At 41.0% G+C, this 72,089-nt stretch overlaps 2 protein-coding genes across 2 annotated transcripts; both read left to right on the top strand.

Annotated features, from left to right (window-relative positions):
• Positions 1-26,426: 26,426 nt before the first annotated feature.
• LOC132712139 (vomeronasal type-2 receptor 26-like) lies at positions 26,427-47,323 on the top strand. Its single transcript, XM_087883580.1, has 7 exons — positions 26,427-26,741; positions 27,699-27,876; positions 39,050-39,128; positions 39,392-39,683; positions 40,335-40,592; positions 44,885-45,014; positions 46,335-47,323. The coding sequence occupies exons 1-7, from the start codon at positions 26,427-26,429 to the stop codon at positions 47,237-47,239; spliced, it is 2,157 nt and encodes a 718-aa protein (XP_087739706.1). The 3' UTR covers positions 47,240-47,323.
• Positions 47,324-49,386: 2,063 nt separating this feature from the next.
• Positions 49,387-55,591, top strand: LOC148116275 (vomeronasal type-2 receptor 26-like). Its single transcript, XM_087883579.1, has 6 exons — positions 49,387-49,440; positions 50,324-51,184; positions 52,730-52,948; positions 53,117-53,243; positions 54,274-54,750; positions 55,533-55,591. The coding sequence occupies exons 1-6, from the start codon at positions 49,387-49,389 to the stop codon at positions 55,589-55,591; spliced, it is 1,797 nt and encodes a 598-aa protein (XP_087739705.1).
• Positions 55,592-72,089: the final 16,498 nt, after the last annotated feature.

Raw genomic sequence — 72,089 nt, 5'->3', positions numbered from 1 at the left:
GGAAACCCATGTAGCTCAGAACAGAATAAAACATGGTGGTTGAACCTTCATTGCATTCCAGCACAATTTCTCCCTTCACAGAATGAAAGTCCAAATTAGTAAATGGGGGGCAGATTGCCAGCCAGGAGGCACAAAGAGCTGTTTGCACGAGGGGACAGGCCAGGACTAACACCAGCTGCTTCCCCAAGAGTTTTCTTGCCCTGTTTCCTGGCTTAGTAGCCATGAAGGCCAGAACTACAGTCAGAGTTTTTGCCAACACGGATGAAATGGCAGTGGAGAAGACGATGCCGAAAGTGGTTTGTCGGAGGAGACAGGTGAGGTTCCTTGGCCGCCCAATGAAGAGGAAGGAGCAGAGGAAGCAGAGCAGGAGGGAGACCAGGAGAAGGTAGGTGAGGTTGCGGTTGTTGGCCTTGACGATGGGTGTGTTGCAGTGTTTGATGAAGGCTGCCAACACGAGGATTGTGATCAAAGAGAAGAAAAGAGCTAGGGAAACTAAAACGAAGCCGAGTGTATCCTCATAGGAGAGAAAGTTTATGGTCTTGGGAATGCACAGGACGTGGTTCTTGTTTGGGTGTTGGTCTTCTGGGCAGGGGCTGCACTGAGCCGCATCTGGAAGAATAGGCGCCAGCTGATATTAGACAGAGAACCAGGGATTATCCTTGAGGGGAACAGTTTTCCCAAAGAAAGAACTGAAATGCCCCATGCTCCCCATCTCTTTACTTCTGCTGCACACAACACAGAAGGATCCAGAAGAATCAGCAGCTAAAAACTTCTCAGGAGTAATTATATAATGAATTAATTGAATTCTTTTATTTTATTATTACATTTTGAAATTCCCATCTTCCATATCGAGGGACTCTGGGCGGTGCTCAATATTTATTTTATTTATTTATTTATTTGTTTATATTTATATACTGCCCTTCTCCTGAAGGATGTGGGGCGGTGAACAGCCAAGATAAAACACAAGAAATACAAAATTTAAAAACAGTATTAAAATCCAATTAAATTAATTTGGCCCACAATTAATAAAATATTAAAACATATAAACAGTACATAAAAGCTAAAAACTGCTGCTAACAACTTAAAGGATCTATTCAACTTAAAAGTTTTGAATGACTTTCATGTTGATTTGCTCAACTGATTTGCCACCTCATATTGTCTCTCACTCCTCCCCAGGCAGCCACACCAGACCTCCTCATTCCTGCTTGAGGGTCTCCTCATGCAACTTGCCTGTTTGATTAGAAATGGTCCCTTCTGGGCAAGGAATACATCCGTAGCAACAAGAACGCTTCCCCTCTGCAACTTTCCTGGCTTGTCCTGGAAGGCAGCTCTTCACACATCGGGAGAAAGGCTTTGTCTGAAAGGAGAGTGAGATTAGCTTTGAGATGGAGAGTTTAGAAATCTTCAGATTGGCTTTGGGGTCTGCATAAAAGGCTTTGGGGTCTACATAAAAGCAGCCCCTCCTCTTCCTTCCCCTGAATAGAATTTGCGTCACAACAACCTGGTCCTTCCTCTCAGCCTTCCATCACCCTGGAAACAACATCTACTCCCCACCTGGTTGGCCCACACAATGGCGTCAGGGTTGATGCTGAAACCTTCAGCTGAAGGAGCCTCCGGATTGGCCCATCCAACTTTCTGTCGAAGAGTCGTCATATTTGCAAAGACGACCCAGTTGAGGATATCAAATCCTGCATATTTCATCCCAGTTTCTGAAAAGGAGACTTCCTCCCCAGCGGTGTTGTTGAAAAGGACCTTTCTCACGAAAGCGTGCATCTGGCATGGCAAAACAATCAAACAAACAAAGTCCATGAAAGTGAAGAGACTTTATATCAAAGTTACAACTAAGCTGTAGATGGAGGCAAAGTTCTATTTCTGCAGCTGATAGATATTCAGCTTCAAGAACTGAAATTACAAATTATTCCCAAGGAAAACTAGGTGATTGGAAATATAAATGAGTCAAACTCTGGTTCCAAATGACTTCTCTGCAAAAAAAAAAAAAAAAAAAAAAGTTGGTTAACTGAAGTAATGAATGAGATGCACTGATATTGCATGTCACTCCAATTTTTGGCAAGTGGCATTGATGCCCTTCATAGGTACAGAATGGTTTTTATTGCCCCTAACCCAAACCCCTAACCCTTGTCTTGATCACCAATCTTACAATCAAAGTACAGTATGTTTATTTTTCTGTTTGTTTATTTACATTGACTATTTCAGTTCAGATGCTTTCTTAACAAGACCAGTCCAGGCTTGTCTTTGAGGCTTAAGCATGTACTCACCACAAATGTAGCAGAAATTAAAAGTGCCTTTAATACACATTTTATCTTATTGACTAAAGTGGGTATGAATCCTATTAATTGATGAAGGAGAGATTCTGATGAAGGAGAGATTCAACCTAGAACTAAGGAGAAATTTCCTGACAGTTAGGAAATTAATCAATGGAACAACTTGCCTCCAGAAGTTGTGAATGCTCCAACATTGGAAGTTTTTAAGAAGGTATTGGATAACCATTTTTCTTAAGTTGTGTAGGGTTTCCTGCCTAAGCAGGGGGTTGGACTAGAAGACCTCCAAGGTCCCTTCCAACTCTGTTATTCTGGATAAGAGTGTTGGAAGGGACTTTGGAGTCCAACCTCCTGTTCAAGATATAAAGTATATCGATATGTATAAAGATATTTAAGGGTCTAGGTATGTATTAGGATCCAAATTTATAAATTGCTAGGAAAAATTATTGAAAATCTGTCCAAGATGAAGATTGAATGATTAATAGTGGATTGAACTATTGGCATAATTAGGGATAAACAGTATAAGATTCTTTTTTTCCCTCTTCCAGATATGATTGCTAAAATAAAATTTCCAAGATTTGTAGAAGATTTAAATAAAGGAGGAAAGGACAAGATAGTGGAGATCACAGGCAAAAGCGAATGAACCTTAAAAGAGTGTAAAGCTGTCTCCTTGACCAGAAGGGAAGATCTGGAGAGTTACCTGCCAGGGCTTCACAGAGAGGTGAAGATGTGGCTTCTTTCTGCCCTTCTTCAATGTCCGTTGTGATTCCAAAGTATATGCAGCATGTAATGCATGTGCCACAGAATAGGCAGCATTGTAGATGCTGTAGCTGAAACCAGTCATCTTTCCATCAAAGACGGAGGCCGGGAGGGTGTCCAGGTTCTCCTCCCCTGTGCAAATCCTTCGGCCATCAGGTGAGGACAGACCTGCCTTCAAAACCACACAGTCAAATACAATGTCCCACCAGCTGGGCAGAAAGACGTCTCCGTGGGGTTCATGTGGATTTAGAGCCCAAAGGTAATCTTTGAATCCTGGCACTGGGTTTGTGTGGACCGTGAAAGACAAAGCACCATGGAAGGATTTTAATTTCCCCCACTCGTAGTGATAGCCAATAGCTGAAAATTCCCATTGGGTGGTCAGGATCCAAACCTTCCCAGAAGAAGCGTGGTTCTCTTCTTCATAAAAGGAGAGAGATATTAAAAGGCTTTGCAGAGCACTTGAAACCCCGGAGATAATCACAACCTGAGCATCACTGTTCAAAATTGTCCAAAGCACATCTATTTGTCTGCTGTTCAATTCATTGAATATTAAGATTTGGGGCAAGATCTGTTTTACAAAATGTATGCAGATGTCATTCTGGGCGAGGGTGGCCTCAAAAATCCGGATGAAATGGTCACTGCTCTCTGACTTCTGAACAATGATCCCAATCCAGTTCCACTGGAAATATAGAAAGAGCTGGACAATGGCTGCATTCTGTAGGTGATACTGAGGATCGATCTGGTAAAAAGTGGGGAACTGAGTCTTATCCTTCAAAACAGGGTCAGAGAAGCGGTAACCTAGCTGAAGGGAGAGTGGAGATGGAGGAAAAAGAAGTTAAACAAGGAAAATGATACTTGTAATTTTTGTTACGAACCCCAGATCATCTAGACTAGCAGGTTATCCTATTGATCTTGGAGTTCTAGTGGACAATCACTTAAATATCAACCAGCTGTGTGCTGCAGCTTCCAAAAAAGCCAACACAGTTCTAGGCTGCATAAACAGGGGGATAGAATCAAGATCACATGAAGTGTTAATGCCACTTTATTATTCCTTGGTAGGGCCACACATAGAATACTGCATCCAGTTTTGGTCCCCATGATGTAAGAAAGATGTGGAGACTCTGGAAAGAGGGCAGAGAAGAGCAACAAAGATGATTAGGGGACTGGAGGCTAAAAGATATTAAAGAACAGTTGCTGGAACTGGATATGTCTTGTTTTATGAAAAGAAGGACTAGGGGTGAAATGAAAGCTGTGTTCTGATATCTCAGAGGCTGCCAGAAAGAAGTGGGAGTCAAGCTATTCTCCAAAGCACCTGAGAGCAGGACAAGAAGCAATGGGTGGAAACCAATCAAGGACAGAAGCAACTTAGAACTAAGGAGAAATTTCCTGAGAGTTAGAACAATTAATCAGTGGAACAACTTGCCTCCAGAAGTTGTGAATGCTCTAACACTGGAAGTTTTTAAGAGGAGATTAGATAACCATTTGTCTGAAGTGGTGCAGGGTTTCCTGCCTAAGCAGGTGGTTGGACTAGAAGACCTCCAAGGTCCCTTCCAACTCTGTTATTCTATTCTATTCTATTCTATTCTATTCTATTCTATTCTATTCTATTCTATTCTATTCTATTCTATTCTATTCTATTCTATTCTATTCTATTCTATTCTATTCTATTCTATTCTATTCTTCTGGTCACAGAATCAGCTCTGCTAGTTGTTGGCCATAACCACACATTCCCCCTTTCATCATATTGCGTGTCCAAGTACCTGAGAAACCTTGAAATTGCCAAATACGGTTGCCATCTGGTATGAAGTTCTGGAGCTGAGACCTCCAAGGACAGAGAGAAGGTTGTCCTCTGTGTCACACTTATAGTTAGGAAATAATTTTCCCCGGCTGGAGAGCAGAGACAGGCTGACATCTGGAGACATGCTTGAATAATGGTTCTCTTCGTAGATGCGGAAGCCCAGAGTGATGTTGGGGAGAAGATGTGGGTCTCTGTTGACCTCCTGGATGGCAAATGCCAAAGCCAGAAAGTGTTGGTAGTTCTTCGGAACAGGTCTTTGTTGCAAGTGTTAGAGGACAAGAATTAGACAGGAGCAGGAAGGAGGTGTTTATTTTGTTAAGAAAGCATTATCAGGATTCTAGGAGTTAATCATAGAACAGATCAATACAAATTAGTTGATTTATGTTACTGGTGTCAGAAAACAGGGTTACAAAAAACAATCAGTTGATCCTGTTCTTATTATCAACAGTGTATGGCAAATCCTCTTCTCCCTCTCTCCGCAGGACATTTAAGTGAGTTATAATTTACAGCATGAGCTCAATTCAAGTCAGTACTGACTTTTTCCAAAATGAACTTTTCAGTCCAGTTAAGGAAATGTGGCTGATCCTCTTGGTCCCTTGTGCATTTTGTTTTTCTTGCCTAAATGTAGAGCCTTACATTTCTCACTGTTGAATTTCATTTTGTTAGATACAGCCCAATGCTCAAGTCTGTCAAGATCCTTCTGAATCTTAAGCCTATCTTCCGGAGTTTTGGCTATTCCTCCCAGCTTGGTGTCATCTGAAAATTTGATGAGTTCCCCTTTATCACCGCATCCAAGTCATTGATGAAGATGTTGAAGAGTACTGGGCCCAAGACTTCCAAGGCCCCTTCTGTTATTCTATTCTATTCTCTTGATAAAACTGCACATTTTATTATATCCAGTCATGGAAATATTAAAAGCTGACATCTTCTGTCCGATGTTCCCAAGCACTTTCCCTCAATGTGGCACCCTATCATGTTCTCGGAGTCCTTTTGAATTAGGTGACTTTCTAAATCCAATAAATTATATTGAATTAAATTGAATGTCTGATCAGGTTGAATTTTCCTGGCTAGAAATTATGATGGTAATATATCTGGATATATCTCAAGTTAGAAAAAACAATTTTAGTGTCTCTGAAGGTGGAATTCTTTCTGTTGGGGGTTCTCCTAAGAAACTTGCTCCTCTGACCTAGAAGTGCTAGATTTAACAAGAGATTGGTGGGAAGCCAGATTTGGTGGGACAAAAAACAGACCCTCACTACGTGAAATGTAATGTAAGCATGAAGGATCCCAAAGGTGCTTTTTTTTCAGGAGGCAACTGGACTTTCTTCTTTTTCTTTTGAAGACGTTTTGCTTCTCATCCAAGAAGCTTCTTCTGGTCATTTGCATCCTTTTAGAGGGTCATTGAAGCACTTGAAGACTACAGGAACCAGGAACACTGCTCAGGTAACCCTGAGGACACAGATAAACCCTCCAAGTACTTCAACGACCCTCTAAAAGGATGCAGATGACCAGCTGTCTGAAAGGACTATAAACCCTTCCATTCCCCAGTATCCTGTTACAGTTGAGGAAGCTTTTTGGATGAGAAATGAAATGTCTTAAAGAAAAAAAAAAAACAAGAAAGTCCAGTTTACCTCCTGAAAAAAGCACTTTTGGGACAACCTTGACCTGGGTGACTGAGAATCTCTACAGACTTTTAAGCATGAATGATGGTGTTACAAATCATCAGACTAATGAGGTGGTAAGATGAATTCAATGCAGCAATAAGATAGAGGACCCTTCCATTATTTCTCCCCAAGTTCAGCCCAAATTGTCTTCTACACAAAGTGCACCTTACCTACAGGAACATGGAGAAAAAGTTGACTCCCTTGTGTGACAAGCTTTTCTTCAGCACTGAAGAGTCAGAGGGCTTGAGAAGGGATTAGAGGGAGATTGATTGATCAAAGGGAATCAATTTGTCCTAAATAGGAAGGCTCCACATGAACATAGGGTGGGTGGGATTTAAATCTGCCCCATGTTCAAGACTGCCCTTTCCACATTGCCCTGAGAAAAAAGACAATCAAGAAACACTTACAGAGAAAGGCTATCCCAATTACCAGGAGGCTCGTGTGGGAGCTGTAGAACTATAGTAAAGGAGAGAGGCAGGTTTCCACCGATGGTAAGATCTCCAGGTCTGTAATAGTCTTTTTGTTCTGGGAAAGGTCTCCTCCAGAAGCAGTTTGGCCTCAGGTCCATCTGGACAGCTGCAGGCAAGAGCCATAGCAATGCTATGAGTGAAATCATTGGCCACAAAAAGAGACTTTTTCTCCTACAAGAAGTCAAAGGAGGGTCTTGCAGGAACTGTGATGCTCTGGTGACTTCAGAAGGTTCAAGTGGAGTTTTCAATCTTCACGTAAATATTCATCTAAGCTGCAACTGTAAAAGGACCCAGCTATAGTATTCAGAGCTTGTAGATAAACATGTTTTCACCATAATATCTTTAGGCTTAGGGTGAATTAATCTGTGGAAATCTACTGAGATGAAGTAAGAATTACTAGTGTTTGATGAATCCCAGGAGAGGGGAATTGTCCCCATAACTCTGGAGCCTGTGCCATTTTGACAGGGGGAAAACCTGTTCCTGAAACCACAATTGTGCCTCTCAGACTGTCAATTGGGCAACTGTGATTGGACAGTGATGCAGCTTTAGAATTGGATGAGAATTTGGAGGTGGGGGTGTCACTTAGTGTGATCCCCTTAATGTACACATGAGGCAAAGTCTTTTAATTTTCTGAGATCTCTATGGAATTGATAGTTTCTGCTGCCACCACCAAACTCTTTCCAGATTAAGAAACTACTTGGGACTTCCTGGAACAATTCACCATGGTTTTTATCCTAGTGGTATTTCTCTAACTGGCCAATGGAGATGTTTTTCAGCTATGAGGTAACTGGATGGTTTTTAATAATCACCAGCTTTCTTCTTTTCTTTATGACTTAGATGCATTCTACCCAATCTCCCTGTTACTCGAGTGGGTCATTAATATTTTAAACTAGTATTTCAAAACCAATCACTCTGCCTGATGGAGGATTTCCTGAGGATGGGATCCAGAGCTTCTTTCAGGTGCTTCATTCTGCTCTACACCATTTTTTTCAGTCCACATCCTTTATGGTTTGAACTAGGATTGAATCAGGGTTACCTTTCCTTGAGTGACAAGCATAATACTCAACTGTCACCCTACCAGCCAAATCCTGCATTTTGCAGTGTCCCAGAGAGATGATAGATGGCCCATTGTACATCCTCATCCTCCACATCATCCATTTGGTCTTGATGCCATCAAGAAGGGTATCCACCACTATCACCATCTCTACGGGACGGTGAGGTCCAAAACAGATCGTCCAGTGGCGAAGATATTGACGGCTATATTGGAGCTTCAAGATCGCCCGCTGTACTGTCGTGATGCCAGCTCCGCCCCTCAATCCCCCTTTTTTTTATTGGGGATTGAAATATACAATAGATAATTGAGATATCTGATTGTGAATGTATTAACAGTGGCTAGAATTGTGTTTGCTAAAAATTGGAAAAATGAGAAAATACCAATGCAAAATGAAGTTATTAAGAAAATAATGGAATGTGCTGAAATAAGCAAATTGACATTTGAAATTAGAGAACAAGAAGATAAACAATATTATAAGATATGGGACTTATTTTATCAATGGTTAGATAAAAAAATATGGAAATGAAAGAAGATAGAGATTTTTATAATACAAGAATTGTAGTAATATATAAAATATAACATAAAGATGTATTATTATTGGATCGATTTAGTGATGAAATGAATGTTATAATACAAATTAACTAAAATCTTAGAATATTTTGAACAAAATGAGGGAAGAATAGCTTTAGTCAAATAAATGATCAATGAGGACAATAATACATAGATATATATTAGATCGATAATACAAGAATTTAGGTAAACTGTAAGCTATGAATATGGTGAAGATGCACAAAAGACTTTTAACCAACCGACACCCTGTGTGTAATTGAAGATGGTTTTATGTTTTTATGTATGTTTGTTTAAAAATAAAAGATTTGGTCTAAAAGAAAAAAAAAGGAAGGTTATCCAGCTGGACCACCTAGAAAGGTTCAAAATTGGAGACCTGGCTGTGCACTGGTTCAACTCAAGGAAAATGTCAGCCTTTCATTGCTTACTTGCTCAGCTGCCATGAAACGGGGGGACGGGGGAGCTATTGGAATTCTTGGGAGGGGGGAATGAGCTGGAGGAGAAGGAAAGAAAAACTTTGCAGCAGCATTTTCTTTGAAGCTGATAACGTCTCAAGGTCAACGGTCGTAGCATAGCAAGAGGATGACACTGCCAGACGTTTGCACACATATGACCCCTGGAGAAGTTTTGGATTGGATGATTTATGCTGGACAGTTGGGGGGGGATGCTTTCTATATGTGATTTTCATGCCTTTGCTTCAGACCTTGCTTTTCTTTGGTTGCATTCAGTTCTCACTCAGTAAAAGTACCTTTCTCTATGAAAATGGAGTCGGGGTTTTTCTTTCTTGAATGTTGAAAGGAGGCATGCCTGACAGACAGTTTCAATCTGTGGTGGTGGAAGATGAGAGGTCAGCCCAGGGAGATATAATATGTGGGGTGCATTGGGGTCATCCTTCTCTCCCCCTTTCTCTATCCTTAAGCATTCTTGTAAGTTCAGGAAACATCTAAGACTACCACCCAACATTGTCTTCCTTCCTCTCTGCCCAAGATCGAACAAATGTTTAACTATTCCATTAATACACATCAATCAATCCAAGAGCCTTGGTACTACAGGGGTTTAAGGCACCCTGTTATTAAGCTTATTAAGACCAGCTGCCTGCAATTACTGCAGGGTTCGAATCTCGCCAAGGCTCAAGGTTGACTCAGCCTTCCATTCTTTCTAAGGTAGGTGAAATGAGGACCCAGTTTGTGGGGGCAATAAGCTGACTTTGTATAAATATACAAAAGTATGAAGGCTATTGCTTAACGCATTGTAAGCTGCCCTGAGTCTCCGGAGAAGGGCGGCATATAAATCAAATTAAAAAAAAAAAATCCATCCCCATAATAATCTGAAAGCAGAAAAAAAGACAGGAAAAAATCCTTTAATATCCACTTCACTTAGTCTTGTTTATTAATGAAGTTTATTTATTTATTTATTTATTGGTTCGATTTATATGCCTCCCTTCTCCAGAGACTCAGGGCGGCATACAATGCGTTAAGCAATAGCCTTCATACTTTTGTATATACCTGATTAGTAGGGCTTTCGCCTCCCCCCCCACAAAGCGGTGTTCTTTTTTATACAAAGTCAGCTTATTGCCCCCACAATCCCGGTCCTCATTTTACCTACCTTGAAAGGATGGAAGGCTGAGTCAACCTTGAGCCTGGTGAGATTTGAACTTGCAGTAATTGCAGGCAGCTGGTGTTACTTAACAGTGCTTTAGTCTGCTGCGCTACCAAGGCTCTATAAGTAGATAAGTTCATTATCTATTCATAATGAAGAGAATGCTTGATACAATTTAATGTTTTGCATTAAAAATATACAATGAGAAATACTTGAATGAAAAAAAAAATAGAGAGTTCTGCAATGCCCCAAGAGACCATATGTACAAGTATGCTGTCAATATTAGTGTCAGCACTTCAAGCTGCATTTACTCTAGTGCTGACATAAGAAGGAGGAGCGGAGGCATCTGGAAAGGGACGTTTGACTTTTCACCTACTTATTTTCCCTGGAGATAATATACCCTAGGAGATGGGATGGGAGGGGGGAATTCCTTTGAGCTGGAGCAGTAGATTAGGGGTAGAATGACTTGGAAAATGACCAATGAGTGCAGGGGAGTGGGGAACGGAAAGGGAGGATTTTGGGTCTGGAAGTCAGTGTTGGCTTCGATGGAGTCGGGTTTAAAATGTTGTGCTTAATAAATAGGAGTTTTCCTTCAAAGACTTTGTTTGAAATGCAATTTATTTGAGACGACCTCGAAACTTGACAATTAGTATTTATTTATTATTTCTGCATGAATTTTCTTTGCCACTGTATCTGTAACCTGACTTGATGCTTTTTTTCAAAGATTCTTCATTTAAAAAAAAAATAAAGGGACAAAATTTCTGCTGGAAATTAACATTCACATCTTCAAGATCAATCTATATTACAAAGTTGGGGACACAGCCTCACTGGGAACAAGTGGCTTTCATTAAAAATAAAAGAGTGGGTGACTCTTCCAGATTCCTTATTTATTAAATTTTAGGCTGCCCATTTTCCTTACACAAGGTGACTCTGAGCAGCTAACTAATATATTGAGATCATTTACATCAGTTGAAAGAGTGGTGCAGTGGCCTAGAGGTGGAACTCTTGCCTCACAATCAGGAGACTGTGAGTTCAATCCTAGGTAGAAGCAGATATTTCTCTCTCTGGGCACAATGAGGATATATCTGCTAAAAAAACCCATTTGCATTGGCTACAGGGTGCCATCAGCCAAACAATGTAGGCTGGTGACCCCCAGGGGGAGGGCCTTCTCTGTGGGGGCACCTACCCTCTGGAATCAGTTGCCCCCAGAGATAAGGAGAATCCAAGACCTCAGTGCCTTCCGCCATGCCCTTAAAACCCACTTTTTCCAGCAAGCCGGGATGGCTTAAGAAGAAATTTTTAAAAGTTTTAAATTGGTTTGTGATTTTTAATTTTTGGGCCAAATTTATATATATTTTAATGTTTTTTAATATTTGTATTTCATGTTCTTAATTCTGGCTGTACACCGCCCTGAGTCCTCAGGGAGAAGGGCGGTATATAAATTCGAAATAAAATAAAATAAAATAAAAATACAGGAAGGGCATCCGGCCAGTAAACACTCAGCTGCACTCAGTTGCCCAGACTTCACCCAGCAAGGGATTATGGGGTCGTTAAAAGAGGATGATGATTTACATCAGTTGAAGATCAGCTGTTAAATGGCCAACAAAATCAAAATAAAAATTCCCAATCCCTGCATTATTTAGAGATTCTTGTTCCATATTATGTTTTTGTCTAAGACTCAGTTTGGGTTTCAGCAGGAAACAAAATATTTGGGGGACCAGATACAAGCCAAGAGAGGAGTTCTGGAGGACAAAGGTGCTTATTGGGGTGAACGGACATCCATGAAAAGTAAAATAGAGAGTGTTTACTGCTGATAAACAGGTATATTGTGATGGATCACATGACATGATGTTCAGAGTGAGGGCCAAGAGGCATTCAACATGGAAGTGGACATTTATTGCTGATCAACAAATATATTGCGATGGGTCGCAAAACTTGACATTCAGAGTGAGGGCTAAGAGGCAAGGACAGTTGTAGCCTTGTAAGTGTGAGCAACAATGCTAGATGGGACGGCTGTTTCATTTATAATCACCTGGCAGGGAATCACTGAAAAAGGTACTTCTTGTGGCCCGTCAGCAGCCTGTGCAGCTAGTAGCTCATTCAGACAGCGAGGAGGCTGGTGTGATGCTGTACCAGCAGCCTGTGCAGTTGGCACTCGAGTCAGACAATGAAGAGGCTGGAGAAGATGTGGTGCCAGAGGCGGGGATTCAGCCAGGACCTTCAGAACCTCCAGAAGCTCCCATAAGTGAAGAGGATGAAGAGGAGCCTCTTCTCGATGCACGAGTGCGCAGAACTGCCAAAAGGCAGGAGTAGTTCCTCAGGAGGAGGTCTCCTCGAGAGTAAGGCTTGGGGCTAATTGGCCACTCCCTTAGCCTATTTAAGGAAGGATGACGACTGATGCAATTTGCAGGAAACAACTTCATTCATATTCCTTCGTGTCTTGATTCCAGAAATGTTTGATTTGGCTCTTGTTTCTCTCGTCAGTTTTTCTGCAAATTGCTTCTGGGCATTCTGCCAACCACAGTAAGATTACGGTTATCTGAAATATTGTGCCTCAGAACTGAGTTATTATTCTTTGGATTCTTGTTGGCTGTTAATGAAGTTAAATTAACAGCCCTTGTTCAAAAAAGACTGATTTAAACTGTACTTGTGTTTGAACAACTACTAAGAAAGCTCATTAGTAGTCCTTAATTAGTAAACTAAGGTTTGTATGGACTTTGTGTGTGCTGCATTCTTTGGGGTCCGTAGCTGGGGCAGAACAGTACTTGAACATCTTCTGGAGAATTTCCCTCAGATGGAGTAAAGTTTCAGATGAAGAAGAGAAGAATCAAAAAGGAATAAACAAAGAGAAAAGCTGAAGTGCTGACCAGGGGACGAGAAGGAGGGAAGACAAGATGGATTCATGGAAGCTTTTCCACCAATGGCCTCATGAGGAAGAGGCTGAATAAAAAGAGCTAATGACCAAGTGTCAGCCTTAGAGCCATCTTTAACTGGGTATCTTCAGGGCTGCCACAGCAATGGATGGAAAAGCTGTGGGAACGAGAGGAGGGTGGTGGTGGAGACAGTGTGGGGTGTATAGTCATAACAACATATTTTCCCTTGGGAGTCAAGGAGGTTCACCCTACACCTGGGGAGGCGTGACCACAATTAAGATGGTACAAACCAAAAGATACAAACCAAGAGACCAGCCCCAGAGGTCAAGATGGAGAAGATCTCCACAGCTACCATGGACTTCCCTTTGGTGCTCAGATAGGCAGAGAGGAAAGTGATGCAAATAATGTAAAAGACCAGCATGCTAAATGTAATTGAACATGGCTTTGTTAAAGTTATCAGACAATTTCAGAGCCAGAAAGGCTGACGTGAAACAGATGAGAACAAGGAAACCCAGGTAGGAGAAGACAGTGTAAAACATTGAAGATGAACCTTCAAGAGGAGCCTGGTTTAGCTCAACAGACAGAGCTCTGAAATTTAACACCAGCTGTCTGCAATTAAAGTAAGATCGAATCTCGCCAGGCTCAAGGTTGACTCAGCCTTCCATCCTTTCTAAGGTAGGTGAAATGACCCAGTTTGTGGGGGCAATAAGCTGACTTTGTATAAATATACAAAAGTATGAAGGCTATTGCTTAACGCACTGTAAACCGCCCTGAGTCTCCGGAGAAGGGCGGCTTATAAATCAAATTAAAAAAAAAAAAAAACCTTCATTACATTCCATGATGGTCTCTCTTGCCAAGGAGTGGAAACCCAAATTGGGGAAGGGGGGAGAAGTCAGGTGGCAAGAAGAGAAGCCATCTTCCAAGAGAAGGAGACAATCTGTCAACCCTGAAGCTGACCTGACTGTGTTATTTGGAATCCTGACACAATCTACAAAAGAGCCTGTAGTACAGTGGACTAAAGCACACTGTTATTAACATCTGCTGCTTGCAATTACTGCAAGTTCAAATCTCATCAGGCTCAAGGTTGACTCAGCCTTCCATCCTTTCAAAGGTAGGTGAAATGAGGACCCAGTTTGTGGGGGCAATAAGCTGACTTTGTATAAATATACAAAAGGATGAAGGCTATTGCTTAGCACATTGTAAGCCACCCTAAGTCTCCGGAGAAGGGCGGCATATAAATCAAATTAAAAAAAAAGAAAAGAAACATGGGACTTGCTGCTTTAAAGATCACCAAAATAAGGCAAGGCAAACTTCACCACAGAAGTTGTTCTACAATGTTACCCAATGATTTTCTCACTATATTTTTATTTTTTTATTGATTAGCCTATAGGGCATATCAATGTACAGGTTCAATACAACATATTACCAATAAAATTGGAAACAAACAATTTAAAATAGGAAATGAGGACCCAGTTTGTGGGGGCAATAAGCTGACTTTGTATAAATATACAAAAGGATGAAGGCTATCGCTTAACGCATTGTAAGCCGCCCTGAGTCTCCGGAGAAGGGAGGCATATAAATTAAAGCAAAAAAAAAAAAAAATCTGGGGAGAGTGATGTCATACCAGAGTAACCAGAACTACTCCGTGATTAAACTCAAGTAGATCATCCATATTACAAGAATGTAGCCAAACTGTCTGCTTTCCTTTTGGAAACAGCATATATAGACCTAAGGGTTTGAGTGAAGACTTTTCTTCTCCGATCTGACATTCTACATTGGAATGTCTTTTCACTCTTCCTAGAGGTGATCCCTCTCCTTCAGTCAGTGATCCACCACATCCAGCTTGGCTATGTTCAAACTCTCCTGTACTTACCAAAGAGATGGTATTTATTGTGTGGAAGCTGTTTTTTTTTAAATACTTTCTAGCCCCAGGAGATCCATAAAAAATTGGGAATTGTTCTGCATTCCATGCAGTTCCAGTTGTCCAAAACTACACTTATCACAAATCCAAGGCAGTGCCCAGAAATCCATACACAACTGAGAGCTCCCAGGAGCTAGAGAACTCCCAGGGAATTAACAGTAGCTCATATGGGATGCAGTGGCTCAGTGACTAAGATGCTGAGCTTGTCGATTAGAAGATTGGCAGTTCAGCGGTTCGAATCTTAGTGCCGCATAATGGGGTGAGCTCCCATTACTTGTCCCAGCTTCTGCCAACCTAGCAATATGAAAGCATGTAAAAATGCAAGTAGAAAAATAGAGATCACCTTTGGTGGGAAGGTAACAGCATTCTGTGCACCTTTGGCATTTAGTCATGCCAGCCACATGACCACGGAAACATTGCTGGCTCTTCAGCTTAGAAATAGAGATGAGCACCGCCCCTAGAGCTGGAAATGACTAGTACATATGTGTGGGGGAAGCTTTACCTTTACCCAGGGGTAAAATCCTCCTGGTTCGAAATCGGCTTGGGCGAGTAGGTAACGATGGCAGTGGCCAGTTTGGAGAACCGGTAGCAAAAATCCCTGTCCCTGCCCCCCATGCCCAGCTGAGCCGTGCGATCATCAGAGCCTTTTTTTTCTTTTAAATGGCTCTGATGAGCCAAGCTCTGACGATCCCAGCTGAGTTGCCTGCTAATTGGTAGCAAAAATCCTCCTACCCCCATCCCCCCCCCCCCAGCCTCCAGCTTGCTTACCTTAGCTGCTGGTTGCCACACCTGCCTTGCTTCGCTTGCTGTAATACCTGCAATCCATTGCATTAGCAAGCAACTGAATCTCCCTGCCTGCAATCAAGCTCATCGGTGAGCAGCTCTATCTGCCTTCCTGCCTGCCTTGCAGGAGTCTCCAACCTTGGCAACTTTAAGACTTGTGGACTTCAACTCCCAGCAAAGCTGGCTGAGGAATTCTGGGAGTTGAAGTCCACAAGTCTTAAAGTTGCCAAGGTTGGAGACCCCTGTTCTATTGGATAAGTTTTTTTCCTCTTTGGGAGCTTTAAAAAAATAGTTAATTGGGTTTTTTTTAGTTGTTCTTTTTTTAGACCTAGCCATTTAAAGTTTAGGAAGTTTTAAATTTAGCTGCTTTTATATAAAAATAAAAATAAAATAAAATAAAATAATATTTGTGCAGCTTTCTGAGATTTAGTGTGTTTCTGTAGTGTTTCACTCTAACTACACAAACACAAAAAATCTCATAAAGCTGTATGTGGAATTTTGTGTGTGTAAAGTGTGAAAGTTGGTTTTTTGGGCTTTTCGTGGCTGTGTGAGGTTCCTGCTTGTTGCAGGGGCCATTTTGGATCTAGCACAGCTGCTTTTACATTGTGGGTGAGCCAGTTGTGTTGTGTTGTGTTGTGTGTGTGTAAAGTGTGAAAGTTGGTTTTTTGGGGGCTTTTTGTAGCTGTGTGAAGTTCCTGCTTGTTGCAGGGGCCATTTTGAGTCTAGCACAGCTGTTTTTACATTGTGGGTGAGCCACTTGTGTTGTGTGTGTGTAAAGTGTGAAAGTTGGGTTTTTTTGGACTTTTTGTGACTGTGTGAGGTTCCTGCTTGTTGCAGGGGCCATTTTGGGTCTAGCACAGCTGCTTTTACATTGTGGGTGAGCCAGTTGTGTTGTGTTGTGTTTTGTAGTTAAAAAAGGACAAAGAAGTGACATTGACTTGGCCACGCCCACCCAGTCACCTTACCACCAAGCCCCGCCCATTAATTAAGCCCTGGTACAGAACCGGTACAGAACCGGTAGCAAAAATTTTTAGATTTCACCCCTGCCTTTACCTTATGATTATCTCATAGGACTGTTAAATGTCAGAGATATTTATGGGCCTGGTATTTCCATAATTGGTGCACCAGCTTTTGCAGCCTGTGTGTTCCTTAATATATATAAAAATCTAACTTCTATAGTTGCAGAATATATATACAAGACGTGAAACATTATAACTCTCTTAAATGAGCAACAGGACTATCCAAGAATGGAAATGTGGGGATGGTGTTATCTCAGTGGTTGGCAAACCACGCTGAGTAAACAACATCAGCACAAGGTCCTAATCTCATCAGGAATGTAAAGACAGGATGTCTGGCAGAGACCCTATCTCAAATATGCAAGGCATGGGGACCCAGCATGTAGGCATTGTTTGTCACAGGAAGAACATGAGGGAAACATGAGGGGTCCACATGGAATTCACGAGCCTTCTTTAGCCAATCAGTACAAGTAAACGTTGATTAATGTTTTGCCATGGTAGTTGTAAAATAACAATAAAAGGGAGCCTTTTGGATGGGGTCGGTGTGCCTTCAACAAGGTGCCTTCCCACCGAGGGGCCTTCCCATGAACCATCTTCCTGCCTTTCTTCATCGAAACAACATGGAAATCTTGCAAAACTATTTGGTTGTTGACTTTGCCTTAGAGAGGTCAAATGGAAAAACAACCTTGGGGGAAATCAGTTTTCAGATTAATAGGAGTTACAAATTGAGATATATTAAAAAAAAATGTGTTCTTGCATCTCCCTGAGGCCCATTGTAATTTTTCTCAGAACATTCCTACAGCAGCCTCTGAATCCCATGATGCAAATGATTGTTCTAATTAAGTCCACTGTTCTCTGTAGATAACAAAAGATCAGGGAATAACCTGAAATCCATTACATTAGTATCTTTGGATATGTATGCATGAACCATTTCCCCTTCCTTTCGTACACTATTTTCTCCTTTCTGAAATGTATAAATATCAGTGCATTTCTTTGTGCTCTAGGTGGACATAATTATCATAAAGCATCATGTTTATCGAGAAGTTCTGAGATACGACATGGCACAAGGGATTTTTAAAGCAACCTGTGTCTTGTGAGAAGATAACAACACTATCTAATGATTAAAATCATGTGTGCAAGGTGATATTATCTCCTAATCCCAGTCACAATATTCCACCACATTGATGAGGCCACACAGCAGAATTGAATAGGAAGTTGGGAGTTTAATCTCTACCATTTAAAATAAATAAATAAAAAGGAATAGAAGCAGGAAAGGGTTGGAAGACTATGGAAACAAATATATAAAACTGAAATATTGATATGGAACCAACCCTTTAAAATATGAAAATAGTACAGTTAAAAGAAATAAAATTGGAAAATATCCTTCTTGAAATAATGAACATATCTTTAACAGCAAGCTTTCTTTCTACATAGGGCACTGGGCCTCAATATGGACACCTGGAAGAGGTGGGATGAAAGGGGCTACATGATTGTTGCTGATTTATTTATTTATTTATTTATTTGTTTGTTTGTTTATTTGTTTGTTTGTTTGTTTATTCAGTTTCTACATCTGCCCATCTCAAACAAGTGACTCTTATTGTAACCAGTTATAGCACTTAATAAATCATTATTTAATGCACATGTTCCTTTTTCTCCATCATCATGTTTAAGAAACTAAACATACCTCAAAGAAAAAATTAAATGTTTCCCATGCATGCATCAGTTAGAGATTTTTGTTCCTTATCATATTTTCCCAACAGTTAAGATGGGGCCTTAACAGGATAATGTAGCATTTGGGGGAAAAGATACAAGCCAAGAGACCAGCCCCAGAAGCCAAGATGGAGAAGATCTCCACAGCCACCATGGACTTCCCTTTGGTGCTCAGATAGGTGGGGAGGAAGGTGATCCAAACACTGCAAAAGACCAGCATGCTAAAAGTAATGAACTTGGCTTCATTAAAGCTGTCAGGCAATTTCCTAGCCAAAAAGGCCACAGTGAAACTGACAAGGGCTAGGAAATCCAGGTAGGCAAGGACAGTGTAAAACATTGAAGTTGCACCTTCATTACATTCCAAGATGGCCTCTCCTACCAAGGAGTGGAAGTCCAAGTAGAGAAATGAGGGAGAGTTTACCAGCCAGGGGACAGTCTATGACAATGGAGTTGGTCAGTGGTTTTCCTAAGAGTTTCCTTGTCTTGTTCCCTGGCTTGGTGGCCATGAAGGCCAGAACCACCATGACAGTTTTTTCCAACACAGAGGAAACCGCCAGGGAAAAGAGAATGGCAAAGGCAGATTGTCGGAAGAGACAGGTAATCTTCCCAGGTTGACCAATGAAGAGGAAGGAGCAGAGGAAGCAGAGCAAGAGGGATACCAGGAGGAGGTAGGAGAGATCTCGGTTGTTGGCCTTCACAATCGGTGTGTCATGATGTTTATAAAAAATCCCCAGAACTGCAGATGTGGTCACAGAGAGAAAAAGAGCGAGAGAAACTAAAGTGTATCCCAGGGTGTCTTGATAGGAAAGGAAGTGTATCTTCTTTTTTCTTTTTTTAAAGTTTTTTATTTTTAAACAAAAACAACATAAAAAACGTCATCCTTCCATATACTTACAGACAGTGCTTCGATCGGTTAAAGTCATTTCGTGCTCTCAACATTTTCAAAATTTCAATTGTGACAAATATTCTTTCATCTAACTAAAAACAAGTGTTTACACTTTTTATCCAAATTTCATTTCATACGTCATATTTCATCTGCATTCTTTATTGTCTATCCATTGATAAAATAGCTCCCATATCAAATAATATTGTTTATCTTCCTGTTCTCTTATTTAAAATGTCAATCTACTCATTTAAGCACAGTCCAATATTTTTAAAATAATTTCTTCATCAGTAATTATCTTCTCTCCTTTCCAATTTTTTGCAAATACAATTCTAGCTGCTGTTAAAATATTCACAATTAAATATTGCAATTCTTTATTAAATGTCTCTGGTAAGATCCCTAATAAATATGTCTCTGGTTTAAAGTCAATATGTCTCTTTGTCATTTTTTTCCAACCATGTGTGTATCTTAGTCCAAAATCTCCTTGCTTCTACGCATGTCCACCACATATGGTAATAAGATCCTGGAGTCTGATGACACTTCCAACATTTCTCCGATTTGTTCTTGAACATTCTGGCTACCCTCATTGGGGGTAAATGCCACTTGTAAAACATCTTATACAAATTCTCCTTATATGCTGTAGACATTGTCATTTTATAATTATGTGACCACAATTTTTGCCATTTCTCTAAATCAATACCATAACCAAAATTTTTCCCCCATGCTATCATTGATTCTTTAACTTGTTCTTCTTCCAATTTTACCTCTAACAAATATCCATATAACTTTTTAATTACATGGTCATCAGAACCCATTAATATATTGTCTAAAATAGTCAAAACATTATAAATACTTTCTTGTTTGAGATCTTCTCGATATCTAAAAAATATTTGCATATATGAAAACCAATCCATCTTAAATCCCTGATCTTCTAAATCTTGTTTTAACTTAAATTCACCCTTTTCATCCAATAACTCACTGTATCTAACAATATGTTCCCCTTTAAATATCACTGGATATGAGAAGGCTTCAATTGTCGATACCCAGACTGGAATCTTCAAATAATGATATTTTTTAATCCTCTCCCAATTCAAAAATAAAGCTTCACGTATCTCATGTCTTCTAAAATACCCCTGTATTTTAGTTCCTTTATACCATAGAAAGGCATGCCACCCCATCAACAAATCATGTCCCTCCAAATTCAATAGTCTAATATTTTTCAATGTTATCCATTCTTTAATCCACATTAAATTAGCTGCTTGATAATATAATTCAAAATTCAGTAATCCAAAACCACCCCTCATTTTAGTGTCTTGTAACAGCTTAAATTTTATTCTTGCCTTTTTCCCTGCCAAATGTATTTTGACACCATTTTGTTCAAATCTACAAAAAATTCCTTGCCCAACTTTATTGGAATAGTCTGAAAAAGGAACGGAATTCTAGGTAAAATATTCATCTTAATAGTTGCAATCCTACCAGTCGTAGATAACTGCAAATTTCCCCATTTCACCAAATCTTGTCCTATCTGTTGCTTAAGCTTATTATAATTATTTTCTTTAAGTGAACTACATCTCGTTGTCAAATGTATTCCCAAATATTTTACCTTGTTTGTGACCTGCATCTTGAAAGTCTCCATCAGTTCTTCTTTTTGTTTTTTTAACATATTTTTAGTCATTATTTTTGTCTTTTCTTTATTAATTTTCAAACCAGCAACTTCCCCAAGCTCTCCAATAATTTCTATCAGTTTTTTTTATTGATGCTAGTGGTTCTTCAATAATAAAGACCAGTCATCAGCAAAAGCTTGTAGTTTATATTCTTCTTTTCTAATTTTCATACCTGTTATCTCTTTTTCTTCTCTAATATTTCTATTTAAAATTTCCAGTGTCCAAATAAACAACAATGGGGACAATGGGAATCCTTGGCGAGTACCTTTTTCTATCTCAATAGAATCAGTCAATTCTCCATTAATCATAACCTTCACCATCTGTTTAGAATATATAGCTTCAATTGCCTGAATAAATTTCCTACCAAAGCCCATCTCTTCCATTTGTAACATCATAAATTGCCAATTCACATTGTCAAAGGCTTTTTGTGTGTCTAAAAGTATCAAAGCCATCTGCTTTTAAGGATGCGCTTCATAATATTCTAAAGTATCCAATATTATTTTTATATTATCTCTAATTTGTCTTTTGGTAGGAATCCATTCTGATCTGAATGTATAAAGTTATTCAAATATCTCTTAAGTCTTTCTGCCAGCATTGAAGGAAAAAGTTTGTAATCTGAATTTAGCAAGGCCTATAGGTATAGGCCTATAGTTTTTGATTTGTTGTGAGTCCGTATCATCTTTATGGCTCAATGTGATATAAGCTTCTGTCCATGATCTGGGTATTTCCTTTTTTGTCATTACTTCGTTCATAACTTCCAGTAATGGAAGACTTAAGGATTCTTGTAGCATCCTGTAATACTCAACCGGCAAACCATCTCGTCCTGGTGCCTTTTCATTCTTCTCCTTCTTTGTTTTTTTGTTTTTTTAGATTTTTTTATTAACAATAAACAAACATACATACATAAAAACAAACTATACATAAACAAACTGTACACTAAAATCAAGTCATGCAACTTCTTAATTCTTCTGCTTCTTAATTGCCTCTGTTAATTCCATCATCATAATGCTCCTTTCCATCACCTCCTTGATATCCTTGGGAATCTGTGGTAGATTTGCTTTTTGTAAGTACCTTATCACTTTTTCCTCCTCTATTATCTCTTTTTTGTAAAGCTGTCTGTAATATTCTTGTATAATTTTCCCCATCTCTTTATTACCAAATTTACATTGTCCTTGGTCATCAAGTAACTGCATTATTTTCCTTGATTCTCTATCCTTTTTCAGTTTATAAGCTAGCCATCTTCCAGGCTTATTCGCATTTTCAAAATAGTTCTGTTTGGTGATTCTTATTTTTTGAGCTAGATCTTCCTTTTCCAGCAGGTCTATTTTATGTTTTATTTTGTCAATTTTAATTTTAACATCTTTCTTATATGGATCTTTCTGGAATTCCTTTTCACATCTTTTATAATCGTCGGTTGCCTCTGAAGGCAAGCTGCTCTACTGGTTAATTGTCCTCAGTGTTAGCAATTTTTTCCTTAATTTAATTTAATTTAATTTCCAATTTATATACCGCCCTTCTCCCTGAGGACTCAGGGCGGTGTACAGCCAAGATAAGAACATAGAATACAAATATTAAAAACAGTTAAAAATATATATAAATTTGGCCCAAAAATTAAGAAGTCACAAACTGATTAAAAGAATTTAAAAATTTCTTCTTAAGCCAACCCGGCTTGCTGGAAAAGATGGGTTTTAAGGGCACGACGGAAGGCATTGAGGTCTTGAATTCTCCTTATCTCAGGGGGCAACTGATTCCAGAGGGTGGGTGCCCCCACAGAGAAGGCCCTCCCCCTGGGGGTCACCAGCCTACATTGTTTGGCTGATGGCACCCTGAGGAGGCCCTCTCTGTGGGAGCGCACGGGTCGCTGGGAGGTCGCCGGTAGCAGCAGGCGGTCTCGAAGATAGCTAGGCCCTATGCCATGGAGCGCTTTAAAGGTGGTAACCAACACCTTGAAGCGCACCCAGAAGACCACCGGGAGCCAGTGCAGCTCGCGCAGGAGCGGTGTTACATGGGAGCGCCATGTTGCTCCCATCACTAGCCGCGCTGCTGCTTAATTCCAGGTTGCTTCTTTCCTTGATTAGTTTCCATCGATTCTTTCTTGTTCTGTTCTCTGGTGCTTTGGATAACAAGGTGACCCCCTCTTCTTTGAGGCAGCCCCTCAAATGGTGGAATACTGCTATCATGTCCCCCCTAGTCCTTCTTTTCTGTAGACTGGCCATTCCCAATTCTTGCAACCGTTCTTCATGTGTTTTTGCCTCCAGACCCTTGATCATCTTAGTTGCTGGGCTTTTTTTTTGCACTTTTTGGAAAGTTTCAACATCTCTTTTTGTAATGTGGTGACCAAAATTGGATGCAGTATTCCAGGTGTGGTCTTACTGAGGATTTATAAAGCAGTGCTAATATTTCATGCCATTTTGATTCTATGCCTCTGTTTATACAACCAAGGATTTTCCAACATCTCCCTGTCTATTATTGTCCTTTATGGTTTTAGTTCTGCTCTTATAACTTTTAACTCTTTTTAATAATTATTATATGAAAATTTTAAGTCACAACTGTCTCCTTTAAACACAGTTTTTAGTGGATTGTTGTATGTTGCAACATACAGGGTGTTTCTGAATAATCTGGGTAGTCATATAAATTTAATCAACCAATCATCAATTTCATGCCCTGTTGTGTGAATATAACTAAACTAGTTATTCCATCTAAACATTGTTATGATTGTTAGTGTTTAGCTGACTGCCACCATGTCCCATTCTATCTGAACCAGGGGTGAAATGCTCCCGGTTCAAACCGGATGGCCCGATCCAGTAGCGATGAAGGCGGGCGGTTCAGAGAACCGGTAGCAAAAATCCCTGCCCCCCCCCACCATTGCCCAGCTGAGCCGCACAATCATCAGAGGCTTTTTTTTAACATTTAAAAGCATTTTTTCTACAACCTTTGGCCGAAAAAATGCTTTTAAAAGTAAAAAAAAAAGCCTCTGATGATCGCGCAGCTCAGCTGGGATCATCAGAGGCTTTTAAAAGCATTTTTTCTACAACCTCTTTGGCCGAAAAAATGCTTTTAAAAGTAAAAAAAAAAGCCTCTGATGATCACACAGCTCAGCTGGGATCATCAGAGGCTTTTAAAAGCATTTTTTCTACAACCTCTTTGGCCGAAAAAATGCTTTTAAAAGTAAAAAAAAAAAGCCTCTGATGATCACGCAGCTCAGCTGGGATCATCAGAGGCTTTTAAAAACATTTTTTCTACAACCTCTTCGGCCGAAGAGGTTATAGAAAAAATGTTTTTAAAGGGAAAAAAAGCCACTGCCGATCAGGAAAATCAGCTGGGATCGTCAGAGGCTTTAAAAGCATTTTTTAAACAACCTCTTCAGCCGAAGAGATTGTAGAAAAAATGGTTTTAAAAGTAAAAAAAAAAAAAAAAAGTTGGCCATGCCCACTCAGTCATATTACCCCCCCCCAACCAGGCCACGCCCACAGAACCGGTACAAACAGAACAAATTTTACATTTCACCACTGATCTGAATATATTATGACACAGGCCAAACTCCATCTGATGTGCAGGCGATCACTTTCTTGTAGGCCAAAAACTCAACTTCACCTTGACTTGAGAGTCCATCTGCTCTGTGGATTAACAACAAGAGACACAAACATGTTTTTCACTATCTGCTGTTCAAACAGCATCTATTGCTAAGAGAGTAGGATGATTGCTTCTCTGTGATTATCAGAGCAGTAATTCTTAAAGTGTCCCCTGTGGATTTCAACCCACAAAGATTTTCCAAGGAAAAACCTGTTCTGGGTTCTCCCTTAGCAGAAGACCTTTCCTTCTCTTTCAAAGAGCTATTGTCTTGGTTTGGTGAGACTTATCTGACCATGTCAGAGCCCAAACACAGATCAGAGAACACATGGTTGATATAACATTAGTTTAATGATAGATTAGTCTTGCGACTTTATCATTAAAATAAGATAAGATAAAATAAAATACAGCACATAGTCTAATTTCAGATTGAGAAGGTAAGCGGAAATAAAGTGATAAAATAAAATACAAAGAGATATCAGATACATTTGCCCTGAGGCCATCCAGCTGGCAAGGCTGTCTCAACTATGCAAATCTGATGAGATTTAAAGGGTTGCCTGCAATTCTGCTTAGGCACAAACTTTGATTTGTGATCTAGGAAGGAAGGTGAGAAGAATGACTGGGCTGCCTCTTTTGCTGCTGCTGCTGCTCTTCTGGCTCCTGCCTCCAACTTCTGCTAAGAAGATGCAAGCCATATGTGTGCCACAAAAAGGTTTAAACTTTCAGAATACTTGGGAACATTACAGAGCTGGTGATCTAATTATTGGGGGAAATTTACCCCTGGCAGCTCCTTCGCTCTTCGTTGACCCAGATTTTCAAAATGACCCACTCCTGCTTATTGATAAATTCTTGTAAGTTTCACCTGGAGGGGAAATATTTTTTTTCTTTTGACTTTTTTCTTTATTTTGGATTCAGGGACTTCTTTCAGAAATAATTGTTCTAGTGATGTCTTCAATGTCTTTGTGTAATTCAGATATTTGTCCCTTTCTCAATAAAGAACCAAACTCATGAAATGAGCCGAGGTGGCGCAGTGGTTAGGGTGCAATACTGCAGCTACTTCAGCTGACTGCTAGTTCAGCAGATCAGCGGATCAAATCTCACCGGCTCAAGGTTGACTCAGCCTTCCATCCTTCCGAGGTGGGTAAAATGAGGACCCAGATTGTTGGGGGGCAATATGCTATTTAGTATACTGTCTTTGGTGTAAGCTGCCCACAATCCTCGGAGAGTGGGCAGCATAGAAATAGGAATAATAAAATAAAAATAAATAAATGGGCTAGAATTTTGAGTCTTTCCAGAAGATCTCATCAGGATGATTATAATGCATATAAAGGTGGGGAGGGCAGCACCTTAAAGACACTGCTGGTTTAGTGAAGAAGTTGATTTATAATATTAATCTGGACATAATATCATGGTAAAGAAAAATCTCAATTCTCAACCCTTTTCCAAGGTGGGATACAGCCAAAATCCCTCAGTTTTGGAACCAGCATTTCTCATGAATTATATCTTCAGTAAATCTGTGCTATGACACCCTCCCATCCCCCACTGGAGTCTTGTGGTCATCAATGACCAAACCTGAAGAAGCTGCTCCAAGAATAACACAATCACTAAAGCAAAGGGAAGAAAGGGGGGTGATAGAATTGTATAAAATTCTCCATGATATGGAGAGAGAGCTTTTTTCCTCTCTCACTAAGCTATAGAAATAATCAAGGAAAAAAGTGAGAAAAAACTCAATGAAACTTTTGCTGATGCAAACTAAACCAAAAATATGGCAATGCAAACTCTATCAGCAGACTCTAGCTACCTTTAATGTTACCCAATGTTTTATTTTCACTGTAGCGCCATACAACCCAAGAACTTTGAGAAGTTCCTGGCCTTGATGTTTGCTGTTATAGAAGTCAACAAGGATCTGGTTCTCCTCCCCAACATCACTCTTGGCTTCCACATTTATGACAATCACAAGACTGAGAGGAATAGTTCCTTATTCAGCCTCTCCCTGCTCTCCACACGAGGCCAAATGATTCCAGGTTATAAATGTGACCAGCAGGACACCTTGCTCTCTGTCATTGCGGGTGACAACCCCAAGTCCTCAAGGCTGATGGCCTCCATCTTCAGCATCTTCAAGGTCCCACAGGTAAGGAGAATACAATAAGAAATGGACAAACAACAGAAAGACACACCGAAGCCAAAGTTGAACATGAAGTTCTGACAATATGACTTAGATAATCCTTCCTATAGTTGAATTTATTTTTTATATTTTATATATCGAGATACATTTTACATAACCACAAATAAATATTGATATACTTTTCAAAATCATAACTCTTAAAGTCACCATAAAGTGTTCGGAGACTACAGTTGGTCCAGAACGCAGCCGCGAGAGCTGTCGTGGGTGCACCTAGGTACACCCACATTACACCAATTCTCCACGAGCTGCAGTGGCTCCCTATTGGTCTCCGGTCACAATTCAAGGTGTTGGTTATTATCTTTAAGGCCCTACATGGCTCAGGGCCAGGTTATCTTCGAGACCGCCTTCTACCGCATAGCTCCCAGTGACTGGTAAGATCCCACAGAGTTGGCCTCCTCCAGGTCCCATCAGCTAAACAATGCCGGCTGGTGGGCCCATGGGGGAGGGCCTTCTCTGTGGCTGCCCCAGCTCTCTGGAACCAGTTACCTCCTGAGATCCACCCTATTGGCCTTCCAAAAAGTGGTGAAGACCTGGCTTTTCCGGCAGGCCTGGGGCCATTGATCTCGCTCTTGCGATCTGGCGAGATCCAGCCATGAATGGTATGAATGAGTTTTAATGTTTTTAATGTTTTTAATTTTTAAATGTTTTTAATTAGGATTTTAAATGTATTGTGAGCCGCCCTGAGTCTTTGGGGAGGGTCAGTATATAAATTAAATTAAATTGAAATTGAAATTGAAATAAAACTTAACTTTGTTTTTGAAAGAAGATTCTCACTTTCTCTAGCTTGGCATTGGCTTTGAGTTCACACAGGGAGACAGAAGAATTTATCCTTCCTTCTTCCGGATCAATCCCAGTGAATTTGCTCAGTATGTGGGTTTAGTCCAGCTGCTCCTTTACTTCCAGTGGAACTGGGTTGGTCTTATGACCCCTGAAGATGACAATGGAGAACATTTGATCTCAGCTGTGATGCCAATGCTCAAGGAGAAGGAGATCTGCCTGGCCTTCACTATAATGTTGAAAGTTGATTTTTCTGATATTCCAATGTCGAAATTAGTTCATATTTTCGACACTTGGTCTAAAGGTGAAGTGATTATTCTGTTTGGAGATATCAGTACTACTTCAAATGTACAAACGATTCTGTTTGTATATGAAAAATGGAGAAAAAAATCACTTCTGAACGTTTGGATCTTTACATCCAGTTGGAAGCTTAATGTGCTGAACTCTCGATATATATTGAAATCTATAAAGTCCTTCCATGGGGCTTTGCATTTCAGGGACCATACAAGGGAAGTCTCAGAATTCAGCCATTTTCTCATGTCTTTAGATCCTTTGAACCCACGAGGGGATTTCCTTCTCCCTCTATGGTGGGAATATGTCTTTCACTGTAAGATCCACAAGCCAGGCAAGATGCCTCCAATGGGGAGAAAACCATGTACAGGAAAGGAGAATTTACAGAATCTGCCATCTTACATGTTTGAAACAAGCATGACAGGTGAAAGTTACAATATCTACAATGCCATTTATGCTGTGGCACATGGGCTACATGCAATGCATGGATCCAGAGGGCGACCAGCCATGCTAAGACTTGGAAAGAGGTTATCAAATGTCCAGTCATGGCAGGTAATCTCTACGGTTTGTTTGTTTTTTTAATCCATTCTTCAGATCTTTAGAGAGGAAGCTCCCCATGTGTATTTCTTGAAATAAATATCTCTATGGCATCATAATACTGCATCAAATCTGCATCAAACCAGATTAAAATGGTAATTTTTTTAAAAAAAAACAATCAAACAAATTAAGTATAATATTTTGTTGAAAAGGGGTTGAAGGGGCGGGGTTGGGGGGGAGAGAAATAAACCAAACCAGTTGTCCATAAGAAAAGATCTTCCTAAAGTTCTTCAAAAGTCTTCAAAGGTTGTCTGAGTTTTATAAAATGGTCATCCAAGGGAGGTAGCATCATGGCATTGGACCCGGGTACCTTCGAGACCGTCTTCTGCCACCAGTAGCCTCCCACCAGCCAGTCCGCTCCCACAGAGAGGGTCTCCTCAGGGTGCCATCAGCCAAACTATGTCGGCTGGCGACACCCAGGGGGAGAGCCTTCTCTGTGGGAGTCCCTGTCCTTTGGAATGAACTCCCCCCAGAAATTCGCAAAATCTCTGATCTCCGTGTATTTCGCTGTGCCCTCAAAACCATGTTGTTCCACCAGGCTGGGCTATCAATATAATGATTTTAATTGGTTTTAAATTGGTTTTTTAAATTCGGGGTTTTATAAATTAGGCCTACTATTTAATAATTTTAATCAATTTTAAATACTGTCTGTCTTTGTGTTTTTAATTAGGCTGTACACCGCCCTGAGTCCTTCGGGAGAAGGGCGGTATAGAAATTAATTAATTAATTAAATAAATAATTAATTAACTAAATAAATAAATAAATAAATAAATAAATAAATAAATAAATAAATAAATAAATAAATAAATAAATAAATAAATAAATAAATAAATAAATAAATTCCAGAGACAAATTCCTTGTGTGTCCAATCACACTTGGCCAATAAAGAATTCTGTCTGTCTGTCTGTCTGTCTGTCTGTCTGTCTGTCTGTCTGTCTGTCTGTCTGTCTGTCTGTCTATCTATCTATCTTTCTATCTATCTACCTATCTACCTACCTACCTACCTACCTACCTACCTATCTATCCCAGATCAACAGAGAACATAAAGCAAGGTGGCAATTCTGCCAGAAGCTTCAACCTTCCTAGTGGGCATATTGGCAGTTTCCTAGCATTGGTTGCTGCATTTTGATTCCATAACAATACCTAAACAAGTTACTAAATTACCCATTCATTCCATGTTCTTTTAATTGTCCACTTTTTCTATCCATAAAGGCAGCATAACCGCCATTCCTTGCTAGCCTTTGCTTTTAAGGATTGGGAATTCTGGTCCATTTGCCAGGACGTAACCTCCTTTTATCATACACTTAGCCATATATTATCCTCTCCCTTCCAGCCTTGATTCTTCAGTAGCCTTTTAATGTTCCATTTGGTTGTGTTCCTTCTCTATCACACAGTTCTTGGGAGGAAACAATTCCTTGTGACCAGAGGGCTGTAGCTAGTTTGCATTTTAGGAAGACTTGTATGGCTTAAGGCCCTGATACTCCTTACTTACTTAGCTGTGGTAAATTCAGTGTCTGCTTGCTCACTCCACCAAACACCTCCTTCTTCTTTTAGTTCTCCACCACAATGTCCTTTTCCTCTTCCACCAGTCCCCTCTGTCTTTCAGGTAGGCTTTTCTTTTTGTAGTTTTGCAGGTATCTAGTCTCATGAAATAGGAAGATTAGGGCTGACGTGATAGGAATCTTCCAACATTTGAGGTGCTGTCACAGAGAAGAGGGGCTCGACCTATATTCCAAAACACCTCAAGTAAAAGATGGGAGATTATCAAAGAGAGATCCAAGCTAGAATTAAGGGGGGGGGATTCATGACAGTTAGAATAGTTAGAAACAGAGAAAACTGACAGCAGTGATCCGTTGAGTCTCCCCTTTGTCTTTATTCACTTTTTGTTTCTTTTTAATTTTATTTAGTTCTTTAATTATTTAATTGTTCTTTAGTTATCATTTTTATTATTGATTTATTTCAAATTTTTGTCAGATGAAGGACATCTTTATCCCAAGCCTATTTAAAAACTGATGATTGACCAACTATCTCTATTGGAAGTTGGTCCGAGCTTCCACTATTCTTTTTGTGAAGTAATACTGTACATTGGAATTTTTGTAGGTAGATATCATTCTCATGAAATGGTGGTGAAGAAGTCATGGTACAAAATGCCCAATGTGAAAAAGAAAAGTTTGAAGTTTTGGGGAAGGACATAAAAATTGGATGTTATTCCTGACTGCTGAGATCTCCACCAAGGAACCCCTTTTAGATTCTCAGATATATACAAACCTCCTAAGATGATGGCCATCACAAAATGATAGAAGCCATAATGTCTCATTTGTGTCTTTCAATCAATTATTCCTGAACGTTATTTCTGAACGTCTCTGTCAGACCTGAAGCCATTTTGGAAATCTTCAGGGCTGCCACAGTAAGACCTGTTGCAGCTGTGGGAACTTAAGGGGGGAGGGAGATAGAGATAACTGGGGCTTTGATTTGGGTGGGGAAAACCTCGGGTCCTTCAGAGTCAGCTTCTTCCTAATAAATTCTTACTTTGAGGAAACTCCAGGCCTCGGAGTTTTGATTTCGTTGGGTCTGTTACTTGGAATCCTGACAGTCTCTTTTCCCTCAGCTTCTTCCCTATTTGAGGAATGTGCAGTTCAACAACAGTGCTGGAGATGAAATCTCCTTCTCAGAAAATGGACTCGGGTCTGCACGTTATGATCTTCTCAACTGGATTTTCTTCCCCAATTTATCTTTTGTCCCTGTGAAAGTTGGGCACATTGATCCTGAGGCTCCCCCAGGCCAAGATTTCACCATCAACTCTAGTTCAATTGTCTGGACAAGAAAGGTGAGCTGGAAGTTTAAATAAATTCAGTAAAAGACAAATTCTCTTCTAGGGATTCAAGATATTCTCCTTACTGTAAAACAGGTGACCGAATCAAAGCTTCAGCAAGTATTTGATGAAAAACTTGTTTTTCATGTAACATATTTGAAGTCTGGTTTGTGACAGATGAAAAAGGGTGGATATCAGGAAGAAATTCTGGTTGAAACCCAGGATGCAGATGGAGCAGCCAAGAATGGTTTACATGGACCATTCCCATTCAGTTGGATCTCCATCACTGCTTGCTTCAGAAAAGCTGTAGCTCAATTCACAAGGCTTCTTTAAAAAGAAAAAAACGTTTTATTAATTTTTTCTTTTACATACATATTTTATGAACAGAGTATTGACTGGCTCACATCTTATACAACTTATAACATTGTTATATATTGATATCTATTCCAATCTTCTTTTTTGTTTTTTCATATTTCAATTTCTGCCGTAATATTCTTTTTCCCTACTTATTTATCTTATCTTAATCTCTTTTTAATGCATAATATATAAACATTATTATCTATATAGTCTCTTTTTTATTTCCAGATAATATCCATTTCAAATATTGGTCCAATCCACTCCAATTTAAAGCTTTGTTGCATTTCACCTCCTATAAAAGTCGAGACCAAGCAGTTTAAAATGTAACAAATACTTCTTAAAGTTTCTCATAGTTCTTTCAGTGATCAAGGTCACTGCTGTTATTTCCTTCAATTTTCAGGCCCGTCGTTGTAGTGCTTTCTTTCCACCAGCAGATGTCTCTCTCCAATCCACAATTCTCAGAACAACAAAGTATCAAGCTTGCAAAAGTATTTTTAATCCACATAGAAAATACTTTCTCTCAAATTTCTTTTCCTTTTATTGTTTTTAATTTCTCCCAATTCAGTTTTAAATCCAGTTGTAAAAATTTCCTTTCTTGGGCTTTAATATTTTGATCTCCTCTTTGTTCTTCCTTCAATTATCAAAACTATCAAAAATATTTCAAATCCTCATTAAAAAGCACTTTTCCTCAGGTTTCTTTTTCTTGTATTGATTTTAATTTCTCCAAATCCAATTTTAAATCCAAATATAAAGTTTTCTTTTTTGGGCTTTAGTACTTTAACTTTGTTCTTCTCCCTCCATTAAAATTCCCAACTGTCAATTAGCTGCTCATTTCCTCCCAGGGACATGGAAGAAAAAGATTAAAAAACTTTAAAAAAAAACTTCAAAAGTTTTTTTTTAATTTCCTTTTTTTACCTGTGAGTTGGCCAATGAGCCCTGGTAGCACAGCAGACTAAAGCACTCTTATTAACATCAGCTGCCTGCAATTACTGCAGGTTCGAATCTCACGAGGCTCAAGGTTGACTCAGCCTTCCATCCTTTCTAAGGTAGGTAAAATGAGGACCCGGATTGTGGGGGCAATAAACTGACTTTGAATAAATATACAAAAGTATGAAGGCTATTGCTTAACGCATTGTTAGCCACCCTGAGTCCCTGGAGAAGGACGGCATATAAATCAATTTTTTTTAAAAAAATCACTCACCTGGTACCAGTACTCCATTCAAACACCACTCCTGCATAAAATCTTATTCCGGTTACCCCAGGTTCAAAGCGGTCATTTTTAATAGCTGCCACCCATACCGCTGGTTTGAAGAGCTGCCTCCAAACTTCCGAGGAACTTGCCTGTTCCTTTTGGTCATCCGAGGTGCCTCTCCTTCACTGTCCCTACAGGACAGTTCTGGTCCGAAGGACAACAGTTTGTCTGGCTGTATTTTTGTAGGGCTCACTAGAGCCCACTATTTTCCAGCCAGTCTTGCCGCGATGCTTCCGATTTCTCTCACAAGCCTTCTTTTGAATGTCAAGCCCCAGTTCCAATCTCTAGAATCCATTGGTGGTTTAGAGTGGCACTAGCCTTAATCCCCCAGGAGCTTTTCCTGGTTTCTGTTAACCATTGCTTTTGAAGACATTCTGACAATGGAAGCAGAAATATACAAATGAGTAAATGAAGCATATTAATTGCAGAGGCCTTTTTAAGCATTTCTCTTCTCTCTTTTAGAAGGTGCCCTTTGCCAGGTGTGGCATGAAGAGGTGCCAGGCAGGAGAGAGGAGAAACGTTCCAGAAGGAAAGCTGGTTTGCTGCTACCAATGTGACCCTTGTCCAGAAGGGACCATTTCTAACCAGACAGGTAGAGCACATTTTAATTGTAGATCTTCCAGGATCAAGGAAACCATTCAATAGAAACAAACTTTGTTGTCATTTTGTATCACTTTGTATCAGGTTAATCTATCCTCAGGATAATCAATATTGAAGGATGATTTGTCCTTTTTGATAGACCATCAAATACGAAATGTCTCTTGATTTCAGATGCAGCTTCCTGTGATCCCTGCCCAAAAGACCAATATCCCAACATGGACAAGGACCAATGCATTGCCAAGAAGATCCATTTCCTTGCCTATCAAGAACCTCTGGGATATGTTTTAGCTTCACTCCAACTTTCTCTCTCCATGATCACGATGGCAGTTCTGGCAATTTTCCTTAAACATCATGATACACCGATTGTCAAGGCCAACAATCGAGACCTCTCCTACATCCTCCTGGTCTCCCTCCTGCTCTGCTTCCTCTGCTCCTTCCTCTTCATTGGTCAACCTGGGAAGCTCACCTGTCTCTTCCGACAAACCGCTTTTGCTGTTCTCTTTTCCCTTGCAGTGTCCTCTGTCTTGGCAAAAACAGTCATGGTGGTTCTGGCCTTCATGGCTACCAAACCAGGAAACCAAACAAGGAAACTCTTAGGAAAACCACTGACCTACTCCATTATCTTAGGCTGTCCCCTGGTCCAAGCACTTCTTTGTGCCACCTGGTTGGTCACCTCTCCCCCATTTCTCAACTTGGATTTCCATTCATTGTTTGGACAAACCATTTCGGAATGTAAGGAAGGCTCAGCTTTAATGTTTTACATTGTCCTTGCCTACCTAGGGTTTTTGGCCTTTGTCAGTTTCACAGTGGCATTTCTAGCTAGGAAATTGCCTGATAGTTTTAATGAAGCCAAGTTCATTACTTTCAGCATGCTGGTCTTTTGCAGTGTTTGGATCACCTTCCTCCCCACCTACCTGAGCACCAAAGGGAAGTTCATGGTGGCCGTGGAGATCTTCTCCATCTTGGCCTCTGGGGCTGGTCTCTTGGCTTGTATCTTTTTCCCCAAATGCTTCATTATCCTATTCAGGCCCCATCTGAATCGTAAAGAGAATATCATGAGGCAGAAGAATTGCTGATTTATGTGGAGATTGGGCACTTTGATTTTGGGATATTTTTGTATTCAATATGATTTCTAAAATAAATCATGAAATGCAAGGAAATGTTGTCCATTAAATAATTGTAAATAACTTTATGTGACTAATCACAAAATATTTTTGATCAGGAACAATCACCAATCTTTTTATTCTTCATTCTTTCTTGTTGCATCCAGTGAGACCCCAGTAATCAAGATAGAAGTAAAATTTTGTATGAAATCACATGTGGATATTAGCTCCCAACAGGACAGTTCCTCACTTTATTCATTTTAATCCAAAGAGTCTTTAAAGTTTTGCTGGTTGTGTTCATTATCCATGTTGATAAGCATGTTCCCTAAGGATGTTCTGAATAAGACACTGGAATGAATGAATGAATGCATGAATGCATGCAGAAAGAAAGAAAGAAAGGAAGGAAGGAAATGGAAAGGGGTTGAGGGAATGGAGAAACAGGAAGGGAGTAGGGAAGAAGGAAGGGAGGAAGGAAGGAGGGAGGGAGGGAGAGGGAGGGAGGGATAGAAGGAGAGAGGAAGGGGAGGGAGGGATAGAAGGAAGGAAGGAAGGAAGGAAAGATCAAGTTGGAGGAATGGGAAATTGTATAATTACTTGGAAACTTAAGTGAATGTTAGCAAAGAATACAATTAGATATTGACCATATCAGTAAGAGAAAATCCAAATTATTTTATTTTGTATTTTAATTTCCCATATACAGAATATACCAAAAATCATTTCCCTTATAATTTGTGTCATGGAATTTACATAACAAATTATCTACGGGGCCTGACTTTGGAACTGCATACAAACCGACACACAGAAGCACACACAATAAGACACACTGTGCATGTGGCATCCATATTTCTATTCTGTTTACATGGTTACCTCCGTCTGAGTATTTGTTTTCCTCACAGAGTTTTAAAACATATGCAGCTTCCCGGCATAAATTGAATGATTAGGCTCCCCACTTCAGTTGCAACACATCCTCCTCCTGTGCCAGACAGAACAGGTAGACTTTTTCCACTTTCCTGAAGCTCAAGAGAGACTAACCCGATTGAATCTCTATTTGGAGATAAAGGCCAAGAGTGGCCCCTGAAACTGTGTATCTCTTATGTGGCAAACATCAATTCTCAGTTGAGCGCAATCAATTAAAACAAATTGAGATATAGAGACATAATGCCACAGGCTGTTATCATAGTATATCCCATGGATGTGCAATCATTTTTTAAAAAAACTTTTGGTATCTGGCATTCTGCTTCCTCCATTTGATTTATTGGAGATGTTTTCCTCCCTGCAATATTGTTTTATTGCTTTATTCCTCACTTTGGGTTTCTGAAGGAAAACCGGCACAGGAAGTAAGTTGAAATCCATGACTTATAGTAACTCAAAATCCCTGACCAATCAATACGTATGCTTACATTCTCTGCATCGGTCTCCATTGCCTTTCTTAGATGTATAAATATCACTGTATCCTTTAGTTGGGTGAGTTCTCCCTCAATATTTGGAGTGTTGGAAGAAATGTCCATCTGGGTTCAGTTCCAAGTGGGAAGAAAGACACTGGAAACATGGAGGCTGATTGAAAAGATGGTTTAATGGTGGACAGGACCACATGGTTTGAGGTCCTGGGCAATCAAGCACATAGGAGAGAGAGAGAGAGAGAGAGAGAGAGAGAGAGAGAGAGAGAGAGAGAGAGAGAGGGAGGGAGGGAGGGAGGGAGGGAGAGAGAGAGGGGGGGGAGAGAGGGAGAGAGGGAGAGAGAGAGAGAGATATTTATACCCTCTCTTGGGCTTTGAATTTGAGCTTCCTGTTCCTTGGCAAGCTATTGCCTGCTGTAGGGGTCATAGCTAATCTTGTAGGTTTTCTGAGTCAAGCTTGGTTGAACTGTGCTGGGTGATACAATAAAGGGGCTTTAGGCAGTTCGTATTATGGCTGAGTGCTAATCCTACCTTTGTTGGATCTTGGGTGAGGGTATTTGCTTATGAATAGACCTAACTATCTCTTTATCTCTTAAATGTTGACATCTGCTGTGGGCTATTGAGGAGGGTGGGGTATATTAAGGGTGAGTCTGCTTCCTGCCTTAAAAAAACATGTTTCTCCATTTCTCATCCGGGGAAATATTCCTAGAATATTTCATTCTTCTAGAAGAGGGGTTGGTGGAGGGAGCTCTGCCAGCACATGCTGGTTAATATATACTTGATTTTTTTTTTAATTTGATTTATATGCCGCCCTTCTCCGGAGACTCAGGGCGGCTTACAATGCGTTAAGCAATAGCCTTCATCCTTTTGTATATTTTATACAAAGTCAGCTTATTGCCCCCACAAACTGGGTCCTCATTTCACCTTTCTTAGAAAGGATGGAAGGCTGAGTCAACCTTGAGCCTTGGAGAGATTCGAACCAGCAGAAATTGCAGGCAGCTGTGTTAATATAGGGTGTGTAGACCACTGTACTATCAAGGCTCTTTTTTATTTTGGATGCTCTGTTTGATTCCACACCATGCATCCATTCTTGTAACCCCCACCCACTCCAGAGGTTTATGATGAGTGATAGTAAATTGTCACGTCACAAGACTCTCAAGTTCAGCTGCTCTGTGGATTAGCAACAAGAGACATAAGTGTTTTTCCCTTTCTGGTGAAGAAACAAAATGGAGGGCTGTTCCTTGCAATTATCAGAAGAACAGCAATTCTTAATATATCCCCTGTGGATTTCAAGCGACAAAAAAGATAAAACCTGCTTTCAAAAATATGCTTGGAGTTCTCCAGGTGGGGGCAGGCAATGCCACATCACCTTGTCTTGCAAAGAACTAAGTCCTGCGTTTGAAGAGACTCAACTGCTTTTCATTTTCTCTTTAGTCACAGCCCAAACACAGGTAAGAGGAAGCATATTTGTTATACCCTGTTTCCCTGAAAATAAGACCTCCGCTGATAACAAGCCCAACCGGGCTTTTGAGCGCATGTGCTAAAATAAGCCTCCCCCACCAAAAAAAATAAACCCTCCCCAAAAATATTTAAATGCAGAGCTGGAAATCAGGTAAGATGGCAAGAGGATCCCCAACTTGCTCCACACGCCCCAAAATAAGACCAAGCTCTTATTTCGGAGTTCAAAATCCTCTCAGTCTTATTTCGGGGTTCCCATCCTCTCAGTTTTTAATTGAATTCGGTTTTAATTGGGTTGTTTTAAATCCGGGCCAAAATTATTTAATTGTTTTTTTAAAATGTTTTTAAATTTTATATGCTATGTTTTATCCTGGCTGTACACCGCCCTGAGTCCCGCAGGAGAAGGGCGGTTTAGAAATAAAATAAAATAAAATAAATAAATAAAAATATATAAGACAGGGTCTTATTTTCAGGGAAACACAGTATTTGCCCTGAAGCTCTACAGGTGGCATGCCCTGTGTTTATCCTGTAAAAACTCTGGTAAAGTTTAAAGCATTGTAAACTTAATGCATTGTAAGCCGCCCTGAGTCTCCAGAGAAGGGCGGCATATAAATTAAAGCAAAAAAAAAAAAGTGATGCAGTTCAGCTTCTGCACAATCTTGATTTCTGATCTAGAAAGAAGAATGACTGGGCTGCCTCTCCTGCAGCTGCTGCTACTCTTCTGGCTCCTGACGCCAATTATTGCTCAGAAGATGCAAACCCTTTGTGTGTTGCCACAACGTTATAAGATTCCGGAATACTATTACAGACCTGGGGATCTCATTATTGGTGGTAATCTGCACTTGGGGAATTATTGGAACCCTTTCTTAGACTTTAACAAAGACCCATACCCGTTTTCTCTCCCATATTTGTAAGTTTTACCTGGAGGTCAAATATCTAGGTGGTTGTTTGCTGTGTTTGCTTAGAAATATTTCTTCTTGTAATGTTTGAACTTCCCAGTATAGTTCAAATCTTTGTGCTTTTCTCATTAAAGGGTCAGACTGATTAGAATAGAATAACAGAGTTGGAGGGACCTTGGAGGTCTTCTAGTCCAACCCCCTGCTTAGGCAGGAAACCCTAAACTACTTCAGACAAATGGTTATCCAATCTCTTCTTAAAAACTTCCAGTGTTGCAGCATTCACAACTTCTGGAGGCAAGTTGTTCCACTGATTAATTGTCCTCACTGTCAGGAAATTTCTCTTTAGTTCTAAGTTGCTTCTCTCCTTGATTAGTTTCCACCCATTGCTTCTTGTACTGCCGTCAGGGGCTTTGGAGAATAGCTTGAATTAACTGATTAAATAGGCTAGATTTTCAATCTTTCCAGAACTCTTCATCAAGAAGACAATAAACCACGTAAAGAGTAAGGAGGGACAACACTTTAGAAATTTTACTAGCCTAGTGAACAAGTTGACTTAAAATGTTCATTTGGACATAAAGTCATGATAGAAGACTCAAGTAAAAGAGCAACACTTTTTCCAGTGTGAGGACTGCACAAAATGTAAAATTCAGTTTTGGAATCAGCAGTGCTTATGAATAATGGCCCTCAATAAATATTTGGTGTATTTTCCAGTGGTGTCTTCTGCTTCAGATCTGAAGAAGCTGCTCCAAGAGAGATCCAAATTGATTAGGTTGCTGGAGGAGAAATTGGGGTAAGGATTGCAGGCACTGAAGCAAAGAGAAGAAGGGACAGATGATAGAGGGATATAAAATGGTCCATGATATAGACAGACAGGCATTTCTCCACTGTCAAAAATCCATCAAAGTTTAACAATAAGCATTTTTTTAAAAGAACACCATTAATATTTGGGACTTTCTGCTCCAAAGAAAACACCACAAAGAAATAAGACAAGCCATACTCCACCAGCCCTCACAAGCTTTGTGGCAATGTTTCACAATGTTTCTCTCACTATAGACCCACACCCAACAACTACCAGCACTTCATGGCCCTGGTGTTTGCAGTGAGAGAGATCAACAAGGATCTGGTTCTCCTCCCCAACGTAACTCTTGGCTTCAACATGTATGACAATGCCAATTGGAAGAGAAGAGTTTCTTTCATCAGTCTCATTCTGCTCTCCACCCGTGACCAAATGGTTCCAGGTTATAAATGTGACCAGCAGGACACACTCTTTTCTGCCATTGGAGGTGACCAGTCCCAATTCTCATTTCTGATGGCCTCCATCTTCAATATCTATAAGGTCCCACAGGTAAGGGGGCTCCTTTAGACACAGTTATGCAGTAGACAAACTACAGAAGTACACACAGAAGTCCAAGATGGAACCATAGAAGGTGGAAAATCAATAGCATATGACAGAATAACAGAGTTGGAAGGGACCTTAGAGGTCTTCTAGTCCAATTCCCTGCTTAGTTAGGAAACCCTACACCACTTCAGACAAGTGGTTATCCAATCTCTTCTTAAAAACTTCCAATGTTGGAGCATTCACAACATCTGGAGGCAAGTTGTTCCACTGATTAATTGTTCTAACTGTCAGGAAATTTCTCCTTACTTCTAAGTTGCTTCTCTCCTTGATGAGTTTCCACCCATTACTTCTTATCCTGCTCTCAGGTGCTTTGGAGACTGACATAGTGAATTGATGGTACAGTTGGATTTATTTTTATATTTTATGTGTCAAGATATGTTTTATATAATCTCTAGGAGATACATAATGTCATGTTTCTGTACTTGTCGAGAGGAATTCCTTCCTAATGTAATAGAAGTGTAGGTGAATGCTCTTTGCATTCTCTCAAAATGACCCACCTTGACCAATGAAGTCAATAAACTGCACAATGGGGATCTTTGAAGTCACCATCAATCTTTACTTTTGTCTTTTAAAGAAGATTTTCATTTTTTTCCCCAGCTCAGTATTGGCTTTGAGTACATTCAGGGAGACCAAAGAGTTTATCCTTCCTCCTTCCGGATTAATCCCAAAGAATTTCCTCAATTTGTGGGTTTAGTCCAGATGCTCCTGTATTTCCAGTGGAACTGGGTTGGGTTTATTGCCTCTGAAAGTGAGAGGGGAGAAGAATTCATCTCAACTCTGAGGCCAATGCTCATGGAGAAAGAGATCTGCCTGGCCTTCACTCAAATGGTGAAAGAGGATGTTTCTAATGCAGAAGTGCGAAAATTCACTTTATATTCGGAAATATGGGCTAATGTTGAAATTATCCTTTCCTTTGGAGAACCTGACATTGTTCAAAAATTTCTTTGGGCTCTGAACTTTTACTTATTTGGTAGAAGACAATGTCTGAAAGTTTGGATCCTAACTTCATATTGGAAACCACATACAACCCATCTTTATGATAGATGGCGAGCTTTAAAGCACTTGCATGGGTCTCTGCATTTTAGGGACCATAGTGGTGATATCTCAGAATTCAGCAATTTCCTTCTCTCTTTATACCCTTTGAACCCTCAAGGAGATACAATTCTCCCACTGTGGTGGGAAAGGGTCTTTGGCTGCGAGTTCCACAAACCAGGTCACTATTTTATAAAACGGAAAAAATACTGTACAGGAAAAGAGAATTTACGGAATCTGCCCACCTACATGTTTCAAACAAAGATGACAGGTGAAAGTTACAATGTCTACAATGCCGTTTATGCTCTGGCAAATGCATTACATGCAATGCATGGATCTGGATCACAACCAGCCCTGATGAGACTTGGAAAGAGGATCTCAAATGTCCAGTCATGGCAGGTAATCTCTGTCTGTATTCAGTCCAATGATCTTAGACAGGAATCTTCCCATATGTAATATTTGAAACATTCATTAAATATATCTATGCTACTATATCAATGTACTTTAAAGGTAAAGTTTCCCCTTGCGTATATGTGCTAGTCGTTCCCAACTCTAGGGAGTGGTGCTCATCTCCGTTTCAAAGCCGAAGAGCCAGCGCTGTCCGAAGACGTCTCCGTGGTCATGTGGCCCGCATGACTAAACACCAAAGGTGCATGGAATGTTGTTACCTTCCCACCAAAGGTGGTCCCTATTTTTCTACTTGCACTTTTTACCTGCTTTCGAACTGCTAGGTTGGCAGAAGCTGGGACAAGTAATGGGAGCTCACCCCGTTACGCAGCGCTAGGGATTCGAACCTTGAACTGCTGACCTTTCAATCAACAAGGTCAGCGTCTTAACCACTGAGGCACCACGTCCCTTCAATGTACTTTAGAACAAATTAAAACAGCAATAAATGGGGGAAAAAAAATCTGAATTTAGTATAATGTTCGGTCGAAAATGGGCAGAGGGGAAAAAAAAGAAGGATTGCAAACCAAATATGTCTGTAAGATCCATAGAGGAAATGTCTTCATATAACATCCTGAAAGGTCTTCAAAGATTGCCTGAGTTTCAGGGACAAGGTGTCACCTAAAACAAGATGACAATCTTGGTTTGTTGGTGCAAGATGCCTCAACAAGGCAGTTGATGTCCTACAGGGCACATTTGCAGAATGATCTCAGTTTCTCTCAGTATATAATCTGAATCCAACCCTTTCCTGGTCTAAATTCTTCAGACTTTTCTGAATCAAAAGTTCAATTTTGGATCTTTCTGGGCTATGAAGTGATAAACCAGGGCAGGTAATTCCTTCCACATGCTCCCACTTAGTCAGATCCTGTTCATGTATTCTGCTCTCTTTTATCTATCAGATAGACAGTGGAATTCTACACTGTTGTGAAAGAAATGGTTTAATCATTCCTAAAGTGTATTTGCCATTTACATTTGAAAGAAACAAGTAGAAATATTATGAAGACAACTATCACAGGAAGAAAACCATACCATGATAGTTTTCATCAGTGTGGCATTAAAATCTTTGTATGTAAATATCATTCTGGTAAACCTGGAGTTGAATAAGCCATGATATAAATGCCCAATCATAAAGACGAACTTTGTAGTATTGGGGAAGTAACTCAGGATTTAGGGTTAATCCTGATTGCGCAATCTCCACCAAAGGAACACCTCTATCTTCTCAGACATACACCTATCTCCTAAGACGATGGCCGTCACAGAATAACAGAATTGGAATGGTCTAGGAAACCAAAGTTCTCTTTATGTCACCAGTTTTTAAGCAAAATATAGGTGAAACTCAAAAAATTAGAATATCATGCAAAAGTTCATTTATTTCAGTAATGCAACTTAAAAGGTGAAACTAATATATGAGATAGACTCATTACAAGTAAAGCAAGATAGTTCAAGCCTTGATTTGTCATAATTTTGATGATTATGGCTTACAGCTCATGAAATATTGAACCTTTTCACAATATTCTAAATTTCTGAGATTGTGAATTTGGGGTTTTCATGAGCTGTAAACCATAATTATCAAAATTATGACAAATCAAGGCTTGAACTATCTCGCTTTGCATGTAATGAGTCTATCTCATATATTAGTTTCACCTTTTAAGTTGCATTACTGAAATAAATGAACTTTTGCACGATATTCTAATTTTTCGAGTTTCACCTGTAATACTTTTATTATTGTTTTTATTTTATTTTCTTATTTATTATTGTGCCATAATGGCAATATTATCATATCTGCCTTCATGTTGTTGGATTTCTAGTTCACCCTGCTTATTCCTCATATTTTGTGCATTGCTGTACAGACATTTTTTGATTGTGTTTGTTTTCTACATAACTTGTTTTGTGTCTGAGAAGCCACAAGTTGATAGAAGCTATGATGCCATACATGTGGCATGATGCCTGGTAGCTCAGCAGACTAAAAAAGCATTGTGATTAACACCAGCTGTCTCAATTACTGTAAGTTCGAATCTTGCCAGGCTCAAGGTTGACTCAACCTTCCATCCTTTCTAAGGTGGGTAAATTGAGGACCCAGTTTGTGGGGGCAATAAGCTGACTTTGTAAAATATACAAAAGTATGAAGGCTATTGCTTAACGCATTGTAAGCCACCCTGAGTCTCCGGAGAAGGGCGGCATATAAATCAAATAATAATAATAATAATAATAAAAACTAATTACACCAATTTTTGAAAGTCACTTTTGTTTCAGCTTCTTCCTTATTTGATGAATGTGAAATTCAATAACAGTGCTGGAGAGGAAATCTCCTTCTCAGAAAAAGGACTAGGATCTGCTCGTTACGACCTTCTTAATTGGGTTTTCCTCCCCAATGGATCATTTGTCCTTCTGAAAGTTGGGCAAATAAACCCTGGGGCTCCTCCACGTGAGGATGTCACCATTCACTCTGATGCAATTGTCTGGCCTACAAAGGTGAGTTGGAAGATTCATTCTCTCTTAGGGATGCAGACTATCCTAACTGGAAAACTGAATTATTGAATCAGGAAACATGACAGCCATTTGGTGAAAATCCTGCTTTGCATGTAAGACATTTGAGATCTGATCTGTTTCAGGATTATAACAGTTACATGGCAAACGAAACATTGATTAATGACACAGAGAACTAAATTCTTCAAGGTTGTCTCAATTTACACACTTTCCTTCTATGTTTCTATTTTGATAACACCCACCCACTCCTCCAATAATTTGTATTCTTCACACTGTTCAGTTGGATTCTAATGCTTTAGTCATTGTTTCATAAAAGCTATACTTCAATGTTACAGATCTTCCTTTGCATGACAAAATCTGAGCTCCAATCTCCAGCATGCACAGGTGGGTCTGTAGTGCCACTGAACTGAATCTCCCAGGAGCTGTATCTGGTTTCTCCTAGACCTGTGTTGGCGAAACTAGGTGGCACACCTAGCCATATCAGTGGGCACACGAGCTCACTGATCATTAGCTGATTTTTGGGCCTTCTGGATCCACCAGAAGTTGGGAAACAGGCTGTTTCCTGCCTCCGGAGGGCCTCAGGGTGGTGGGAAAGGCCTGTTTTTCTCTCTCACCTAGCTCCAGAGCCTTTCTAGGAGCCTGGGGAGGACAAAAATGGCCTCCCCCCCCGGAGGTCCTCCAGAGGTGGAAAACAGCCCATTTGCCAACTTCCAGTCCCACCGGAAGATGGCAAAGGGGCCATTTCTGGCATCCGGAGGGCCTCTGGGGGGTGGGGAAGGCTGTTTTCGCCCACCCCAGTCTCCTAGAGAAGCTCTGGAGGCTGGGGACAGCAAAAAATGGGCCTTCCAGTCCCACCGGAAGTTGGCAAATAGGCCATTTTCGGCCTCTGGAGGACCTCCGGGAGGGGTGGGGAAGACTGTTTTCACCCTCCCCAGTCTCCTAGAAAGGCTCTGGAGTGTGGGGGGGTGTCACATGTGCATGCGCAGGAGCAGGACGGATAGAATTATGGCTGTGGGCACACATGCTTGAGACCCTCCCTCCTGGCATGCGATGGCAAAAAGTTTAGCCATCACTGTCATAGACCCTGGTGAATCATATCTGAAGATGGACACAGAATGTAGAAATGGATAAATGAAGCATGTCCATTGTTTCAGTTGTCTCAAGCATTTCTCTCTCCTTTTTAGAAGGTGCCCTTTGCCAGGTGTGGCATGAAGAGGTGCCAGGCAGGAGAGAGGAGAAGTGTCCCAGAGGGCCAGCAGGTTTGCTGCTACCTATGTACCCCTTGTCCAGATGGTAGCATTTCTGACCTGACAGGTAAAGCATATTTCAAAGATAGACCTTCCAGGGTCAGTAACTGTTCCGTAAATCAAAATACTGATTTTTTTAAAAAAAAACATTGTTCATAGGATTCTTATGCTTCCACATTTCAGAGTACAATTTACAGATTTTCCCTGTAAATCAATTATTTCCCTTTCCAGAATACTTGATGCACAATTCTGTATCCTTTCCCTTGTTATTAATTTCTCTATAAATCAATCCGGATCAGGAAAAGAGGGCATTCCCTCTTATGATATTCAGTGCCACTTTTTATGTCTTCCTCTGTTGCATTTTTGACATTCTCAGCACACATGACAAGATAATGTACAAAAACACAAACGCACGCAAAAGAGCAAGATTTCTGGCTGATAACAGTCACTCTGACACTGAAAGTTACAATAGTCATGCAAGTGTCCAGCGAACAGTCAGGGTCTTTTTTCCACGATAAATTGAACAGATCAACTGGAGATTAATAGATCCATGTCTCTTACATCTATCCCAGGATCATTCAAAAAAGAAGGAGACGGCCTTTTTTGAGCACAGTGGGTCATTCCATCTCTTCCTTGGGGGACTGGCCATAGCAAAAAGAGGACAGTCATGTCACCCTTGAGGATGAGATAATTGTTGTGGCCCATCAGCAGCCTGTGCAGTTAGTAGGTGATTCTGACAGCGAGGAGGCTGGTGTGGTACCACACCAGCAGCCTGTGCAGTTGGCACTTGAGTCAGACAATGAGGAAGCTGGAGACGATGTGGTGCCAGAGGCGGGGATTCAGCCAGGGCCTTCAGAACCTCCAGAAGCTCCCATAATTGAAGAGGAAGAAGAGGAGAAGCCTCTTCTCAATGCACGAGCTCGCAGAGCTGCGAAAAGGCAGGAGTAGTTCCTCAGGAGGAGGTCTCCTCGAGAGGAAGGCTTGGGACTAATTGGCCACTCCCCTAGCCTATTTAAGGAAGGACAACGACTGATGCAATTTGCAGGAAATAACTTCGTTCACATTCCTTTGCGTCTTGATTCGGCTCTTGTTTCTCTCTTATCAGTTTTCCTGCAAATTGCTTCTGGGCATTCTGCCTATCACAGTAAGATTACAGTTATCTGAAATATTGTGCCTCAGAATTGATTTATTATTCTTTGGATTCTTGTCGGCTGTTAATGAAGTTAAATTAACAGCCTTTGTTCAGAAAAGACTGATTTAAATTAGTAAACTAAGGTTTGTACGGACTTTGTGTGTGCTGTATTCTTTGGGGTCCATAGCTGGGGCAGAACAATAATTCTCATGGCAGATGACTCTTAAATCCTTAAATAAAGACTCTTGATTTCAGATGCAGCTGAATGTGATCCTTGCCCAGAAGACCGATACCCCAACAAGGATAAGGTCCACTGCATTGCCAAGAAGCTGCATTTCCTTGCTTATCAAGACCCCCTGGGATATGTTTTAGCTTCTTTAGCTCTTTTCTGTTCTCTGATCACAGTTGCTATCCTGGTGATTTTCCGTAAGCATCATGACACACCAATTGTCAAGGCCAACAACCGAGATCTCAGCTACCTCCTCCTGGTCTCCCTCCTGCTCTGCTTCCTCTGCTCCTTCCTTTTCATTGGTCGACCTGGGAAGCTCACCTGTCTCTTTCGACAAACTGCCTTTGCCATTCTCTTTTCCCTGGCAGTTTCCTCTGTGTTGGCAAAAACTGTCATGGTGGTTCTGGCCTTCATGGCTACCAAGCCAGGGAACAGAACAAAGAAACTCTTAGGAAAACCACTGACCATCTTCACTGTCTTAGGTTGTCCCCTTGTCCAAGCAGTTCTTTGTGTCACATGGCTGGCAAGTTCTCCTCCATTTCTCAACTTTGACTTCCACTCCTTGGTGGGAGAGGCCATCTTGGAATGTAATGAAGGCTCAGCTTCAATGTTTTACACTGTCCTCGCTTACCTGGGTTTCCTGGCCTTTGTGAGTTTCACAGTGGCTTTCCTGGCTAGGAAATTGCCCAACAGCTTTAATGAAGCCAAGTTCATTACTTTCAGCATGCTGGTCTTTTGCAGTGTTTGGATCACCTTCCTCCCCACCTACCTGAGCACCAAAGGGAAGTCCATGGTGGCCGTGGAGATCTTCTCCATCTTGGCCTCTGGGGCTGGTCTCTTGGCTTGCATCTTTTTCCCCAAATGCTACATTATCCTACTTAAACCCAATCTGAATTGTAGAGAGAATATAATGAGGCACAAGAATTTCTGATTTATGTGGAGATTGGGCACTGTGATTTTGGGATATTTTTCTATTGTATCTAATTTTCAAAATAAACCATGAAATGCAAGAAAATGTTGTCCATTAAATAATTGGAAATAAACATGATGTGACCAATCGCAAAGTATTTTAACTGAATGTTAGCAAGCAAAACAGATGTTGCCCATTTCAGCAAGACAAAATTCCTAATAGACAGGAAGCAGCAGGTGAAGCTAAGCAGAATCACATCAGATACCTGTACAATTAGCACAGGAGACCCCCAAGGCTGTGTGCTCTCTCCACTTCTCTCTGTATACCAATGACTGCATCTCAAAAGATCCCTCTGTTAAACTACTGAAGTTTGCAGATGATACTACAGTGATTGGTCTCATTCGAGACAATGATGAATCGGCATACAGACAGGAGGATGAACAACTAGCCTTGTGGTGCAACAATAACAATCTTGAACTAAATACACTCAAAACTGTAGAAATGATGGTAGATTTTAGGAGAAACCCTCATATACTACCACCTCTTACAATACTAGACAACATAGTATCAACAGTAGAGTCCTTCAAGTTTCTAGGTTCTATCATATCTCAAGACTTAAAATGGACAACTAAAATCAAAGACATCATCAAAAAAGCACAACAAAGAATGTTCTTTCTGCGCCAACTCAGAAAGCTCAAACTGCCCAGACAGTTGCTGATTCAGTTCTACAGAGGAATTATTGAGTCTGTCATGCACCTCTATAACTTTCTGGTTTGGCTCTGCAACCAAACAAGACAGACACAGACTTCAGAGCAGGGGTGAAATACTCCCGGATTGGACCAAATCGCCCGATCTGGTAGCAATTTTGGCCAGTGATTTGGCGATCTGGTAGCGACGGCGGAGCATAGCTCTGCTCACCTGGCCAGGTGACATTACTTCCTGGTTGTAACCAGGAAGTAATGTGTTCTTTTACCTTCTGTGCATGCTAGCTGGTCATCAGACATGTATGTGCCCTAGAACCCGGAAGTTCGGCTTTTCCAGAGCTCAGCATGTGACGTTTCCACACGACGTCCTAGTGCCTCCTGCTTGAGCAGAGGGTTGGACTAGAAGTCCTCCAATTTATTGATTTTAATCCAAAGAGTCTTTAAAATGTTTTTGGTTGTGTTCACCATCACTATTTTTAATTATATTTGTTTCCATAGATCACTTTGCTAAATTCCTTATTATTATTTTTCACTGAATAGACTGAGTATTTTTTTTTAATTCTAGAGTTGAAATGAACTACATTGTTTACTCTCTATTAACTTCTTTGAGAAACATAATTTATTAATATGTAAATTTCCCCTCCTTGTTTTGGATGATACATTCGTGAGCAGTGAAGGGTGTTTGAATCTTTTGACTTGAGCATGTCCATTTCTGGTGTGGTCCTTCATGTAGTCCTGCTCAGGCTGCATTATTGGCCACAGTAAACTTTGTTGTTTTTCCTTGCTGCTCTTTGTAAACAGCCCACTTTCAGGGTTCCCACGGATGCCCTAATTAAATCATGAGTCTCGAGCCAAGCTTCAAAAGAAATCCAGTTATTTATTAGGAGCTTCATGTTGGCACATTCCCAAGTGAAGCCAGCTCTGACCCTACGTAATTTACACCCCAATTATGACCTTGTTTCCCCCCTCCGCCCAGGGTGTGTCATCAATCACATTTGCCAACGGAGCAATTTTGCGGGTTGTAAAGGTCACTCCTCTCTGGCTGCTGTGGGTAACCCTGCGATACAGCCTTGAGAGAGATAAGCATGGAATGTGCATCTGTCTTTGGCTGCCATGCCGTTTCACCAGTTTCCCATCCCCCCTGGCCTATGGAAACTTGAGATCAGGCCAGGGATGCTTTGCGAGTTGACACCCAGCCAAAGAAGCAACAAGACCTATTTTTACTACCGGTTCTCCGAACTACTCAAAATTTCCGCTACCGTTTCTCCAGAACTGGTCAGAACCTGCTGAAACCCATCTTTGGTCTAGATTGGATATACTAATAATCGGGGGTAAAATGCATTTACCTTTGCTACTGGCTCAGAGATGAGTGCGTGCACATGTGTGTGCATGCCATGCTCCTGTACGGCTCTTCTGTGCATGTGCAGAACCTTCTGCGCATGTGCAGAGGGTCACGGCACAGGGATGACGTCTGGGCGGGGAGCCGAGCAGGATGGCGGCAGCGCTGGGGAAGCGTCGGTGACATGAGCGGCTTTTGCTTCAGCATCGAGAGGGCGAGCATGGCTCACTTTGCTGTTGAAGCCCCTCAAGCCAACATGTGAAGGCTTGCAGCTTGCAGGGAAGGAGATTTGAATCAGTTCGGTTTGGCGAACTGATTCAAATCATCCCTACCGCCTCGGCTGAGGCGGGCCGAGGTGGTCGAATTTCACCCCTGCTGCTAATCCTTCTAGATGGTCTTAGCTTAGTGCTCTGACCTGGTTCCCCAAACACGGCAAACCCTCTGTACTTGAAGCAATGATTCCTTTATTAGGAGCACCACCAGCCCCAGCAAAAAGTTTCTCTTTCACCTCAGGCTAACAAGTCCATCTGGCAGGGAGAATAATAGTTATCTGCCACATCTATTCACCTCTGTCCCCTGCCTTTTATCCCCAGAGCTAGTGTGGGGCTTTCTTAGCAGCGGTGGCTCTTCTGTCCCAAGAACCAGCCCATAGATTCCCGCTGCTCTCCTCTCCTCTGCTTTCTGCACATCCACACATCAGGCACTGGATCCAGATGTTTCTCCTCTTCCTCTTCAGCCACCTCCAGACCTGGGAGCTGTTGACTCTCCATCTGAGGGCTAACAGACGGCCCAGGTTTCATCTCTCTCTCTCTCCCTCCCTCTCTCTCTCTCTCTCTCTCTCTCTCTCTCTCTCTCTCTCTCTGCCAGTTCCATTCCCTCTTCCCCCTTGGAGCTCTCAGGATGCCTTGATGTTGCCTCTGACTCCCACATCTCCTCCTCCTCCAATTCAGCTTCTGGAGGGGCCGGCGGCCGACAGGCCACAACACTTAGTAACAAAAAATACAGGTACCATTTTCCTTGATTAGCTTCTTTTTTCTCTCTCTATCTCCACCTTCCTTTCAGCTAGGTTACCGTTTCTGTGACCCTGTTTTGAGCGACAAGAGCCAGTTCCCCACCTTCTCCCAGATCGATCCTCAATATCACTTACAGAATGCAGCCATTGTCCGGCTCCTTCTCTATTTCCAGTGGAACTGGATTGGGATTGTTGTTCCAACCTCCGAGAACATTGAATATTTTCTCCAACTGTTGACCACTACCCTTGCCCAGAATGATATTTGCATACATTTTGTAGAATACATCTTGTACCGAATCTCAATATTCAACGACTTGCAACAAGATCAAATAACTGTGCTTTGGGCTATTTTGAATAGTAACGCTCAGGTTGTGATTATCTCAGGGGATGCAACGACACTGCAAAGTTTAATAATATCCCTCTCCTATTATGAAGAAGAGAACCACACTTCTTGTGGGAAGGTCTGGATCCTGACCACCCAATGGGAATTTTCAGCTATTGGCTATCACTATGAGTGGGGGAAACTAAAATCCGTCCATGGCGCTTTGTCTTTCACAGTCCATACGAATCCAGTGCCAGGATTCAAAGATTATCTCTGGGCTCTGAATCCACAGGAACCCCACGGAGACGTCTTTCTGCCCAGCTGGTGGGAAATTGTATTTGACTGTCAGGTTTTGAAGGCAGGTCTGTCCTCACCTGATGGCCGAAGGATTTGCACAGGGGAGGAGAACCTGGACACCCTCCCGGCCTCCGTCTTTGATGGAAAGATGACCGGTTTCAGCTACAGCATCTACAATGCTGCCTATTCTGTGGCACATGCATTACATGCTGCATATACTTTGGAATCAAAATGGGCATTGAAGAAGGGCAGAAAGAAGCCACATCTTCACCTCTCAGTGAAGCCCTGGCAGGTAACTTTTCAGATCTTCTTAAACAGCTTTAAGATTCATGAACTTTTGCCTGTGATCTCCATTACCTTTTCTTTTCCCTAATGGCTACTTTTCCCCTTTATTTAAATCTCATACAATTTTTTTTTTATTCCATTTCTATTTGAGCATTCATAGTTGGAAAAACAAGAATCATTCCTACACTGTTTTTCCTTAATACTGGTAATTCCAGTTGCTGTAGACATGATTGAGTTTTCCATTGAAATTCCCGTTTCTGTATTTCGATGGTTCAATCAATATTATTTTCTTTCTTTCTTTCCTTCCTTCCTTCCTTCTTTCCTTCCTTCTTTCTTTCTTTCTCTCTTTCTTTTTCTTTCTCTCTCTTCTTTCTTTCTCTTCTCTTTTTCTTCTTTCTTTTTCTTTCTCTTCTTTCCTTTTCTTTCTTTCTCTCTTTCTTTTTTCTTTCTCTTTCTCTTTCTTTTTCTTTTTCTCTTTCTTTCTTTTTTCTTTCTTTCTCTCTTTTTCTTTTTCTCTCTCTCTTCTGTTTCTTCTTTCTTTCTTTGTCTCTCTCTTCTTCTTTCTCTCTCTTTTTTCTTTCTTTTCTCTTTTTTTCTCTCTCTCTTCTTTGTTTCTTTCTTTCCTTCCTTCCTTCTTTCTTTCTTTCTCTCTCTCTCTCTTTCTTTTTCTTTCTCTTCTTTCTTTTTTCTTTCTCTTTTTCTTTCTCTCTTTTCTTTTTCTTTCTTTCCTTCCTTCTTCCTTCCTTCCTTCCTTTTTTTTCTTTCCTCATCTCAGTCAATAACTCTGGGTGGCATACAATTCAAAATATACATTACAATTAAAAATGCAGGAAACATTTTAAAACATGAAAAACAAGAAAAGCATCCAGATTAAATAGACATGGGAATAAGTTAGCAATATAGTCAGAAAATGGGGTACTTAACACATTCACTCCAGATATGAAACATAGTCAGGGTTTTAGGACATTATGAAAGGGTAACAAGGTTGGGATCTTTCTAATTTCTGAAGGGAGGGTGTTCCATTGAACAGGGGCCACTGGGGGAAAAAAGCATATCTTCCAGTGTTCCAAAGTTGCTTTTTCAAGAGCCAACTGGACTTGTTTTGTTTGTTTGTTTTATTAGATTTATATACCGCCCTACTCCCGAAGGACTCAGGGTGGTGAACAGGCACAAAATAAAATACATAAATGCAAAAGTTAAAAGACATAATTAAAACCAAATTAAATAATTTAGCCAGAGACAATTAAAAATCCCAATAATTTAAAACAGATTAAAATTTCGATTTAAAAGAATTTTAAAACAGGGGAGAAAATTAAGGCCAGGCCGGCTTCCTTGTTTTTCTTTGAAGATATTTCATTTCTTATCCAAGAAGCTTTGGATGATTGAGAATCTCCATAGACATGTCTTCTGGTCATCACCAGCCAACCTTCTTTGGCTTTTATCTCTGTAATACAGAAACACATTTATTCCAGTTATTGCAATTTAAAAATCTCTTTATATAAAGTCTCTTTACTTTCATGGACTTCTTGTTTTGCTTGTTTTGCCATTCCAGATGCATGCCTTCTTGAGAAAGGTCCTTTTCAACAACACCGCTGGGGAGGAAGTCTCCTTTTCAGAAACTGGGATGAAATATGCAGGATTTGTTATCCTCAACTGGGTCGTCTTTGCAAATATGACGATCCTTCGACAGAAAGTCGGATGGGCCAATCCGGAGGCTCCTTCAGCTGAAGGGTTCAGCATCAACCCTGACGCCATTGTGTGGGTCAACCAGGTGAGGAGTAGATGTTGTTTCCAGGGTTCAGGAAAGCTGAGAGGAAGGACCACATTGTTGTGATGAAAATTCTATTCCATGAAGGGAAGAGCGGGGCTCCTTTTATGCAGATCCTGAAGCCAAGTTGAATGTTTTTCCCTCAACCTCTCCTAAACTCTCTCCTTTCAGACAAAGCCTTTCTCACGATGTGTGAAGCACTGCATTCCAGGACAAGCCAGAAAAGTTGCAGAGGAGAAGCACTCTTGTTGCTACGGATGTGTTTCTTGCCCAGAAGGGACCATTTCTAATCAAACAGGCAAGTTGCTTCAGGACACCCTCCAGCAGGAATGAGGAGGTCTGGCATGGCTGCCTGGGGAGGGTGTGAGAGAGACTATGAGGTGGCAACTCCGTTGAGCAAATCAACATGAAAAGTGAGCAGTGAGTCAATCCAGAGGCTCCTTGGATTCTTACTGCATTCTTACTTAGAATACTGCATTCTAACCACTGTGCCACCACAGCTCTTAGCAATGATGATGTTAGCTATTTTTGGTAATGAAAGGTCTGCAAGAAAACAACCAAGATCAGAGAGCACCCAGGACCCCCTCATTTCAATTTTGATCTGGAGTATGGTGGGACATGTGGTTAGGACACTGGGTTGACAAGCAGCAAGCTTATGTTCTAGACCCAAGTGATGCCATGGGTGAGCTCTTGTCTTTCACTCCAACTCCTGCCAAATGGGGTATCCCCAGGGCAACAGTGATGTCACCAGATAATCCTTTCAACCTGGAAATACTTCAGTGCTTCTGACATAAGTGCAATGTGAACCCGGACATAAGTGTGATGTGGTACCCTTTATTGGTACCAGTCTCTCTGAAGAGGTGGGTTTAACCCCAACTCTCCTGACCTTCCAGAGTTCTGCAGCCTTCCATGGGGAGCACAGAGAAGCATGTAACCATGGGGCAGGCTAGGGGTTTGAAAGCAGTCCAGAATTAATTTTTAACGTTTATAATCATTCTTGACTCTTATTTATTTTTAAATTTTATATACTGTTTTTTTTTTTTTAATATTTTCTTGAACACTGCCCAGAGTCCCTCAGTGTGAGAGATGGGCATTTCAAAATGTGATAAATAAAATAAAACAAATAGATTAATTAAGTCTCCTTGAGAGGTTAGTAGATGCTATGACATCTTCTGAGACTCATTCCATTGGATCCTTCTGTGTTGTGTGCAGCAGAAGTAAAGAGATGAGGAACATGGGGCATTTCAGTTCTTTCATTGGGAAAACAGTTCCCCTCAAGGATAATCCCTGGTTCTCTGTCTAATGTCAGCTGGTGCCTGTTCTTCCAGATGCGGCTCAGTGCAGCCCCTGCCCAGAAGACCAACAGCCAAACAAGAACCACGTCCTGTGCATTCCCAAGACCATGAACTTTCTCTCCTATGTGGATACACTCGGCTTCATTTTAGTTTCCCTAGCTCTTTTCTTCTCTTTGGCCACAATCCTCGTATTGGCAGCCTTCATCAAACACTGCAACACACCCATCATCAAGGCCAACAACCGTAACCTCACCTACATCCTCTTGGTCTCCCTCCTGCTCTGCTTCCTCTGCTCCTTCCTCTTCATCGGGAAGCCAAGGAACCTCACCTGTCTCCTCCGACAAACCACTTTCGGCATCGTCTTCTCCACTGCCATTTCATCTGTTTTGGCAAAAACTCTGACTGTAGTTGTGGCCTTCATGGCTACTAAACCAGGAAACAGGGCAAGAAAACTCTTGGGGAAGCAGCTGGTGTTAGTCCTGGCCTGTCCCCTCGTGCAAACAGCTCTTTGTGCCTCCTGGCTGGCAATCTCCCCCCCATTTACTAATTTGGACTTTCATTCTGTGAAGGGAGAAATCGTGTTGGAATGCAATGAAGGTTCAACCGCCATGTTTTATGCTGTTCTGAGCTACATGGGTTTCCTGAGTCTCATCAGCTTCATAGTGGCTTTTCTGGCCAGGAAACTACCAGACAGTTTTAATGAAGCCAAGTTCATTACTTTTAGCATGCTGGTCTTTTGCAGTGTCTGGGTCTCCTTTCTCCCCAGCTATCTGAGCACCAAAGGGAGGTCCATGGTGGCCGTGGAGATCTTCTCCATCTTGGCCTCTGCGGCTGGTCTGCTGAGTTGTATCTTTCTCCCCAAATGCTACGTTATAGTGCTGAGGCCAGATCTGAACAACAGAAGTCACCTCATGGGGAAAATTAAGTAGAAAATAAGAAAATGAAATTATATCTGTACAGATTAATGTAGACGTTTCTATTCCAATTATGTCCAGACCCAACAAGCACATCCTAGATAAAAGTGACATTGAGGTTTTCCTGTTTTTGCTGACTCTATTTAAAAAGGTCTGAAAGAAGCCTTTTGATTTCATTCAAACATATAAACAAAAATATCAGAAAAAAACTCTAGCCTTAAATTTCCCTCCTTTTTATCCTGAATCAATCAATCTTTAATTATTGTGCTTCGTAATGTTGCATTAACATTTTTGTCATTTGCAGTTCTTCTTACCATAAGCAACTGAGCTGATATTCTTAACTCTTATCATAAGATGTGTCAATAATTCCCATTACAGGCTGTGAGGATTGCTCATCCAATGAGGAGAATATTTATGGTAACCTCACATTGCAATAAGGGGGTGCGGTGGCTCAGTGGCTAAGACGCTGAGCTTGTCAATCAAAATGTTGGCTGTTCAGCAGTTCAAATCCCTAGCGCCGCATAACTGGGTGAGCTCCTGTTACTTGTCCCAGCTTCTGCCAATCTAGCAGTTCGAAAGCAGGTTAAAAAATGCAAGTAGAAAAATAGGGACCATCTAAGTACCAAAAAAAGAAAACAATAAATCAAAAAGGGAATTTAAGATATTGTTATATATGTAAAGGTGTAGAGGTATATATAGAGGAATATAGTTTACTGATGTGAATATCTAAAATACAAGTCGTAAGACTTGATATATGTTTATTTGTTGTGTATATTGTATTGTCATATTTGTGTTTACTGTTTTTGTTTTGTCTTTTAATCAAGATAAAATATTAAAAAAAATAGGGACCACCTTTGCTGAGAAGGTAACAGCGTTCCGTGCACCTTTGGCGTTGAGTCATGCCAGCCACATGACCACGGAGACATCTTCAGACAATGCTGACTCTTTGGCTTTGAAACGGAGATGAGCACTGCCCCCTAGAGTCGGGAATGACTAGCACATATGTGCAAGGGGAACCTTTACCTTTACCTTTACACATTGCAATGGACAAGGACATACATTCAATTTTGCAGCTACTAAGATTGTTGGCCAAGCAGGGACAAAAATAGTTAGGAAAATGATTGAATTCTGGGAAATGGACCCCTTATCATTCAACAGGAGTGCTGATTATTGGGTACTTAGGAGCCGAGGGCACAGCAACACAAGGAAACAACAAGCAATGGCTTAACAGCTGGCCATCAGCACCCCGATTAACAACTAGAAGCTGCACACAAGAAGGCACTACATATATACTCTGCATGGAACAGCCCAGTTTTCACACAGTCTGGAGAGAGAGAAGTTCCCTGAGGATGGGCATCAGCATGAATCCAAAAGTTTGAAAGACTAAACCTCTGTTCCAGTGGTGAAATCCAATTTTTTTTTTTTTTACTACTGGTTCTGTGGGCATGCCTTGGTGGGTGTGGTGTAGCTTGTGGGCATGGCTTGGTGGGTATGGCAGGGGAAGGATCCTGCAAAATCTCCATTCCCACCCCACTCCAGGGGAGTGGATACTGCAAAATCTCCATTCCCACCCCATTCCTGGGGGAAGGATACTCTTCCCTGCACTCTTTCTAGAGTCTTGATAGATGTACTGTCTAATATGACAGTTATACTTCTTCTTCTTCTTCTTCTTCTTCTTCTTCTTCTTCTTCTTCTTCTTCTTCTTCTTCTTCTTCTTCTTCTTCTTCTTCTTCTTCTTCTTCTTCTTCTTCTTCTTCTTCTTCTTCTTCTTCTTCTTCTTCTGTACAATAATATTAATCTACAATGAGAAAATACTTGGTTGATACCTAGGATGCTGGCAACAACCTGTATCAACCATCAGTGCCAGTCAATGATATCTGTTGTGCATTTTTAAAACGTTCAGTTGACTGAGTTTCATGTTTAGTGAATAAAAGAGTTAATATACAATAGTATATTAACACAATAGTGTTTTCACTCAGGTCAGTCTTTCAATCTTCTCTGTCTCTGGGATTTTCCCCCACTTTATTAATGGGCAGCAAATAAAGACTTGGCCTCACAACATCCCAACATTGGATTGGCTGTGTCTCTTTTTTTCCTCTAGACCCTTCTTTCTCTTTGATGAAAACTTCATATGTTTTTTCCCCTTCTGGTGTACGAAGTGAAGTATTGCTAAGTGGATAGGATGTTATTCTTCCATGCAAATATCACAAGAACAGTGATTCTTAATAAAATAGAATGGAATGGAATTCTTTATTGGCCAAGTGTAATTGGACACAAAAGGAATTTGTCTTTGGTGCATATGCTCTCAGTGTACATAAAAGGAAAACAGAGAGAGAAAAAAGAGAGGAAATAAAATACATTCCTAAAGAATCATAAGATACAACACTTAGTAATAGTCATAGGTTACTAATAAGCAATCAAATCATACTAGGAAACTAAATAAAACAATGTAAATTGTAAAGATAGAAGCAACAAGGTTAAAGTCATAAGTGGGAGGAGATAGTAATAGGAAGGATGAGAAGAATAACAGTAATACAGTCTTAGTAAATTATTTGACAGGGTTGTGGGAATTAGTTGTTAAGCAGAGTGATGACATTTGGGAAAAAACTGTCCTTGTGTCTAGTTGTTCTGGTTTGCAGAGTCCTATAGTGTCTTTTTGAGGGTAGAAGCTGAAACAATTTAATCTATCCTCTGTGGATCTCCACCGACAAAAGTCTTCCAAGATAAAACCTGCTTAAAAGAAATAAAGTTCTGAATTCTCCCAATGGGGCTGGATATGTCAACTTAGCTTGTCTTGCAAAGAGGTAATTTCTTTGCAATCAATGACATTCAATTGGCCTCAATTTTCACTTTGGTGGCAACTCAAAGCATGTAAGCAAAAATATAGTTGACAATAAATCCCCCAAGGCCATCTCCATAGTTCAGCTTGCTTATTTTCTCCTGGAGCTGTGGTGAGATTTCCTGGGAACAATTTCTAAGGAAAAAATGATTTTTGGTCTAGGAAGGTAGGTGAGAATAATGAATAGGCTGTCTCCCCTGTTGCTTCTCTTTTGGCTCCCGCCTTCAACAACTCATAATTTATTTATTTATTTTTATTTATTAATTTTATTTCTATACCGCCCTTCTCCCGAAGGACTCAGGGTGGTGTACAGCCTAATTAAAAACACAAAGACAGACAAAATTTAAAAATAATTAAAATTATTAAATAATAGGCCCAATTTATAAAACCCCAAATTTAAAATCCCATTTAAAATCAATTAAAATCTTGACATTGATAGCCCCGCCTGGCGGAACAACATGGTTTTGAGGGCACAGTGAAACACACGGAGATCAGAGATCTTACGTATTTCTGGGGGCAGTTCATTCCAAAGGGCAGAGGCTCCCACAGAGAAGGCCCTCCCCCTGGGTGTCGCCAGCCGACATAACTTGGCCGATGGCACCCTGAGGAGACCCTCTCTGTGGGAGCGAACTGGCCGGTGGGAGGCTACTGGTGGCAGAAGACGGTCTCGAAGGTATCTAGGTCCAATGCCATGGAGCGCTTTAAAGGTGGTAACCAACACCTTGATCGCACCCGGAAGACCACTGGGAGCCAGTGCAGCTCGCGCAGGAGGGGTGTCACGCGGGCACAACGAGTTGCGCCCATAACCACCCACGCGGCCGCATTCTGGACCAGTTGGAGCCTCTGGGTGCTTTTCAAGGGGAGCCCTATGTAGAAAGCATTGCAGTAGTCCAGTCGGGAGGTGACAAGGGTGTGAGTGACTGTGCGCAAGGCATCGCGGTCCAGAAAGGGCCGCAACTGGCGGATCAGGCAAACCTGATAAAAAGCCCCCCCTGGCCACGGCTGTCATAAGGTGATCATCATAAGGTGATGCAAACCACATGTTTAGTGTGGAACCCTTTGCAAATACTGGAGGGTTATCAGGGGCCTCGTGATTTCATTATTGGTGGGAATTTTCCCCTGAATTTTTTTTTTCTGGTAATATACTGATAAAATTTAACATTGAGCCGTTGTTGATATCAACTGTAGGAAGGTTTGTGTTACCTAGAAGCAAATAAAGTAGAGGCTGGTCTATTTTGTTTTGGATTCCAGGATTTCTTTGAGCAAATTCTGCTCAGATTGGAGGAGTAGAGACCCTTGGAAAAAGGTGAAAAGGTTCGCCCCACGTGCGCGCACTCATTTCGTGCTAGCTCGCCTTTCGCACATGCGCCCGGCCTTCCACACATGTGCTTTACTCACTCAAGCGCCTTCCGCACATGCCTGAATAGAACAGCATAGAGCTGAGACAGGTAGGTTCACCTGAACCGGTATGAACCGGCTGAATTTTGCCCCAGTCCCAAGCCATGCAGAGATTTAAAAGTAACCAACAGCACCTTTAATTGCACCAATGCAACTCACACAGAAGTGGTGTCATATGTGCTGTGTATTCGGCACCATTTACTACCTGCAACAGGTGTTCTGCACCCCATGAAGTTTCCGAAGGGTCTTCAGGGATAGCCCCACATGGGGAGCATTACAGTAGTCTAACCTAGAGTTTACAAGGGAATGAGTTACTGTGAACAAGGCGTCCTAGTCCAGATAGGGCTGCAACTGGTGTACCACATATAAGGCCCTCCTAGCCATGGCTGCCATCTGCTCTTCGAATACCCTCAGATTGGGATGCATGATTGTGTTCTGACCTAGGCTTCCTCAGAAAGCATAAATCACAATCTTAGTCTCAAAAAAACTCTTTTATTGACACAGTTGTGAATTATGGTCATTCACAGCCCATAATAATTCACAAACACTCTGTGAAGATTCCGACAGATGTCTGCTCAAGTTGACACAGTCGTTCAGGGTAATGTTGATAAGCACCCACCTTTATTTCCCTTGAAACGCTGCCACAGACCTAATTGTCAATTAGTTTTGGCAAGGCCAAACGGAGCACAGAGTCAAACAGGACTTCTCAGAGCTTGAATTGACTATATGAACTAATTGCTTCCTGCAAAGGCTCACGTCCGTTTGCTCCTCTTTTATGTCTTACGGGAGGGGCCAATCATCTCCAAGCCTTACTCCTGAGTGGCCCCTTTTTTTCCTTAATTGTTCTTGCCTTCTGGCAGCTCTGCGCATGCGCGCACTGGGAACAGGCTCACACTGTTCTTCTGCCTTGCTGATGTCAGATTTCGGAGGCTATGGAGGCAGCACTTACCTCCCAGATGGCCCTGGTCCCCTCTCTGCCTCCAATGCAGAGCCCTTGTCCAAGCGTTCCCCAGACTCCAGGACTGGCCCATGTTCCTCCCCAGCCTCCTCACTCTCCAACTCTGTTGCAGCTCCACAGGCCACCTGCGGACCACAACAGATTGGTCACCCAGGGCCACAACATCCATTTTATGTTATGTATTTTGGGTGGGGTCCAACCCCTGAATCATCGAGTGGAATTATCATTTCCTATGGTCTGAACATTATATGTTTATTGATGCAGGCCAGATGGATGGATGGATGTAAACAATTGGTTGACGGCTTACATTGGTAATAAGATAATAACATAACATTTATTCATCACATTTATTTTTATTCTTTTATTTATTAATTTATTAATAAATGGGAGATTTATTAATCACAGATCACTTAAAAAGCCATTTCAAATGCAGATGCAAATACGGTACAAATACAAATATCTATGGAGATTCTTAGTCATCCAGGTCATAGTTGTCCCAAAAAGGTGCTTTGAAGAAGCTTCTTGGATGAGAAGTGAAATGTCTTCAAAGAAAAACCAGAAAGTCAAGTTGCCTCTTGAAAAAAAGCACCTTTGGGACATACAAATACAAGTGCTAAAAAGGCATTTAAAATATAGATACATTTATATTTGTATTTATGTTTGTATTTGCATTTTTAAATGGCTTTTTAATTTATCTGTGATTAATAAATCTCCATTTTTAATAAATAAATAACAGATTAATAAAAATAAATGTGATTAATATTACATTTCAATCTTTCACATTGAAATGTAAAAAAAACCCCAGATACTTGTGTATTTGAGGGGCTGCCGGAAAAGAAAAGGGGATCAACTTGTTCTCCAAAGCACCTGAAGGAAGGACAAGAAACAGTGGATGGAAACTAAAGGAGAGAAGCAACCTACCAAAGAGCCTTGGTAATACAGTGGTCTAAGTCACCCTGTTATTAAGCTGGTTATTAAGACCAGATGCCTGCAATTACTGCAGGTTCGAATCTTGCCAGGCTCAAGGTTGACTCAGCCTTCCATCCTTTCTAAGGTAGGTGAAATGAGGACCCAGTTTGTGGGGGCAATAACCTGACTTTGTATAAATATACAAAAGGATGAAGGCTATTGCTTAACGCATTGTAAGCCGCCCTGAGTCTCTGGAAAAGGGCGGCATATAAATCAAATTAAAAAAAAAACAAAACTGGAACTAAGGAGAAACTTCCTAACAATGAGGACAATTGACCAGTGGAACAGCTTGACACCAAAAGTTGTGGATGCTTCATCACTGGGGGGTTATAAGAAGAGACTGGACAGTCTGAACTGATCTAGGGAAGGGCTGTCAATCTCCTGGCCCATGGGCCGGATGCGCCGCATGCTGGCCACGCCCAGGCCTGGTTTAGCAAAGTGGGGGAAAGTCCTGATACGTCACGTGATGCTACCGTGAGGCTTGAGTTTCACTCCCCTGGTCTAGGGTCTCCTGCTTGAGCCATGCGTTGGAGCCAGGGTTAGTTCTAAATTTTTTTTACTACTAGTTCTGTGGGCATGGCTTATTTTGTGGGTGTGGTTTGATGGTCATGTGACAATTCTTTAGGATTTAGCAGAGGTACTGGTCTACCAGGCTTTTAACTGCTTAACACCTCTCCTGCGCGAGCTGCACTGGCTCCCGGTGGTCTTCCGAGTGCACTTCAAGGTTCTGGTTATCACCTTTAAAGCGCTCCATGGCTTAGGACCTGGTTATTTATGGGACCGCCTGCTACCACCAATAGCCTCCCATGGACCGTACGCTCCCATAGAGAGGGGCTCCTCCGGGTACCGTCGGCCAAACAATGTTGACTGGCGGCCCCCAGGGGGAGACCCTTCTCTGTGGGGGCACCTACGATCTGGAACGAGCTCCCACCGGAGATACGGAGGATCCCGGATCTGCGCACCTTCCGTCACGTGCTTAATACTTTTTTATTTCATCAAGCTGGCCTGGCCTAAATCTTCTTCCCTTTTTAAATGTAAATTTTAATTTGTTTTTAAATTATGGGGTATTTTAAATTTGTCTCAGCCAAATTATTTAATTTGTTTTTATTCTATTTTAAATTTTTGTATTTATGTGTTTTATTCTGTGGCTGTTCACCGACCTGAGTCCTTCAGGAGTAGGGCGGTATAGAAATCCAATAAAATAAAATAAAAATAAAATAAATAAAGAGCTGTACCAGTCTACCCATTTGTTTTTGGAGGCACCGGTCTACTCATTTGTTTTTGGAGGCACCAGTCTATCCATTTGTTTATGGAGGCACCGGTCTACTCATTTGTTTTTGGAGGCACCGGTCTACTCATTTGTTTTTGGAGGCACTGGTCTACTCATTTGTTTTTGGAGGCACCAGTCTATCCATTTGTTTATGGAGGCACTGGTCTACTCATTTGTTTTTGGAGGCACCAGTCTACTCATTTGTTTATGGAGGCACCAGTCTACTCATTTGTTTTTGGAGGCACCGGTCTTCCCATTTGTTTATGGAGGCACCGGTCTACTCATTTGTTTTTGGAGGCACCGGTCTACTCATTTGTTTTTGGAGGCACTGGTCTACTCATTTGTTTTTGGAGGCACTGGTCTACCCATTTGTTTATGGAGGCACCAGTCTACTCATTTGTTTTTGGAGGCACCGGTCTACTCATTTGTTCTTGGAGGCACCGGCCTACTCATTTGTTTTTGGAGGCACCGGTCTACCACCACACTGCCTTTTAACATTGATCAGCTGTAGGGCGGCCCTTTGAAGCCCCAGGGCAAGAGTTTAAACAGTTTTTTTTCCTTCTAGCCGATCAGTTGGGACTCGGGAGGCAGCAAATAGATTGGGGGCAGGGCCAAATAAAAGGTAAGAATAATGTGTGTGTGGGGGAGGGCCCAGCTCCCGAACAAAGAGAACCGGTTCGGTGACGTCATATCATCACTGCTACCGGCTTGGCCGAACTGGGCTGAACCGGGAGGAACCCACCGCTGGTTGGAGCAGAAGACCACCAAGGTCCCTTCCAGCTTAATTCTGATTGATTGTGTGAGCACCCATCTACACACACACACACACACACACACACACACACAAAGAGAGAAAGAGTAATGTAGTGCCATGAATATACTGCCCCAAGCCCCTGTTAAAATAATCACACAACAACTGCAATGCTCACTTAGCTATATTTCAAGGAAAGGTTGTCAAACTTTACTTCAATGCATACATGTTTTAGCTTCCGATAGATAGCAATTTGGATTTATACAAAGGGAGATAAAGCAATAGCAAGCAGTGATCTCAGGTCATTGGCCAGATCTTGAAGACATGCCGGACAGTAGATGGAGATGGCATTATTCTTCTAAGAAGCGTCTAAGAAATGAGATAAAACAATTTGTTGGTTGAAGTGAGATCAATGTTTCTTCTGCACCCTGAACCCCAATACCTATTCTCTCCTCCTTTCCTTTCTATACAGAGCTTTTCTGGAAACCCACTTCATGTCCATGTCTGTGTCTTGCAATGCATTGTAAATACAAAAAATATCAGGCACATTATACCACTCTTGTCATCACCTCCCGCCTGGACTATTGTAACGCTCTCTACATGGGGCTCCCCTTGAGGAGCACCCAGAGGCTCCAACTGGCGCAGAGTGCGGCTCCGCGGGTGGTAATGGGAGCGACATGGCGTTCCCATGTAACACCCCTCCTGCGTGAGCTGCATTGGCTCCCGGTGGTCTTCCAGGTGCGCTTCAAGGTTTTGGTTACCACCTTTAAAGCGCTCCATGGCTCAGGACCTGGGTACTTGCGGGACTGCCTACTACCACCAATAGCCTCCCACCGGCTGGTACGCTCTCATAGAGAGGGGCTCCTCTGGGTGCCGTCGGCCAAACAATGTCGACTGGCGGCCCCCAGGGGGAGAGCCTTCTCTGTGGGGGCACCTACTATCTGGAACGAGTTCCCCCCAGAGATACGGAGGATCCCGGATTTGTGCACCTTCCGCCGCGCTTTAAAGACCTTTTTATTTCACCAGGCGGGCCTGGCCTAATTTTCTCCCTCTTTTTAAAATTTTTTTAATTTTTAATATTTTTTAGTATTTTTATATATTCAAATGTTTAAATTTGTTTTAAATTGATTGGGGTTTTAATCTGTCTGGGCCAAAACTATTTAATTCAATTTTATTTCTGCTTTTTAAATTTTGTATGTATGTATTTTATTGTTGGCTGTGCACCTCCCTGAGTCCTTCGGGAGTAGGGCAGTATATAAATCAAATAAAAATAAAAGTAAAGTAAAGATGACCAGGCTGAGCTCAAGGGAGGGGTCAACAGGTCATAAATCACCGGTTCCTATGTGCCTGCAAGCAATCTAAGCCCCCCTTGAATGACTTCCTTATCTCCTGCCCATTTCCCTTGACTGTTAGTTGATCAGATTCAGTGGTGGGACTCAATTTTTTTTACTACCGGTTCTGTGGGTGTGGCTTGGTGGGCATGGCATGGCATGGCTTGGCTTGGCTTGGTGGATGTGGCTTGGTGGGCGTGGCAGGGGAAGGATACTGCAAAATCCCTATTCCCTTCCCACTCCAGGGGAAGGATACTGCAAAATCTCCATTCCGACCCCACTCCTGGGGAAAGGTTACTGCAAAATCCCCATTCCCTCCCCACCCCACTAACCTGCTTTCCAGCTCCATTCTCCTGTGCAGGGCAACAAAAGAAGACTCAGCCAATCAGTTGAGGCTCGATCAACTGAGACTCTGAGGCTCGATCAGATGGGATTTGGGAGGCAGAAAATTGATTGGGGGTGGGGCCAGCCAGAGGTGGTATTTGCTGGTTCTCTGAACTACTAAAAATTTCTGCTACCAGTTCAGCAGAACCTGTCAAAACTGGCTAAATACTACCTCTGGTCAGATTCTTGTAGAGAGCCTAAGCTTGCAATAAATCTTTATACTTATTTGAACTGCCTGGATCTCTTGACAAATTTACAACTGTGGCATTTCTATTAGGGAACTTTTTTCTTACGGAAAACAGCACACTTTTCTCAAGCAATTCAGTTTTCCAATGTTGGTATAGCCTCGATTACAGGGAAAGGGCATGCAGAATCCTCCTTTCTTCCGGCACTGGGAACCGGCATTCCCTATGAAAAGGAAAAGAGGAGAGAAGTAATTGATGAGTAAAGCTACTTTGATATTGACATACATTTCTAGTTCCAAGATACCACTACCAATGCAGATGTCCTGTGGCTTCAGGCAGTTTCATCTCACCAGAGGAGTCTGTTCCTCCTTGTAATACTCCCAAATAAATCCACCTGGTGGTGATAGCAACAGCACTAGCAATAGCACTTAGACTTATGTACTATTTCACAATGCTTTACAGCTCTCTCTAAGTGGTTTATAGAGTCAACCTATTGCCCCCAACAATTTGGGTCCTCATTTTACGCACCTCAGAAGGATTGAAGGCTGAGTCAACCTTGAGTCAGTCAGGATCAAACTGCTTGCAGTTGGCAGTCAACAGAATTAGCCTGCAATACTGCATTCTAATCACTGCATCACCATGGCCCTTCCTTCTTTCTTTCTTTCTTTCCTTCCTTCCTTCCTTCCTTCCTTCCTTCCTTCCTTCCTTCCTTCCTTCCTTCCTTCCTTCCTCCCTCTCTCTCTTAGTACTAGCATTTACTTATACACCACTTCACAGTGCTTTACAGCCCTCTCTAAGCAGTTTACAGTCAGCATATTGCCCTCAACAATCTGGGTCCACATTTTACTGACTTCAGAAGGATGGAAGGCTGAATCAACCTTGAGCCAGTGAGAATCTAACTGCTGACCTGCAGGCAGCCGGCAGTCAGAACTAATAGCTTACAGCATTGCATTTTAACTACTGTGCCATCACCATTTTTATCTTATCAAGTAGCAGATTGTAGTCTACTTTATCAAATGCCTTACTGAAGTCCAAGTAAATTAGCATTTTTTCTGGCCCGCCAATTTTGTCACATTATCCCTCCCAACTCTGTTATTCTATTCTATTCTTCTTCTTTATATGTTTTAGCTTCCAGTCCCTTATCATCTTTGTTGCTCTTCTCTACACTCTTTCTAGAATCACAACATTTTTTTCCTACATTGGGGCAACCAAAACTGGATGCAATATTCCTAGGGTGGTGTTACCAAGGCATTTAAAGTGATAGATTGGACTGTTTTTTTTTATTTGTTTAAAGAAAAAAGTGTGCAAAGTATGAGTTAAGCAGTTTTGCCTTTCTCTGCCATTTGTCTCATTTCATTTGTTTTTTTTCCATGCTAAGAATAAGTATATTCACTTGATGAGCATGGTATAGCTGTTTTTCCTCCTGACTCAGACTGAACATAAATATAATAATGAACCAATACATTGGTTTTCCACTCCCTCCTTCTTGCCCTATATAATATTGGATTCTCTAGTTTTAATTCAGAAGAAAAATCAAAGACATGTTTTCAGACCTTTGGAAGCTCAGATTGTCAATATTAATGAATAAAACTAAAAGGCATCAGAATAACAGAGTTGGAAGAGACTTGTAGAACTTCTAGTCCAACCCACTGGTAAGACAGGACATCCTATACCATTCCAGACAAGTGGTTATCCAACATCTTCTTAAAAACTTCCAGTGTTGGAGCATTCACAACTTCTGGAGGAAAGTTGTTCCACTGGTTAATTGTTCTAACTGTCAGGAAATTTCTCTTTAGTTCTAGGTTGCTTCTCTCCTTGATTAGTTTCCTTGTTTCTTGTTCTACCCTCAGGAGCTTTGGAGAATAGCTTGACTCCCTCTTCTTTGGGGCAGCCCCTGAGATATCAGAACACTGCTATCATGTCACCTGAGTCCTTTTTTTTCATACCCAATTCCAGCAACCCTTCTTCATATGTTTTAGCCTCCAGTCCCCTAATCATCTTTGTTGCTCTTCTCTGCACTCTTTCCAGAGTGTCAACATCTTTTTCTACATCGTTGTGACCAAAACCATATGCAGTATTCCAAGTCTTGTCTTAACATCAAGGATTGAGATATTTCTAGCTTTAAAAATTCTAAAAGTTCTATCTGGAACGAGCTCCCCGCGGAGATACGGAGGATCCCGGATCTGCGCTCTTTCCGCCGTGCTCTTAAGACCTTTTTATTCCACCAGGCAGGCCTGGCCTGACCTTTCCCCCCCTTTTAATTTTTTTTAATTTTTAAATTTAAATTGAAAATTTAAATTTGTTCTAAATTTTTGGGATGTTTTAAATTGTCTTGGGCTCAAATATTTAATTTGGTTTTAATTCTGCTCTTAACTTTTGTATCTATGTGTTTTATTTTTTGCCTGTTCACCGCCCTGAGTCCTTCGGGAGTAGGGCGGTATACAAATTTGATCAAATAAATAAATAAATAAAATAAAATAAAGTATCATGCAAATCTCCTGCAAAGTAGAGCATACAGCATTGCCATAGCCATTGGTTGAATTTCAATATTTTTAAAAAGTTTTTTTCAAAAGCCATTCTTTAATATAGAGAGTAAGGTTCTTTTTTCGTGATTGATAGCATTTGGCTTATTCAGCCCCAGCTGCACTTTAATGATTTGTTTGTTTATTTACCTATTTGCCATAATATATCTAACTCTGCTCTTTATAAATGAAAACACTTTGACTTTGGGAATAATCTGCTCAATTCAGTAAGGTTTAAAATGGGTTACCGATTTAGAAATAGAAATAGAATAACAGAGTTGGAAGGGACCTTGGAGGTCTTCTAGTCCAACCCCCTGCTTAGGCAGGAAACCCTACACCACTTCAGGCAAATGGTTGTCCAACCTCTTCTTAAAAACTTCCAAAACTACTATCTCAGGGGCTGCCCCAAAGAAGAGGGAGTCAAGCTATTCTCCAAAGCACCAGAGGGCAGGACAAGAAGCAATGGGTGGAAACTAATCAAGGAGAGAAGCAACCTAGAACTAAGGAGAAATTTCCTGACAGTTAAAACAATTAATCAGTGGAACAACTTGCCTCCAGAAGTTGTGAATGCTCCAACACTGGAAGTTTTTAAGAAGAGATTGGATAACCATTTGCCTGAAGTGGTGTAGGGTTTCCTCCCTAAGCAAGGGGTTGGACTAGAAGACCTCCAAGATCCCTTCCCACTCTGTTATTCTATATTCAATAGTCTAACTTTGTGTGAGCAGGGGGTTGGACTAGATGACCTCCAGGGCCCCTTCCAACTCTGTTACCGTTATGTTATGTTATGTTATGTTATGTTATGTTATGTTATGTTATGTTATGTTATGTTATGTTATGTTATGTTATGTTATGTTATGTTATGTAACTGTCACTAAATAAACTGTTGCAAATCAAGGATTGGCTGTAAAAGGAATCGACAACTTTAAGAGACAGGACCATTTGCAAAAGTCTGCAGGTCTACAGGGAGGCTCAATATTTGCAGATCGGTCCGGCTGAAAATGATGAAATTAGCAGTTCTTGCAAGGAGAGAAAATCGGCGTTTCATAACGTGGCCTCTTTGCTCAAAAACCACAGGAAGCAGATGGGTGAGGAAACTCTGGAAACAAACCGTATATCCAAAAATGCCCTGGAGCTGAGACCTAATGTTGAGCTTGTGCTATTATCCAAGAAACGATCCATTACTTTGTGCAATGAGCAAATGCAGGAAAGGAAGTGAGGAAACTTCCTTCGGTGCCAAACTGACAAGAGTTTAGTAATCAAATTAAGTAAGGTAAAGAATAAATTAATGTAAGGCTACTGCTGCTGAGTTCTACAACTGTTGGAGGAGTGCTGTTGGAAGAGAATAGGATGGGAGCTGCTTAACTAACAGAATAAAAGATCTGGAAGGGACCTTGGAGGTCTTCTAGTCCAACCCCCTGCTCAAGCAAGAAACCCTATACCATTTCAGACAGGTGACTGTCCAGTCTCTTCTTAAAAACCTCCCATGATGAAGCACCCACAACTTCTGAAGGAAAGCAGTTCCACTGGTTAATTGTCCTCACTCTTAGGAAGGTTCTCCTTAATTCCAGGTTGCTTCTCCCCTTGATTAATTCACATTCTGTTCTCACGCTTGGGGTCCTTGGATCTGCCAGGCCTTGTTTCATGCTGGCATTTCTGGTGCCTCCTGTCACCACCAACCCTCCACCCCCCCGATATCCCCTTACTCTCCTCCCTCCCCCCCCTCCTTTTATGGCAGGATGCAATCGAAGTGAACCGACTTCAAAAGGTTGTCAAATTCTTTTTGCATTTTTATCGTGCTGGGTCTTTTATCATTCAAAAGATGGACCTGAGTGCAAACTGTCACCTCATTTTTTGATGCCTAATATCCCTCAAAGATATTTTTAAATCAACCAACCGATCCTCTTTCAGGGAATCTGGAGTTTTGAGAAGTTGTAAGGCGCTTCATCACTGGAGGTTTTTAAGAAGAGACTGGACAGCCACTTGCCTCAAATTGCTTGAGTAGGGGGTTGGACTAGAAGACCTCCAAGCTCCCTTCCAGCTCTATTCTGACTGACTGCTTAATACCCCATCTAGTCCAGCAGGTTTTCTTATCAGTGACAGTTTTCAGTGATCATTCTGCCTATTTTTTAATATATATGGCAGTGATGGCCAACCTTTTTGCTGTCACATGCCAAAAGCAGGAGGAGCGTGTGAGGGTCGCACATGTACATGCCCACACCCATAATTCAATGTGCCCTACCCCCACGCACATAAGCACAGGGATCACAGTGGGCTCCATCTGAAATCAAGAGTCCTTAAAGACCCCTGTTGCTTCCAAAACACACACACACCACATAATAGTTCTCTTTTTATCAGATTCGTTTGAGAGATTCTCATTGGCTGCTTCCAACCTTGACTTCCTTGGTCTCCCCTTAGCCATGTTTGATTTTTCATCAACACTCACAACAGATTATGCACCATATTTTTATATCCATTTGCACACCTTATAATTGTTCAACTCTTTTTCTCCATCCTTACTGTATACTCTATCATGACACACAAATTATTTTATTGTTTTTTATTGTAAATTTTCCTTTTCCCAAACACTAATACATGTTCAAACAGACAGTGTCATTAATTATAGAAACTGGATTAACAGTTCATATAATCAGCACATTGTATACAATACATGTAAATACCTCTTCAACTTTCATATAAATATTACTTATTTTTGTTTCTTTTATCTGTCCACCTATACCATTTTCCCCACATCGCACAGTATTCTGAATTGTCTTTTTCTCTTAATTCTAACGTTAATTTGTTCATTTCGGCACATTCAAATACTTTTTGACTAATCAGTCCCTCTGGTGGTAAATTATGTTCTTTCCAATATTGTGCAAATGTGATTCTTGTTGCGGTAAGTATATGTAAAATCAAGTATCTTATTTCTTTGGAATATTTGGTTTTTAGTATATCCAGGAAAAATGTATCCGGAATTAACTCAGTTTTGCAGTTTGTTAGGTCTTGTAACCAATGTTGTATTTTGATCCAATACTTCCTCGCTTCGGGACATGTCCACCAGGCGTGAAAGAAGGTACCTTGATGATAATTGCATTTCCAGCATTTGGGGCTTAGGTTTGGGTATATTTTAGCCAGTCTTGCTGGCACTAGATGCCAACAATAGAGCATTTTATATTGATTTTCTTTATAGACTGCCAATTTTGTTAACATATAGTTTTTATTCCAAATCATTTCCCATTGATCCGGAACTTTCAGATTTGGGTTTTCCCCAGATATGCCTATACAACATGCCTACTAAATCTATACTTTGAGGAATACACCTGCCTAATGGATCCAAATGGCAACATCATCCCCTATAACTCTCCATACTTTCCCCTCTTTGCAGACCTCCATTGCTTCCAAAAAACATGCACACCACATAATAGTTCTCTTTTTATCAGATTCGTTTGAGAGATTCTCATTGGCTCCTTCCAACCTCACTTCCTCAGTCTCAATCTCATCTTTGATTTTTCATCAAGGCATACAACAGATTATCTGCCATGTTTTTATATCCACTTGCACACCTTATAAGTGTTTGTATACCTGTTGTTAAGGTGTGAATTGATCCAGATGATCATTTGGAAAAAGAAAGAGGTTCTGGGGTTCTCTGACAAGCACTTATTTTAATTTCTTCACTCCATTTCAATGTCAATCACAACTATCTTGGTGTTTGATGTATTATTTTTCAAATACATATTCACAATCAGTAGGTATCTATAATCTATGGAACATTTGTTGCAAATGATTTGTGTCCTTAGACAACGTATCACAGTCTCTATATATCAAAATACCCAGAAATTTGGCTAACCAAATAACCAGTTTTAAGCATCTGCTGTTGTAAATTCATTAAACAAGAGAAAATCATCCACTCTATTTAACAATGAACAAGTCATCATGTAATCCATTAATTTTCACCCGTCCTTCCTTCCTTCCTTCCTTCCTTCCTTCCTTCCTTCCTTCCTTCCTTCTTTCCTTCCTTCCTTCCTTCCTCCCATCCTCTGCCCATCTTTCCTCCTTCATAATTGGAACTCAGCAAAGCCTCAGGTGCCTAGGGAAACAAATCTCCTAAAAAGGCTAATAGTGAGTCCAACCCAAGACATTTCTAAAGACCCTTTTGATAAAAAATAAATAGTGGGGAACTCTCCTGCTGTAAACTAAAACACATCTTTCAAATCAAGGTTTATTTTTCAAGATCAAAGGGGCCTCATTGGGAAAACAGGAGTAAAGGAAAAATAAAATGGTAAGACATTATTGATGACTGATGACTGATGACTGATATGTTGCTACCA

This window comes from Pantherophis guttatus, chromosome 1, assembly GCF_059756535.1.
Source record: "Pantherophis guttatus breed Tessera chromosome 1, ASM5975653v1, whole genome shotgun sequence".
Taxonomy (NCBI): domain Eukaryota; kingdom Metazoa; phylum Chordata; class Lepidosauria; order Squamata; family Colubridae; genus Pantherophis; species Pantherophis guttatus.
Note: the sequence above shows the minus strand (reverse complement) of the source record. Positions and strands in the feature narration are given on the sequence as shown.

What these genes read in the sequence shown, in the direction of transcription:
- LOC132712139 (XM_087883580.1), top strand. Translation starts at nt 26,427, where the DNA reads ATGTTTTATTTTCACTGTAGCGCCATACAACCCAAGAACTTTGAGAAG. An exon ending in TTGCTGGAGGAGAAATTGGG is followed by an intron (nt 39,129 to 39,391) that starts GTAAGGATTGCA and finishes CTCTCACTATAG; the next exon opens with ACCCACACCCAACAACTACC. An exon ending in TAGCATTTCTGACCTGACAG is followed by an intron (nt 45,015 to 46,334) that starts GTAAAGCATATT and finishes TCTTGATTTCAG; the next exon opens with ATGCAGCTGAATGTGATCCT.
- LOC148116275 (XM_087883579.1), top strand. Translation starts at nt 49,387, where the DNA reads ATGACGTCTGGGCGGGGAGCCGAGCAGGATGGCGGCAGCGCTGGGGAA. An exon ending in GACCATTTCTAATCAAACAG is followed by an intron (nt 53,244 to 54,273) that starts GCAAGTTGCTTC and finishes CTGTTCTTCCAG; the next exon opens with ATGCGGCTCAGTGCAGCCCC. An exon ending in CCTCGTGCAAACAGCTCTTT is followed by an intron (nt 54,751 to 55,532) that starts GTGCCTCCTGGC and finishes TTCCCATTACAG; the next exon opens with GCTGTGAGGATTGCTCATCC.